The 72,089-nt window shown below is 40.8% G+C and overlaps 2 protein-coding genes across 2 annotated transcripts; one reads left to right on the top strand and one right to left on the bottom strand.

The window, feature by feature from the left end:
* Positions 1 to 25,351: 25,351 nt before the first annotated feature.
* Positions 25,352 to 71,403, bottom strand: LOC136874898 (uncharacterized). The gene is made up of 3 exons (XM_067148601.2): positions 71,303 to 71,403; positions 56,348 to 56,542; positions 25,352 to 25,689 (listed from the first exon to the last, which is right to left on the bottom strand). Exons 1-3 carry the CDS (start codon positions 71,367 to 71,369, stop codon positions 25,487 to 25,489), a joined length of 465 nt encoding a protein of 154 aa, XP_067004702.2. The 5' UTR covers positions 71,370 to 71,403; the 3' UTR covers positions 25,352 to 25,486.
* On the top strand, positions 59,523 to 62,028 carry LOC137500946 (putative nuclease HARBI1). The gene is made up of 2 exons (XM_068227703.1): positions 59,523 to 59,907; positions 61,107 to 62,028. The coding sequence occupies exons 1-2, from the start codon at positions 59,549 to 59,551 to the stop codon at positions 62,026 to 62,028; spliced, it is 1,281 nt and encodes a 426-aa protein (XP_068083804.1). The 5' UTR covers positions 59,523 to 59,548.
* Positions 71,404 to 72,089: the final 686 nt, after the last annotated feature.

Below are 72,089 nucleotides of genomic sequence, written 5' to 3'. Positions count from 1 at the left end.
TTGACGATGCCACTCAACGCTTCATAAATCTTGCCAACTTCATCCTCATAGGCACCTTCACATAGTGAAAAGACTGATAAAATTTTCGTCATAATTCCTCGAACTGCCAAATATACCCACATCATTCACTTATTTACGTGCCTATCTGAAACTGTTTTGCGTGCGATAGTAGTCTGCCCTTTCCTTTTCATCTCCCGTTTAGAATATTTTACAATATCTTATCTATTCCTCGTTATTTCCCCTTACCCGAGTATCATTAACTCCTGACACATCCAGACGCATCCTCTTTCGTGACTCTGCAAGTTCTACTTTCTTTCTTTCTTTCTTTCTTTCTTTCTTTCTTTCTTTCTTTCTTTCTTTCTTCCAGAAGTGCCATTAATATTGATAGGTGCCCGTCGAATTCCACATCCGTATTACGTTCGCCAGGTTGCTTCAGTGGAGTCCCTCGCCTGTCAAATGGAGTTGGAACTCCCCTACTCTCGTACGTCCGAAGTTTGCTTAAAACGTCCTGAGTGTGCTTGGTAAAAGTTCTGTGAAGTAGGATACTGACACTTAGTCCCAGCGAGAATCTATCCTCTACGGGTTAGGGACTATCGGTGGATTATTTAGTCCTTTACCGCCCTAGCACAAGGAGGGCCCTGACTCACAATAAAGGGTGTTTCTAAATTTCCATTACAGACTTTGAGGGCTTGCAGTGGTGACCAAGATGGTTAAGTTTATCATAGGAACTTGTGTCCGGAAACGTACCGTCTTCCTGCTACCCACAAAAATCCATCACAGCACACATTCACAGCTCCCGCATTTTCGGCGCACTTTCGGACTCCTGCTGCTTGTCTTCTGGGTCCAATTATAGGTGGGGCTCGATGTGACGACCACCGACGTCAACTCAGACACGATACCTACGTATTATGCTCTCGTGCAAACGATCATCAATACCTGGTCCTCCAACATCCGCCACAGCCATAAGTCGCGCTATTAGATCTTCCTCGGATTCCACAGGGGTGTCTTAAATCGAGTTTTCATCTGACTCCACAGTTAGTAGTCTAGTAGTGTCAAGTCGAGTGAACGTCCAGGCCAAGCAATCGGGTCACCTTGACCTATCCACTATAGCGCAAATCTTTGGTGCAGATGAACTACTGCACACAACCTACTGCAGTGTACGTGGTAAAGAATTCCTGGTGTATGATCACAAGCACAACAGCAGGTACAACACGTCTCCGTGCGGATCACACACTCAACTGAATGGCATGAAATGTCAACAAACCTGTAGGGGTATGAGATATCACGTGATCGTTCACTGATCTACGTACTCTAGTCAGTAGCGCCGACAGTACTAGAGATTTGGACGTGTGCTGTGGTGTTTTTCTTACGGGTAGCAGGAAGACGATACGTTTCCGGACACAAGTTCCTATGCTAAACTTAACCGTCTTTGTCCCCACTGCAAGCCCTCGAAGTCTGTAATGGGAATATAGAAACACTCTGTATATCCGAGATGCTCACATCTATGACATAGCAACTGGTATCCCAACTGTCAGGACTACTTACTAGGCCACTCAGCCGGTTTTTTTGTTATTGGCTTTACGTCGCACCGATACAGATATGTCTTACGGCGACGATGGGACAGAAAAGGGCTAAGACTGGGAAGGAAGCGGCCGTGGCCTTAATTAAGGTACAGCCCCAGCATTTGCCTGGTGTGAAAATGGGAAACCACGGAAAACCATATTCAGGACTGCCGACAGTGGGGGTTCGAACACACTATCTCCCGAATTCTCGATACTAGCTGCACTTAAGCGACTGCAGCTATCGAGCTCGGTCCACACAGTCGTTGCCCATGGTTCCCTACTAGGACGTGACTACAGTCGCACACCGTTACTACACAAAATCAAATAGAATTTGTGCTGTTTAAATCACGTTGGAGCAGCTGTGTTAAGTAAGTACTCACCAGATCAGCACCACAATGTGGATTTGGCCATAACCTGCTGAACGCTGAGATAAAGTTCAAGTTTCACAGTACAAACCTAACGGAAACCAATTGGAAGATTGAAAACATCTGATCAAGATGTACTTCAAGAGAATTTTAAAAATCTGAAGCTTACAATACCTTGCAGTAACACCGACCAGACTTGACTCCTCATAAAACAAAATATTCTGGATGCAGTAAAACAATGTACACCAAGGGACAACTTCGTAGTAGGGAAACATTGGATGTCCAAAGAAGCTGAAAATCTTCTAGAAGAACCGTAGGTTTCCAAAGACAACTTTCTCTGACACTCACCAGTTCAATATCTATCTATCTATCTATCTATCTATCTATCTATCTATCTATCTATCTATCTATCTATCTATCTATCTATCTATCTATCTATCTATCTATCTATCTATCTATCTATCTATCAATCAATCAATCAATCTATCAATCAATCAATATCAATCAATCAATCAATCAATCAATCAATCAATCAATCAATCAATCAATCAATCGTTCACAACTGAGCAACATTCAGGGTTGTTACCCACGTGGCACATTCCCTATCAATCGATTAGGCCTACCTCTGTAAATAATTTCAAAGAAGTTAGAAATTGATTCTACATCTCCCTTGATAAATTCTTCCAGTCCCTAATTCGTCTTCCTATAAACCAGCCATTCCCAATTTGTGGTCCGCGGACACCGTGGGGCCCGCGACCATAATCCAGTGGGTCCGCAACAATAGTGTAAGATGTAAGTACTTAAGAATCGATATTTTATTGTACACACACAATGAATAGATCATTATACTAAATTTAGTAACTATGTGTTCACTGTTGTAAAATTTATATGCAGTATACAGTACGTAACTCTTCACTTGGCTGATACATAGCACAAGTTATCAGCGAAAAAAAAGACTACAAAGCAGTGTAAGTGATGTAATTGTGCGACACATGGAATTGCTACAAGGTCTTTCACTCAAAGTGGGGCCGGCCGGCGCAGCGCTGCGGGTAGATGGGCGAGTTGGTGAGATGAGCACATGGTAGCTCTCTTGAGCTTGGAGCTGGGAGAGCGCCCGTATGAATCGCATGTCGCACAATCAAAGTGAAATAATTTCTAAACTTGTCACAGGTTATGTTGCAAATGTCTTTCACCTGCATCCACACATTTCTAGCTTCATCTAAGGAAATGTTCATTCATATGCATTAGTTCATCTAACGAGATAGCCTCAATTTCTCTCGTGATATTTTGTTTCAGTTCGCCTACAGTGTGAAAATGGGAGTTTTTGCGGCAGTAACTGCAGACAGGTTGTTAGGGCTTATAGTTATTCAAACCACAAACACTGGGCAGAGATATAGGGATGACATTCTCGTACCATTTTTTAACAATTCACGGACAATGAACGCCGGTCTGGATATATCCAGCAAGACTCTGCAACCGCGCGTATGGCTAGCGAGTCATTAAGTTTAATTGAGGAAATTTTTGACAACAGAGTAATTATTGCAAGAGGAAATTTGCAAGAGACAATTCTCATGGTTGGTCCGTTTGAAGCTGACTATAAGCAAATTATCACAAAAATAATTTATTCTATTATCACCAGCTATTCAATACAAGCCACGTGCTACGTGGGTGAAATCTACATAATACTATATACACTCCTCAGGGACTTGTTTCGCCTCTTGTTAAGGCCATCATCAGCCTGTAGGTAACTTAAGGTCAAATGTCTGAAACATTATCTAATCATAAGAGGGACACCACTGAAAAACACGTTACACATTAAAAACATATTAAGTTAACATGTTACAGTTATAATATAAAAAAGCCACATTAAACACTAAGAGTATTGAGATTTGATATTGTCTATACTCGTGAAAATTAAGAATGAAAATGAAAACGAAACAAAAAATATAAAATGAAAATTAAGAATTTGCAGATCATTGGGATAGTAACTGCCTTGATTAAAGATCCCAAATGTTTTGTATCTCAACTTGATAAAAACGATGTCCATTAGTTATAAATAACTGCTTGATATTTAAGAATAAATTATATAATTTGATTGTTGTGATTAAAATGTTGTAAATTTAAAGTATGATCGTATGTTTTCTGTCACGTAAAGCGGTGTCACAATTCCAAGTTTAGGCTGCTGCTTAATTGTTGAATTGAGTCCTTGACGTTACGAACAGTCGTGTGTGAATATTCTTACTTGTAGATGTGATTATTAGCCTTTGAGAGGGATATTGTCTGTAATGAATGAAAAGAGAAGTTAAAATTAGTATTTTGAAGCACGCGTATTGACAAGAAATTTCAAGTAGTTACTATGTCAATTGAGAAGCAACTAACTTGTCAAGGTAGTGCTAAGTAGATCTGACTGTTCCGGCAGCTCCTGCCTGACTAGCATTTTTTTTCCAAGGTAACGAGTCGATGGGAGCCCCAGGGCGAAGGAAGTTCCCTTTTACTCATCGTTGTCCAAGGTATCCTTGATGAGCCAGATAAATCGCTTTTTGCCTGCACTGGTGGGGGGAAAATCACTCTGTCCTGTCCAAGGTTGGGCAGGTCAGAACTGAAACCCCCTCATCGCTAAGTGACGTCAGGTATTAACATGGGAGAAGGGCCCTCTGAAGAAACAGAATTTGGAAAGTGAGAATGAAATAACGGTACCAAAACTTAGAAGTTGTTATACAGGAACCAGGGCCCCCGGTACTTGAAGCGAGTGTTGGGTTTCTTGGTCCTGATTACCCTTTTTAGCAGGGCGATGCCCTCGTCGCTCAACTGAGAAAGAAGAATTCGAGACTTCGTCATCTTAACCACTGTCGTTATCTGTTCAAACGGGGTAGGAACATTGAGCTCTCGATGAATGCTAATGTTAGACTTGTACCATGGGGAGCGGAACATGCGTCGAAGCACCTTGCTCTGGAGCACCCGGAGACGACCAAGAGGCGTCTTTGGAAAATAGCACCAGGCCTCACATCCATATAGGATAACTGGCCGGATACACGCTAAGTAGAGTGATCGTTTGATCCTAATACTTAGGTGTTCGTTGAACAGAAGGGGGCTCAAGGCCGCGACACGGGCGTACGCCCGCTGCAAGGCCTGGTCTATATTCCGTCTCCAGGTGAGGCCCCGATCGATGATCAAGCCAAGGTACCTCACCTTGCTCAACCATGGTAACTCTCGACGACGACGGATATGAAGATGACGAAATCTCGGCCGTCTGTACGAAAACAGAATTGCTTGGGTCTTTTCCGAATTTATTTTTACCTTGTATTTGGGACACCAGTATAAAAATTTGTCGATCCAAACTTGGAGTTTGTTGGTGTCATCGCAATGTCGTCGCCGAGCGGTATAAACTGCGATGACATCCGCAAACTGTTGAACTTCCACACCAGGAACCTTCGGGAGATCGTTCACGTATAAGGCGTAGAGAATAGGTGAGAGGGCTCCACCCTGTTAAGCACCTTCACAAGTAGCAAAAAATTGCCATTTCCTAAGGAAGGAATGAATAATTTTGACCTAATAAGTGGGAACCTGATAGCGTTCCACGAGTTTAACTATGAGGTTGTCGTGCCAGACGGTATGAAAAGCTTTTAGGACATTGAAAAAGACCACCGGCACGCTACGCCGTATATTGAACGATCCCGTAATATACTGGACTAAGCGTAAAACCGCTACGGGGTTTGGATCGGAAACCAAACTGCTCCTGTTGCAGCATATTACTGGTAGAAAAGTAACCCTTGAGACGATGGAGAATAAGTCTCTCAAACATTTTGGAAAGGTGAGAGAGAAGGCTGATAGGTCGATAGTTCTGCGGGAACAGCCGGTCTTTCCCCGGCTTGGGAATGACCACCATCTTGGCAGTCTTCCAGGCCGAGGGGAAGTAGCCCAATGAAAGACAGGCTAGCAAGAAAGACTACCGCACGATATGGGAGGGATTTGAGTTCCGTAACAGTCACACTATCAGCCCCGGGAGACTTATTCTCGTTTAGCCGTTTGATACACATGTGGACCTCCACAGGTGTGATGTTGCTCAGTTGGTCACGTGGCGTCCTAGTTAGCCTAAAAGCTAAGGCCTTGCGGGCTACCAGTCGTTCAGTAGTGTCATCATCGTGGGGCGTCTCGTGGGTTACACACTGACTCTCAGTCGAGTCAGCAAAGGCCTCAGCTTTTTCCAGAGGGGGGAATACGAGACCCCGACGGCTATGAATCGCACGCCGGGGTTCTCGTGGCCGCTTCAGACCGCGAGTTACCCGCCAAAAATCGTGGTCGGAATCGTTGTCAGAGAGAGTGTGACAGAGGTCCTCCCATTGTTCAATCTTGCGTTCCAGCAAGCGTTGGCGGACGACCTTGGCTAGCTCCTTGTATTCAGCCCGGTTGGATGGGATGCCGTAAAGTTGCCATCTCTTCCGAAAGTGATTTTTGATCTTGATCAAAGCCTTGAGGAGATCTGAAAGACCTTCCTCATCATGTGAACTAGAGATCGACGAGAATTTTGTGCAGCGTCTTGAACGTGTCGCCGCGGATTGAGAATCTTACGAGTAAGATGCCCAACAGCCCTGTCGACATCGTCCCGGCTGCGGGGTTCAAATGGGTGCAAATGTTTGTCCACATGAGAGCGGAACTTGGAATAGTCCAAGTCAGCACGAAGGTTCGGACGAGATGGCGCACTTAAACGGTGCCAGGCAAGTTTGAACACAATGGGATTATGGTCCAAATTGAGTTCTGAAGGGACTAGAAAATCTAGAGTCCTGTTATAGAATTTTGAGACTGTCACATCAATGACGTCCGGTAAACCATTTGCAGAATAAATGGTGGGCTCAAGAGGAGCACATACCAGAACGTCAGTGTCTCTCATATACTGACTGAGAATTCTACCCTTAGGATTGACCACCCTAGTCGGGGTGCTTGGAATTGAGATCAGCGACTATCAGGGTGAGAACACGAGCGGCGTTGTCTAAAAGAGCTTGAAGATCTGCAAGATGGAGGGGCGCTGAGGCGGTAAGTAAGCGGCAAAAAGGCGGTAGTGGTAATTCCGATGCCGGATTTCTACGCCAAGAGACTCTAGTACGAGATGGGGCAGGGGATCCAGTACGTTAGGGGTCAGGGAAGCCCTCGCCAACACGGCCACCCCCGTGCCTTCATTCCGACTCTATCCTTCCGGTAAACTACCATGTTTTTGATTTAGGGCATTTGCTCCTTTAGCCATATTTCACCCAATAACATGATATCAATGTTATGGTCCTACCTCTCACCCATAACACTTTGACAATTCCACGCACCAACAATCAAGTCCATTGTGTGTGGCATCAGTCGCGTCTGTCTAGGGGGCTGAGAAATAATGCATAGCAGCATTAATCAGCACCACGATTTTGTCCAGTGTAGTTGTACACGATCTCAATTATGTCATAGTAGCCCTAAGAATAGGAATGAGTCTACTAAAGTTGATCTGTCGACACAGATCAGTAATATCGGCTAAACCACCGAGGTCGAGAGGGGGCGGCCCAGCGTCTGGGAGGGGTTAGTTGTGGAGGGGGTAAGGTTGCCACCAAGGACGTTCGCAAAAGTAACCCCCGTGGTGACAGGGCGCGATTGCGGCAGAGCACTCTTTTTCAGGGCTTTTAAGCGCTCTGCACTTTGTTTCTGCTCAATGGTTTGCATGAATAGGCTGCAGCCACGCCAGGAAGTGGGATGCTCCCGTCCACAATTGACACACTTGGCCGCGGCCTGCGGGGCAAGCAGGCAGGCAGCAGCCAAGTAGTTGTCGCCGCACTTAACGCAGCGCAAGGCCATCCTACAATAGTTGGCTGTGTGACGAAGCCGCTGGCATTTGTAACACTGGGAGGGCCCCTCCCGGCCATGATATTGAAACCGTACAGTGTCCTGTACAGCTCACTGGAATTATAGGTGCCTTTCTACTTCATTAAAGAAATCCTAAAGGTCGCGTCATTGGTAGTAGTATGAGCGATAGGGATCGAGTGGCGTCCGGCCAGAATGGAACCCGCGTAAGAGCGCCTGGAAAACAAAGGGAAGACTGAGCAGGAGCCAAGCCCCCGCGAAAAGACCCTCTCAACTTGCAGAGAGAGCTAGAAGAGGGCACGATGCTGGAGTAGTCAGATACGCCCCGAGGTGTGGCTTAGCTTCCCAGAGTTCCAAACTAACATAAGGAACTTCCGGTTTTTTATGCACGTGTTACGGGTGCCAACGTCGGACTTTGGCGCGTAAAAATGGGATGATGTTTTGATTCAGACATAGGAAAATTATGTGAGACACACCAATGAATAGAGCTGAATTTTCTGCGCTTCCCAGACTAAAAATATATAATACTTTATTCAGGGGAAGAAAGGAGGTCACTAGATGTACAGATTTAACAGATTGCAAACACATGTGAATACGACAGCGTCACCCAAGCTAAGAGTCGCGCTCAAAAGATGACTCCACCCCCGAGGGACGCTACTGAAATAATTAAAGGCGGGAGTCGAATTACGGGATAATTGCCGATCGTTGGTTAAGCGCACCTGGATCAATAAGGAGGGGAAAAAGAGGGCTACAATATCCACTATTTAAATGGTCTGAATTCCTGGGGCGAAAGGAGCTCTTGTCCTTAAAGGACCGTGAATCGTTTACGCCCATTATCTTCCGGTGCGTATACCATAAAAGCTGAGCTGACCCTCGCTGAAGACAGTTCTTAGCGGGTCGTTGAGAGGGGACATTGTGTCATGTTGTGCCCCAGTTTTACAGTCAGAACCCTATTATCAGCGTATTAAAACAGTGCTATTGTGTCCTTCGCGGCGGTGAAATACGAAGCCTTTATGAAGTGCGGACGGGAAGCCAAGCGAGCCCAGGCGGATGTTTCTGTGCCGCGTGTCAGTAAATAAGCTACAAGTAGAGTTTATAAACGAGTAGCGGGTTCGGCTATGTATAATGCCAGCCTAAATGAGTCCGTGATATTAGTAGATTGGTATCACCCAAGTTGCTACTCTAAGTCAGGGGCTCAGGTGTTGTGAGCTACCTGATTCATGCAGTGAACGCGCTCGCTGTAAGTGGCATGACCTGCTTGTTCGTGGGGTAGATTCTGTGTTCGTGTCGTGGTAACAGCAGGACCGTGTGACGAGTTGTGGAGTGTTACCCCTTGGATTACTTTAAGATCTCAGCAGTGAACGAGCCAGCCAGAATGTCGGACCTGTGTGTACCAGGGTCACAGGACAACACGCTCGACGCCAGCGCCGAGGTCATGCAGGAGTAAACTCCACCATGGATCTCCCGTGGAAGGAAAAACCACGGCCACCAAACAGATGAGTTGATGTCAAATATAAATTTCTTAAGCACGATAATGTATGACCGGGGGTAGGATGAGCTGTCATTTGTAAAGATTCAAATGTTGTAAGATAATGCGTGTCCTAATATGGAAATTTTATTGATCTTTATAATATTAAAGTAAATTCAAGGGAGCTGAACTCCCGGACGACCCATTTTTTCTTAATGATTAGCTTATCGTAAGGGTTATTTTTAGTAATATGTAGAATGTCCTAGCAAATATGGGAACAAGGTTAGGAGAATATTTGAGTTCCCCTTAGGGGTGGCTGGAACAATAATGCTGGCGAGCAGGGAAAACCATGTCAAAATGTTGTTAGTTACTGTCCCATGTGGCTATCGTATATGCTGGGGAAACTCATGGGTCAGTCAGACAATGCATGCCTAGCTTACACATATAATCAGTGCATGTACAGCAAGAGAGAAGAAATCCCGGCCGGGATAGGTATATGCTGTGTTATTTAGGTAGTTGTGAGGGACCATGTGCGAGTCTCCCTTGATATTTGATTAATTGGCCAGAATTGTCTGGAGTGTTTTTTTAATTTATAGTCGGGGTGAGACACAGAGGCATGAGTCTCTAATCTTTGGTCAAAAGATTTAAATATATGTATATTTCCTGTGCGAGGAGCGAGGAGTTTGGGAAAGATTGACTGAGGAGTCATGAGAGCCCTATGCCCAAGGAAGGAAGATACGCGATATGAGACGTAATGAGAGGGCCGAATGCCCGAGGAGTTTACGATGAGATGAGTTAGAAGTGATCGTGCCCACAGTCGGTATTCAGCGGTAATAATGAGAAGGGAGAGAATAAATGTGTATTTCTTGGGAACTTAGCGGTAAGATGATATAAACAAATTAAATGGGCCAGGGATATGTGCCCCGGCTGGCCATTGTAATTGAGAGGGGTCAAGAATCTGCCGTGCCTAATGAATGAGTGATGACTGAAGTAGCGAATGACCTTCCCTTCTTTTTTTGTGAGTGTTTGTTCCTCGCCTTTCACGACAGAGCTGGTCCCGCTGTGGTATTATAGTTAAGGTTTGAGGCTATGGGCCTCCCCCGTAAATTACTGTTGTTTAAATGGTTCAACTAAAACACTGCCGGCAATGATAATATCACGGTGATTTAGAAGGTAATTAATAAATGAGTAGGGATCTCCCCCAAATATCCGGTAATATGAGACTGTAGCTAGTCTAGGGATTTTCAGGAATCCACAGTACCTCCCGGTCGGGAGTTGGCCAGTTCGACCCCGGATCAGAATGGCCCCCTTGAGCGAGCTGCCCCTAAGCTTGTGCCTTGGGCCGGAGACAGTCATAACCATGCTGTTTTCTTCCAGGAATGGCTCTCCTTTATGAATGAAGTGTATATCTATATCTGTGTATGTTTAATAGTTAATGTGCATATATTTTTGAGTTCAAACAGAACCTTTGTACAACGTTGTGTGGTCTTGGTGACAGATGAGGAAGTCCGGGGTTTAGCTAAATAATATGTGTGTTTTGTTGTGTATTGTGTAAATATCTCTTTGATGTGTCAATTATGTAACGTAGGGACCGGTTGATTACGTGCTAAGAATATAATGTATTATGTAAGTGGACATCATCTCATAGTACACGATGTGATCGACAGAAGAATAAAATGTAATGAAACGGCATGAACTTATGAGGGAAAGATGGACGAAAGTGGTCGCAAAACCTCAATTATACCGTTGTGCAGACGACGCCCTCAGGCGAGTCATATTTAAAGTGTTATTTACTTTCTTTTCCTCCCGTATGCGGAGAGTTCATTGTATAGGGTTGTGTATTTTCCTTCTTTTATTATGTCATATTTTGAATAAATTAGAATTCGTAACCCCACATTATATGATTCTTGTCATTTATAGTTATGCTAAGCAGTATCCAGTAATAGTTGAACCCGGAGAATCCTACTTTCATATTACATAAGGCTCCACCCTAAATATTTGTTGTTGTTTTTTTCCTTTCTTTCGAACGTAACCACTCCCCCAAGTGCTCGGGCTGCCGCGGCTAGCACAGAAAGTAGGAAGGGAATCGGTTCGAAGCTCGTTAGGCTAGTCGAGCCCCCTTACTCTAGTCTCATCCGTGGGTGTTTACCCAGGTATGTGGAGGCATTCTTATGCGCGGGTCTTCCATTCGAGACCCGGAATGGTGTAGTATGCCTCGATGGTTACCTTCGACCCACAAAGGTAGTGCAATGAGTAGATCGTTCGTGAGAATTCTGAGTTCGGCAGAGTTACTGCCATAACACTGAGGGGAATAATTTACTTGGTGACAGAATCCTGCTTAGTAAATTGATAAATGTCACGCACTTCATACCCCAGTGCTACGAGCTCCTCTTTAGCCCAGTCGGTGCCGACTGTTGACACAATATTTCGGATGATAACTTTCAGAAGCCGTATACTCGGCAGTTGTTAAGAGTAAAATGGAGCGGCGGACTCCTCAAAATATTGTGTCACCAGCTGGTGACCGGCCTCATTGTCTACGTGAAATTTCAGGGCATCGCGAGTGTCTCCAGTGCAGTGTTCTTTCAAATAGCGGTAATGCCGCTGGTATTGTGATTTATCGTATACCACAATAGGTGGAAGCGATTTCCTCTTGGAAACGGAGGGCGGAGCCTCCACTTCCATCGACTCGTTCCCCCCGCTGGAAGCGGAGCTCTGGGCGGTCCCAATCCCGTCTGACACAGACCGTGCAGGCGCCGAACGAGAGGCACTGGTCGAGGGGCCAGAGGCAGGTACAGTGCTGGGGTTGCCCTGCGTGGCCGTGGATGCCTCGGCAGCTGTGCTGTCACCGGCGGAAATAGCCGAAAGAGGAGCATAACTGTTGCTCGTAGGAACATAAGCCTGTAATTGTCCGGAATTTGGGGAACGGCGCATTAATCTAACCTTTATCGTACGGCGTCTCCTTACCTTACCCTTGGCTGTCGACCAGGCAGGTTCATTCCGCTTAGCAGCGGCAAAAGTCTCGAGAAGAACCGCCTGCTGTTCCAAAGTCTCACCGGCAGGTAGAAGGTGAATAAGAGACCCGGCAGGAGGGTGGGCGCTGGTATCAAAGCCCTCTTCAGATGAGGAGACGTCCTTGGTAGGCAGCGGGTACGTAGAGGCCGACGGCTGTTGTGACAGTCCAGTCGGCCCCATGGCACGAGGAGGGGCCCCGCCGCCGCCAGGCGGGGGCTCCATGGTCCGTATACAAGCTAGGTCGGAGTAAAGAAGAGCACTCGGACAACACAAGACGAACACAGAACAAAGAACACAGTAAGGCACCACCAGTCACTTTCAGAGAGCACTAGTACACACAATGTTCACTGAACGAAGTCCCGATGCTGTCTGGCCGACTAACATTTCTATTGCTGGTGTTTAAATACTTGTGTTGTAAAGGAGAGTTGGGGTGTTAGTGGGGGGGGGGAGGGGTTACGCCTGGGTCATTACAGGAGGAGCGTTAATAGGGGTAGTGCGGGTAGACCTGACATTTGGTTTGGTGGATGAAATATTTGGATGAGAGGATTTAAAAAGATTCGGGATTTTATTCTGGTGTGAATTCGTATCAAGGACTTTTATTTTCTGTGGCCTCATTCACATTATGATTGTTATTATAGGTTTCGTCCAAAAAGATGTGTAAAATTTCTATTTCGTTCATTAACTTTCCTTTACTGATACATTTAATAATACTAAGATCCTTCCCTATAGTTGTAAAGTGGTGTCCTGTCTCAGTCATGCACTGGCTCATGGCCGAGTACTTGTTGTGTTTAAAGGCGTTGCAGTTTTCCATGTATCTCACGTGAAAGCTCCTTCCAGTCTGTGCAATATATGAAAATCCACACTGTGAACTTATGTTCACAAACAAACAGCGTGGCTGTGAGGTTGCATGCGGGAGATAGTGGGTTCGAATCCCACTGTCGGCAGCCCTGAAGATGGTTTTCCGTGGTTTTCCATTTTCACACCAGGGGCTGTACTTTAATTAAGGCCACGGCCACTTCCTTCTCATTCCTAGGCCTTTCCTATCCCATCGTCGCCATAAGACCTATCTGTGTCGGTGCGACGTAAAGCCAATAGCAAAAAGGTTATCACGAGAGAAATTAAGGCTATCTCGGTAGATGAACTAATGCGTATGAGTAAAAATTACCCTTAGATGAAGCCAGAAATGCAGGTGGAGGACATTTTAACTTCTATGACAAGGTGAGAAATTATTTTACTTTTCTTATTTGTTATTATTTGTGCTTGTTATTTACATGCGATTCATACTGGCGCTCTCCCGGCCCCAAGTTCAGCGAGTTGCCATGTGCTTGTCTGACCAGCTCGCTCATCTACCCACTGCGCTGTGCCGGCCAGCCCCACTTTGAGTGAAAGACCCTGTAGTATCCACGCTCAGACCACAGTTTTCGCCTCCGGTTGAAAAATCCCACAGTTCAGAATTTTTTACTTAAAACTGAACATGAACTGCCCTCCGTTGAGGCAGATCAACTAGCCGAAGTATCTTCGCAGATGGAAAGTCAAAAGGAATGAATGTGATATCGGTCGAGAATCAGATGGAGTGGCATGTTTAGCTCCAGGAAGTTCTATGAATGTATCACGACCCCATGTCTCTGATCGACTTTTGTACCTTACGGTTTCTAGAAGTACTGCGTAAAATTGTCGTTCATGGCAGCACACCTGTGTGAGTGCACGAATGAAAACTAAGTAATAATAATAATAATAATAATAATAATAATAATAATAATAATAATAATAATCGTATGGCCTCAGCTACCGTGTGCAGACATTTCAATTTGACGCCATCTGGCTGTCTGCTCGTCAATTTCGACGTTCCGTTTTACTCTAGGCCCACTAGATTGCAGACCGAGTAAATCGAAACTCTCTTGGGCGTCTATGGCTGAGATTTAATGAATTTTGTCGGGTAAACACCAAATGTGTCACCAGAGATCTTTTACATGCCGACATCGTACGACGTGGAGTGTCGAATGGACTTTTTTCCGCCCTTCAAAAATCCGATTACCTCTGCCGGGTTTGAACCTGCTATCTTGGGATCTGGAGGCCGGCACTCTACCACTGATCCACAGAGGCAGCTAAAACGAAGTAAAGAAATAGAGCTAATGTAGATGCTGTCTTCGGTTCGAGTGATTACGCTCTTGGTCTTTGGAAAACAGTACCATGCATCCCATTGATCCAAGAACCGCAACAAGTGAATTTTTTCAAGTAAGTTTCTAGATGTCCGCGTCTGTGGTGTAGTGGTTAGTGTGATTAGCTGCCACCCCCAGAGGCCCGGGTTCGATTCCCGGCTCTGCCACGAAATTTCAAAAGTGGTATGAGAGCTGGAACGGGTCCACTCAGCCTCGGGAGGTCAACTGAGTAGAGGGGGGTTCGATTCTCTCCTCAGCCATCAAGGAAGTGGTTTTCCGTGGTTTCCCTCTTCTCCTCCAGGCAAATGCCGGGATGGCACCTAACTTAAGAACACGGCCGCTTCCTTCCCTCTTCCTTGTCTATACCTTCCACACTTCCCATCCCCACACAAGGCCCCTGTTCAGCATAGCGGGTGAGGCCGCCTGGGCGAGGTACTGGTCATCCTCCCCAGTTGTATCCCCCGACCCAAAGTCTGAATCTCCAGGACACTGCCCTTAAGGCGGTAGAGGTGGGATCCCTCGCTAAGTCCGAGGGATAAACCGACCCTGGAGGGTAAACAGATAACGAACGAACGAAGTTTCTAGAACCAGACTGTTGTAATTATTAGCCAAGTGTCGCGCGTTTTACAATTTCTGTGCATTCATAAAGTATCTTTATGTAAATGAAATTAAATTAAATTTTCCAAGAAAGTAAATAAAAATTTAAACCTACAACCTGTTTTCCAGTCATTGACCGGGTCAGGGATGTAATGAGTGAATCATATATAGGCTATTTGTACGATGGGGTCGCCACTCTCAAAGTGATTTATTAATGGCTGATAGATGCTATGAAATGAGAATGGAGAGTGTTGCTGGAATGAAAGGTGACAGGGAAAACCGGAGTACCCGGAGAAAAACCTGTCCCGCCTCCGCTTTGTCCAGCACAAATCTCACAGGGAGTGACCGGGATTTGAACCACGGTATGCAGCAGTGAGAGGCCGACGCGCTGCCGTCTGAGCCACGGAGGCTCTAAGAAAGTAAATATCAGTCCTAAATTATATAAGTAAAATCAAACATGTTATCATTACAAAATTCTGCTTTTTGTTTACTGAATGCATTGTGACTAAGGGGTCTTTGTACTTGTATGCTATATGCTCAGGGGCCTCAGAGTCAAACGGTTCGGGAAACCCTGCTATTCTTCTTCTTCTTCTTTATCGCGCTACCCTCCATGATCGGTTTTTCCCTCGGACTCAACGAGGGATCACACCTCTACCGCCACAAGGGCAGTGTGCTGGAGCTTCAGACTCTGGGTCGGAGGATACAACTGGGGAGGATGACCAGTAACTCGCCCAGGTGACCTCACCTGCTATGCTGAACAGGGGCCATGCGGGGGGATGGGAAGATTGGAAGGGATATACAAGGAAGGGTAAGGAAGCGGCCGTGGCCTTAAGTTAGGTACCATCCCGGCATTTGCCTGGAGGAGAAGTGGCAAACCACGGCAAACCACTTTCAGGATGGATGAAAAGGGAATCGAACCCCCCTCTACTCAGTTGACCTCCCGAGGCTCAGCGGACCACGTTCCAGCCCTCAAACCACTTTTCAAATTTCGTGGTAGAGACAGGAATCGAACCCGGACCTCCGCAGGTGACAGCTAATCACACTAAACACTTCACCACAGAGGCGGAAGAAACCCTGCTATAAAGGAATATTTGCCCCAGCCTTACCCCAATGAAAATCCTTCCTTATATTGACACCTACACTACCGCTCGTTAATAATACACCCTGGTATTTCAGATTTAAAACACAAATCAAACGTTATTTCTCACAAAAGATAATTATATTAACTTACATATATATATTACAATCACAAACATTATATTTTACTTTCATCAAAAGTCTCCTCCTTTGGATTTAATGACTGCCTCACAAACTCGAGGCATGCGGTCAATCAGTTTTTGTAGGTGTCGTGAATCTATATGATTCCACACATCCTTAACAATATTCCAGAGATGTTCCTTGCTGGATATATTAGCTTCCCTGATATGTCTGTCCACTTCATCCCAGACCATTTCAATGGGATTGCAATCGGGCTTTTGGGACGGCCATACCATATCTTTCAGTACTTTCTGTTTTTCCTTTGATGCAATGTAGTTCGTACAGTATTCTGACCGATGTTTTGGGTCATTATCCTGTTGTCAGGTGAACCCTTTCCCTATTAAGCGCAATCCACTTGGTACTGCATGATACTGAAGTATGCGGTGGTACTGCTTCTGTTCTATTTTCATAATGTCGCCAACTTTATCTCCGGCAAAACATCCCCAAACCATATTAGAACCTCCGCCGCGTTTAACTGTAGGTAGAACACACTGCTGGGATACCCCTTCCCCTACAAATCGGCGAACAAATATTCTCCTTCTGGTTCCAAAAATCTCGAACTTCGATTAATCGGTGAATAACACCTTCGTCCACTTTTCCGATGTCCAATTACGATGTTTTCTAGCCCATTCAAGTCTCTTCTGTTTATTTATGGGCCTTAGAAGGGGTTTTCTTGCTATGACACATCCCTTCAAGCCGGCTTCAATCAGTCTCCTTTTTACTGTTGCAACATATATTTTTGTCGTATTCATTTCTACCAATTCTGCACGAATTTGGGGCGCTGTTTGGAATCTATTTCTCTTACTGGTAATTCTGATATATCACTTTTAGTTGTTTTACGAGGTCGTCCTGGTGTGGTATGTCCTTATTGCTAGGTGTTGTTTTCTGGCGGTGAAGGGTGTGTAGGGTGTATTGCACACTCCTATAGACGCACTACACTGTTTCGCAATTTGGCGAATAGATAAACCTGCTTGGCTAATTGCTACAATTGCAGCACGTTTTTCTATGGATATATCCACTCGTGGAGCCATACTAGCGATGTGCACACTTCAGCTGTCACGAAGGAACTGACATGCAGGAACCACATGTTATGTATCGTAGCAATGTTTGCCGTTCGCTGAAGATATCACATCACTACAGGGAACAACACAGATGCACCAAATGCGGCGTCCGTCGGCAAATAGGTAAACAAACATATCCGATAGGTACACAATGTTTATGTACACAACATTGGTTGTTGGGTACTATTGTATCTCGATAACCACAAACAAAAATCATGTCATGTGTACAACTGTTGTACTATTCCTTTGCTTCCTCAACCGTACCCACGGTATTAGACCTTATCTACAGAGAACGAGATGTCAATTATTGGGTGTATTGAAATTAATGAGCGGTAGTATAGGTATTTAGCCTACCGTTTTTCTCATGGAGTAAGTTTACTTTCATTCAGTCAATCCAGTAATAAAAACTGAGAGGACTTAGCTCTTGGTGAATCTTACAACTCACTCTTCAGCCCGTTTACCATCATACCATTGTCTGCATTCTATCGCTCAGCTTTGTCTTGGTCTATTTGTAGTCGCTTATGTATGTATGTATGTATGTATGTATACAGATAGTCTTATGGCGACGATGGGACAGGAAAGGGCTAGGAGTGGGAAGGAAGGGGCCGTGGCCTTAATTAAGGTACATACCCAGCATTTGCCTGGTGTGATAATGTGAAACCACGGAAAACCATCTTCAGGGCTGCCGACAGTGCGGTTAGAACTCACTATCTCCTGGATGCAAGCTTACGGTTATGTGTCCTTAAGGGGAGCCGGAGGTGCCTATGCTGCCCGTGTTAAAATGATGAAATTTAAGGAACATGTATGGGAAAACTATTACTTCTATTAATTTGAAAATATGTCAAGAAATACAGTGGTTCAGTCTTGAAGTCAGGACGGGCGGATTTTTTATTATCTCTTATAGTTTCCCTTAAGTAATTTTTTGTAACCAACCCGAATTTTTTTGAAAAAATGCCATGGTTAATTAAGTTACTTATACTCTACTGAACATACTGTCAAATGGCTGTGTTAAAATGTACTTTTGACCACAAGGAGCACTATATATAAGTTTCATCTGGCTATCTTGAGTGGTTGTTGAGAAAATGTTCCTTAAATTTTAAAATATCTATTTTCGGGAAATGGCCTCCAAAGTTTATCAATACATTCCTGCACTATAGGATGGATTGTCAGGGTCTTCTTCTTCATCCCCCGAGAGCTTTCTTTTTATTCCTCTTTTCTGTCCTGTTGTTCCGTCATATTTCATGTCCCTTTCTCTTCCTTCGATTGGTCAGCGTAGACGCCTTCGGTTCAGAGGGCGCGGGGTTCGATTCCTGGCCGGGTCAGAGATTTTAACCATAAAATGGTAATTTTCCCTGGCTCGAGGACAGGATATTTGTATCGTCCCCAAAATTTCTGCAACTCACACACAACATCCACTACAACAAAAACATGCAGTTCCCATACACGGTAGATGCCACCCACCCTCGTTGGAGGATCTGCCTTACAAGGGGCTGCACCAGCTATAAATAATGATAATAATAATAATAATAATAATAATAATAATAATAATAATAATAATAATAATAATTGCTCATTCTGTTTCCAGTCATTCGACCCGGCATTACTGTGCCGGCTGCCCACTTCCCCTGCAAGCACTTATAGAAACAGCAATAACTCAACTTCTAGGGCGAGTAGAATGATAAATCAAAGTTTGCCTTGAGGAGGTATGTTCAAATTAATTTTTAGTAGTAAAAATGAAATGTCGTAATTTTTTTTTTTTTTGCATTTGACCACCTCCGGCTCCCCTTAACCGCACGGCCAACACGCCCGGCATTTATGATTATGTTTCTTTGCTCATGTTATAGGGATGGTCGCTAAAACAACGTGAAACGGTTATATGAACGTTAGAGAGTTGGTCATACTGTCAACAATTTGAAATACTAATTTAATATCTTGTGCCATTGTCAATTTATTACTTACTGAAGTTGGGCAATCAGATCACTTCGTGGGCGATTTCAAAGGCGGCTTTGCTAAATATTTACGTAACTTAAGACCGGTTTGAGAGTCATGCTGAGAAATCAGTCTCAAACACAAACACACCGTAGGTTTCAGCCGGCGTCAACGTAGCGCACTTGCTACGGCGCGATCCTCTCAGTTCGGAGGTTCGTGTTGAAATCCTTCTCCTGGCGAAGTTTTACGATTGGTGCTCTCAAGCCATGCAAATTTAGATTTTGGCCGCGTAGCGATCTGATTGGCTAACTTCAGAAGCTGATAAAATGACAACAGCGCGAGATATTGAATTATTTTTTTTTCGAAATATTCATCAGTATGACCAACTCTCTAATGCTGATACCAGTTTATGCACAAGTTGTTGCCGGGTTTTGTGGTATAGAAAACCCCTAATTTTCAAGGGAAATTCATTTTTTTGTTTACTCAAAATATTGGCCATCGGCTTCTAAACACTTCGCCCATCTTTCTCATCTTTCTATGCGAGAAAAATTGCTTGCAAAATTTGCGGCAAAACATTCGTCGAGCCATTTTCCAACTTGCTCGAAATTGCTGCAGTGCTGCTCTGCGAGCGCGTGCCCCATTCATGCGAAGAGGTGATAAGTCGGGGAAGTACGGCGGGTGCTAAAGGATGTCCCATTCAAGCGATTTCCAGGTGTCTTTGACTGGTTTTGCTGTGTGAGAAGGCGCATTGTCGTGTGACAAAATCACTTTGCCATGTCTTCTGGCCCATTCTGGACGTCTTTCGATCAATTTGTGATTTAAATTAATCATTTGTTGGCGAAAGCATTGTGCATTAACGGTTTCGCCGGGCTTCAAGAGTCCGTAATTTACAATACCGTTCTGGTCCCACCAGATACAAAGCATGGTCTTATTGCCGAAGCGATTTGGCCTTAGTGTTGAAGGACATGTTCTAATCCATGGAGCGTGTTCGCCATATGTTTCTACCAGCAAACGATGACTTTCCACAGCCTTTTTCTTTTGATTGATAAGAAAAGCAGTGCGTACCGCAAATGTTCTTTTTCAGTTACAAACGTCGACATAATCACTGAACGATACAACACAGAGGCTAGTGTTTGGCGGACTCAACTTGTGTGTGTTGATACGTTAATGTCAGACGAACAAATTGACGTCTCAAATTCATACGCTGCGTACTGTTCTCTGGCGCCATCTCTTAGTGAAACCAGGAAAGACTTATGCATACACCTGGTATACCCAGTGCGCGTTGTTTCCGACCAATCTGTATATAATAAGACATAAAGTTATAGTAATACTCTTTTGTGACTCCCAACCCCCTCATTCATTATCGGATCAGATAATGTGCCGTTTACTCTAATTCTCTGGATTATGTTTTCTAAAAATTTAGCCATTTCTCCATTGACAACTCGGAACATACCACTTAGTCGAGCAGCTTGTCTCCTTACTCTCAAGTCATCCCAACCCAAGGTTTGCAACACTTTCGTAACACTACTGTACTCTTTTGTCTAGTCTAATCTAACTTCCTGACTAATTTGAGCATACGCGAATCCGTACTAGTAGTCCTAGGCAGAGAAAACTGAAGCCAAACCAAACCAAACCAAACCAAACCAAACCAAACCCCATGGCACAACAGGCTCGAAGGACCATGGCCTACCAAGCAACCGCTGTTCATCCCGAGAGCTTACAGATTACGTGTCTCCTCGGTTCGTGGTACTTCGTTTCCTAGACCGGGACTGCTATCTCAGCCTCAGATAGCGCCTCAATTGTAATCGCGTAGGCTGAGTGAACTTCGAAGCAGCCCTCAGATCCAGGTAAAAATCCTTGACCTGGCTGAGAATTGAACCCGGTGCAACCGGACAAGAAGCAGACCTACACCTTGGAGACGAAAGAAGGCTGAGGCAGCGCTTTCTTAATGCCGCTAAACCCTCACGACAGTGAATGGAAAGGAAGAGAGATTGAGGGAGGTACAATAAATTACATCCTACGTATCTCCTGCCTGTCGTAATAGGGGACAAAAAGGGAGATCCCCCCCCCCATGTGGCTCACAACTTAAGAGCATGGGTTGGTGACCACAGACCCCTAGCTGGGTCTGCTATAGCTTTCAACTTTACTATTCGACCTCCATTGGTCCACTTCTGCTTTCCTCCCACACCGACAGTATTATGTTTCCGAGTCTCAGAGAGTCTTTAATTTTTACGTCCACCGAACGAGCTGGACGCTTGGCTAGGGGCCCACAGATGTGAGCTTCAATCAATCAATCAATCAATCAATCAATCAATCAATCAATCAATCAATCAATCAATCAATCAATCAATCAATCAATCAATCAATCAATCAATCAATCAATCAATCAATCAATCAATCAATCAATCAATCAATCAATCAGTCACTACCGATCTGCATTTAGGGCAGTCGTCCAGGTGGCAGATTCCCTATCTGTTGTTTTCCTCGTCTTTTCTTAAATAATTGGAAAGAAACTGGAAATTTATGGAACATCTCCCTTGCTTGGTAAGTTATTCCAGTCCCTAACACCCCTTCCTATAAACGAATATTTTCCTCTATTTGTCCTCTTGAATTCAAACTTCATCTTTCCTACTTTTAAAGACACCGCTCAAACTTATTCGTCTATTAACGTCATTCCACGCCATCTCTCCACTGACAATTCGGACATACCACTTGGTCAAGAAGTTCGTCTCCTTCCTCCCAAGTCTTCCCAGCCCAAATTTCGCAATATTTTTTAACGCTACTCTTTGCTCGGAAATCACTCAGAACAAACCGACGTGCATTTCTTTGGATTTTTCCAGTTCTTGAATCAACTAATCCTGCTGAAGATCCCATACGATACTCTAGTTGGGGTCTTACTAGGGACTTATATGCCCTCTCTTTTACATCCTTACTCAAACCCCTAAATACCCCCGTAACCATGTGTAGAGAGATCTGTATCCTTTTTTTCACAATCCCGTTTATGTGATTACCCCAATGAAGTTCTTTCCTTATATTTACACCTAGGTACTTACAATGATCTTCATAAGGAACTTTCACCCATTCAACGCAGTAATTAAAACTGAGAAAACTTTCCTATTTGTGAAACTTACAACCTGACCTTTCACCCCGTTTATCATCGTACCATTGCCTGCTGTCCACCTTATAACATTGACGAGATCCTTTTGCAGAATAACATTATCCGCAAAATGCCTTATCTCAGATTCTAGTTCTTTACTCATATACATTTTATATGTAAGAAAGTATAAAGGTCCAATAATACTGCCTTGAGGAATTCCCCTCTTAATTATTATAGGGTCAGACAAAGCTTCACCTACTCTAATTCTCTGAGTTCTAGAAATATAGCCACCCATTCAGTCACCCTTTTATCTAGTCCAATTGCACTCATTTTTGCCAATAGTCTCCTGTGATCTACCCTATCAAATGCCGTAGATAGGTCAATCGCGATACAGTCCATTTGACCTTTTCAATCTAAGATATCTGTTATATTTTTCTGGAATTCTACAAGTTGAACTTCAGTGGAATAACCTTTCCTAAACCCGAATTAGATACTCAAAAAACCCACGCACGCCTCACAGACTTTCATACTCACCCAGTAACATTAAGAGGCACTCAGTTACAATTCAAAGACACAGTTAAAAACTTAGGGATGGTAATGGAAAAAACCTTAGTTGGAACGAACATGTAATAGGTATATGTCAGCGAGTGTTTTATTCCTTACATTCCCTTAAGAAACTCAGAGATTTACTACCCCAAAAGGTAAGAAAACTGCGTATCCAGAGTGTGGTAATGCCAATATTCGACTGACTACTGTGACGCCTCGCTTTCCATCAATCTCCAAAAGGCACATAACGCATGTATTCGATTTATTTCAGATATGCGATGGTTTAACCATATTTTTCACGCATTTGATAGACTTTCATGGCTTCGCTCAAGAGAGAGGCAAAATTTACACACTGTTTCTCTGTTACATTGTATACTGAACCTCAACACACCTGAATACCTTGCCACACAATTACCTAGCATCACCTTCTTGTATTCGTACCAGATCATCCTCAGTACTAAACACTCCCATTCATCGCTCAACTGGCTACAGTAGATCATTTGTAGTCGCCGCCAGTCGAATTTCGAATTCTCTACCTGCTGAAATTAGGAGCGTGTCAAACTTCCTCCGCTTTAAGAAACTCCGTCAAACCTGGTTAATAAATTATAATCATTCATAACACACGTAGGATTAGATCATAGCCAAGTTATTAGGTTAATTAAAACATTTAAGTAATACCTTAAGATATTAAATTTTAGATAACTTATTTAGTGTATATTTAACTCTTCATGTACGTTGAGCGATGAATGAGAATGCTTAATACTGAGGAGAATGATGATCTGGTAGGAATACCAGGCTTCATAGCCTGAGTCCCGTCATAAAAAAACAAGACAAAAAGTAATAAATAATAATAAAATAATAATAATAATAATAATAATAATAATAATAATAATAATAACTGCCTTCTGTCGAACCAGTTATTAATTTTGCAAGCAATATAAGATTATGAATATTGCTCTCTGATGTACTATGTTAATGAAGTGTGGTTAAGTGTAAGAGAGGACCATGAGTCCTAACTTCGCCACTACAAATAAAGGCAAATATAATATAATATAATATAATATAATATAATATAATATAATATAATATAATATAATATAATATAATATAATATAATATATAATCAGAAATAATGTTTTCCCAAAGCTTACATGAAACACATGTCAAACTGACTGGCCTGTAATTTTCGGCTTTATGTTTATCACCCTTTCCTTTATGCACGGGACCAACATAGCAACTCTCCATTCATTTGATATAGCTCCCTCATGCAAACAGTAATCAAATAAGTACTTCAGATATGGTACTGTACTATTTCCCAACCCATTGTCTTTAGTATATCCCCAGAAATCTTATCAATTCCAGCTGCATTTGCAGTTTTCAACTTTTGTATCTTATTGTAATTATCTTTTGTTATCGTGGATAAATGTCAATACTCCTCCTTTATGTGACCTAGTTTTCCCATATTTTTGTTTACAATTGCTGTGAACAAATAATGTTTTGTTCGTTTGTTTGTTCAAAAAATCTTACCATAACATCTTCAATATCGCCGTGATGACAAAGGATACCTAAGGTCTTTTTCGAGTAGATGGCTTGTAAGCGACCTGCATGTCTGTGAGGATGATTTCTAATTATGAAGACCGTACACACACACACCCAGCCTCTGAACCAGACGAATTAACCTATTAAAGATAAAATACCCTACCCTACCGGGAATCGAAGTCGGGAACCCCTGGACCAAAGGCCAGGCCTCTAACCATTTAGTGAAAGAGCCGGACATAGATGAAATGAATGATAGTGAATGAAAAAGGAATCGGCTGTGGCCTATGAATAGGGACTGTCCCTGTATTCGGCTGGAAATGAAAATGGCTCACCACTGAAAACCATTCTCAGGACAGCCGGTGGGATTCGAACTCACTCGCCCTCCGAATGCAGAGCTTGGCTCCATAGCGTGTTCACTGCGCTCGGTATTAAGACAATATTGCCTCAGTTGCCGCGTACAGACATTTTGATTTGATGCCTATTAGGCTGCCAGTGTGTCAATTTCGACATTCATTTTTCTCTGCCAGATGGCAGAAAACAAACCTCTGTTGAGCGATCCATGCCTGATCATTTACTTGTCTATATCGATCTTTCCTTGCCCTTAAAATTCCGACTACCTCTGCCTGATTTGAACCTATGATCTTGGAGTCTGAGGGCCGACACTCTCATCACCTATCTGCAGTTAGAGCTATCCTACTACTAATACAAGAATGCAAGCCATCGTGCAATTATACTTTGAATTTTTAGAGTTTCTATATACACAGGCAACCTACTGTATTGCTTTCACGAGGACCAAAGCGACCTCCACGTGTATAACGTATAGGATAATTTTAGGATGTGCTATAGAAGGAAAATACTCCCTATTTAAAACCGTACTGTAGGGAAATTCTTTGGGAATATGTGGAAATATTGATAGAAATTAAATTTAACTTTACAAGTATATATTCATTTGGATAAGATACATATTATTTTCTCAAGTTTGGAGATAGGTCTTGATTAAATGTTACAATACACATATATTTTCCCTGAGATTTTAGTTTGTGATTAAGAAGATGGTAGCGCTGTTCATTTCCACATATTAGAATACATTGCCATCTTCTTGGCGGAGTAAGGGTGTCCTAGCCTTGCTACGTATTGAGGCCTCATTCCTCTACGGAATAGTGAGGGTTTCGTGCAGTGGCCCCCCAGACACTCCAGTGGTGGTCTACACTTGGTTGTGGCTACCTTGGGGAACTGGATCTCGTAATGACCACATGCTCTGCCTTCATCTGAAACAGAAGAGAGGAGAACTGATAGTGTTTCTTTATCAAGAGAAATCTTTAGGTCTTACATTAAAACAATTCTGGTTGTATGTGTGGCGTTGCCAACTAAAGATGCTGAAGGTTCATGGCATACAAAATACAAGAATACAAAATTTCGACAAAGTAATTTTGAATTTAAACTGATGTATATGAAAATCGATCAAAAAATAATACCCCTTTAAATTTATTAACAGAACGAGCCCATCCTTCACGGGTCGCTAGTTGGCCAGGTTGCTGACTTCTGTTTATCGTTGATTTGCAAGCTGTCACTTCTGAGTTGCTGGATGTGGGCGCGGAGAGAGCTTTGTTTTCCCAAGAATTCTACTGAAACCATCGAACTACCTTTTCGCCTTCAAACGCCAACAGTTCCCTGTGTCTCCCTCAGCCAGCGGGTGCCGATTATTATTAAAGTACTATATTATTGGTTGCAGGTTACAGCAACCTCCACACACATACTCGTGTCCGTCCTGTAAATTACTAACAATAAGACCTGCCAAGAACCGGTCAAACACCAGTGGTGACTCCTGACATCTGGTTAAGGGGATGTAACCGAAAAAAAAAAATAATTGGAAACATCAACGCAAACAGACCGTCATTCCACACATATTTTTCAAGAGAAAACAACAAACAGGGCCAGCAGAAAAGTTTATTTAAAATCTCACATCTACCAATCCAATGGTCAGTTTCATAAATATTTCTGTTGAAATGGCGAACACACTACTTAAGTTGTGTAGTTACATTCAGAGTTGGACGCGGTTTTCCTTCATTTGTAATTCTGCTTTTCTCCTTAAAAGAAAGCATAGTAAATGTTTCTCTTAATAATCCTCCGATTACACTATGGTTAGAATAATTCAATTCGGATTGTGCGGTTGAAACGCGCGACCCTGGCGCTCCCACATCCATGCCTGAACTACTTTCTGATCGGTGTGATGTCATTTCAAAATCGCATCATTCCCACATTTTCTTTGTTTGATATTTACACCACAAACACACGAAACTACATTACTTATAATACTACAGCACACATCTGTCATATATCATCATCTGTAGCACAAGAAAGAACCGCTCACAAGCAAGAACTCCAGTATTTCACGAAATAACAAATAAATCTCGGCCATGCGATGTGACTTACAAGATTCCAGCATGCACCACTCTCTTGGCGGATGTTACTGTTCATTTCGCATTCCAACCCCACGGAAGAGGTCAACAACCAACAAGGGTTCAATTCTCGTGCTGCCATCTCTGGAGTAGTTTGGCAACCATCCACGCTCGCTACATCCATCTCTGAGTATCGATAACTGTGCGTTTGAATTTTATATAAATAACTTCCATGAAAATATAAGCAATGCATATTTATAAAAGGGATGTATCACATCAGTCGCATGTATGGGAAATTCGCCACTGTCAAACACCCAGCCGAATAACTTTCGGCTGGCGAGTGCGGACTGGCTTCAAGCTGCAGCAACCTCCATACACTCTCGTGTCCGGTCTGTGAATTACTATGCCCTGCCAAGAACCGGTCAAACACCCAGACGAATATCCGCTCATGGGTTGGGGTTGTATAATAACACCCTCGGTATTCCCTGCCTGTCGTAAGAGGTGCCTAAAACAGGCCCCTTGTGTTTTAACCCTTTCGGTCATTTGAGGGCCTCACTTTCTACTACCTGGAATATTTAGGCATACCGAAGAAGTGACCTGAATACTTCTATCATATATCCAATAGATGGCTGATGACGTCACATTCTTGAAGCAAGGATCTCAATCAGCTGACTGGTGGGTAGTGCGATGTTTTGAACATTGTGTTATAGGCGAGAATAGTGATCAGCGTACTTAAAAGTGACTTTTAGCTACTGTTAATGAAGCGATGGTGCACTATTGCGTAGCGTATGGAGGCAAGGAGACCTTCAAAAAAGGATCTGACATTTCCTTTCACGGGTAAGTATTTACGTAAATATGATGATGATGTACGGGGTTTCATACAGTTGTTGTCAGGTGTCTGTAGAATACGTACAATTACATGTAATTTATTTTATTGGTTACAGTTCCAGTTTCCCGGTTACAGGAATTTTGAATACTGTGCTTTTATTGATTTCAGTTTTCCTGCTGATGAGACAAGAAAAAGCAATGGGTAGTTGCATTAAGAAGAGAGAATTTTTTGCCTGGAAAGCATTCAAGATTATGCTCTAAGCATTTTTCACCGGAATGTTTTGATAATGAAGCATTTGGTGTAGGAGTTAAACTGAAGCCAAATGCAGTACCAACAATTTTTAATTTTCCACCCCACCTTTTACTAGCTGAGAAGAGGAGAAAACCTTCTGTGAAGAGGAAACTTCAAGTGGATCCTGTTGCATCAACAAGTTGTGTGTGAGCAGATTTTCTTATTTTTCTTTATTATTTTCCATAGATTTATGAAGGAATGTGTCCTGTCATCCTTATGTGAAATATTTGTGTTTAAGACATTTAACATTCTGTTCAACTGCAACATCTATTGCAGCATATCAGCTTACTATATTACACATAGGTAAGACATTTTTGTTGTTGACCCTTATAATTTTCATATTTTTTTCAGTGTTCCTCAGGAAGAGGAGAATGAGTCTCTTCCCAAAACAAAGGTGTTCAGAAAATGTTGGTGATTACACTGAGGAAATGATAAAGTCACCAAGGAAAGCCCAGACCTTCATGCAGGTTGCCAGGGAAGTTATTCATAAATCCCATAAGAAGCTAAAATTGAAAAGGCAGAAGTATCGACGAGCTATTAATCAGTTGCAGAATGGGAAAGTCTTAGTAAACCATCTGAAGGAGAAAATGATGATAACTGAAGATGCCGCTTGCACGCTTGAGGTAAGAAAACATCAGCTTAAATATTTTTTTTTCGGTTTCCCTATATCTGCTAGCCTTTGGTGGTGCTATTTGAGGATCCAACCAGTCTCTGGGTTGATGACCTAACAGACAGACATACATACATACATACATACATACATACATACATACATACATACATACATACATACATACATACTGTACATGCATTTACTGGACGTATTCAAAATGGCGCCTACGGAAGGTAGAGGCCAGCCAAGGCAAAGAAATGTATAACAAGATATCGATATTGATGTATGCTAGGAGGCCTTGACTAACTTAAACCTACCACTATGAAGGCGGTGTACAATGGTGCAGAATCGATAGAATTGTTTTTAAAAAAAATAAGGATAAAACAGTTTATTACAAAAAACTGACTTGAAAAAATTGACGCGGTGAGAACAAGACGTATCGAACTTCGCACTCTAAAATAAGCAATATTGGCAACATTTAGCGAGAAGTATTACGCTGAGAACAAGGAAGTATTGAGCGAATTGAATAAATAAGCGTTAAAATACTGGAAGGAGCAAGTAAAATCCTGAAGCTTAGAATAATACGTCCAGATACTCAGACGCAAAGCCGTTTGAAAATAGGAACTTGATTGAGACGGGAGAGCTCGAGATTAAGCCACGCTGAGTGAAAATAATCACTAGGAAAACCAAATAAGGAAGCAATCACCATAAAATATATATTCTACGCAGAACTATGATGAGCTTATATTTTTCAGAATCATCGCATTTTGTCTACTGTCTTGCTGAGCAGATGATGGCTGGCTAAATCGGCATAGACCAACCTGGAGTGAGATGTCGTCCTGGCCGTTAAAACCACCCGACCCGTGCGAAGGAGATCATTCTACCTGACATCCCACTGGTGGAATTTCTACCCAGTTCCTGACCCAAGGACTACGACCGCACCGAGAAGCAACTAAGGCCCGAGATATTGAATGGCGAGCTAAGTAATAGTATTAAGTAATATAATTTCTTATGTGGAGTATTACCAGTATATACAGTAGATCTGAATAGCCTAAGCATGAGATAATTAAGTGTGCTTATGAATATAAGAGAGTGCAATGTGAAATATTTAAGTTGACATCTCATTATGAGGTGATAGCGTGTTACTACATTACTTTATCCAAGGATGAAGGAATACCATTTAAAAATACGACATAGTGCAACAGCTATTTTCAAGGAATCCCGGTTAGTTAGGAAGGTCCATGCGTGATGTAGTAATAGTCAAACCCGGTTACGTCACAGAGGGACGCACGTTGAATTGATTAAGACTAGTTACCATACTCTTTGCTGTATGATTTATTGAAAGGAAAGATACTGAATTTGGGGTTATATACGGAATTGGAAGATTAAAAAATGCGTTCTGAGGAACGAATTCTGCGCTATTCATGGGATACATATCGTTGTATAATTAAGTATTGGAGGTTAAACGCGCTAGTTGTAAATGCTAAATGAGTTAAATATGAATTGAATTGGAGGTTAATGGTGAGATATAGGAAGTGTGTATAGTATTTGAAATGATATATTGCGCAGAGTAATAGGAAGTAAAGCGTATTAGATAAGTTTAATATGTGATATTGGAGCACATGCAGTGCCATTACAGAATATAAGCATGCCCCAGCGAGGAACTACAGCAAGGTACGAACAATAATAATATTTCGTATATTTTAATGATGTGTGAAAGTGGTTTGACAGGAATAACAACCGGCGATGAATAAAGGAATACATGATTATGTCATATACGGAATGAATGGATATTGCATGGAAGAATAAGCGTGTATGCAAGTAGTAACGTAATGTAGTATTGAAATATCTTTGTGTTGGCATTAGCACACATATATACATGATAAATGCTTACTGGCTGTATGTATATCGAGCTGATATACGATACATAAGAAATTATTTAGCTAGAATAGGGAATTTATTTGACATTTACGTAGGATATCATCGATGTTTTGTTTATATGGAATATTATTAGAGTGAATACTTAGTTAGGAGCCGTAATTTATGTGGCAATAGGACCGAGGAACTTAGTGCGTCATTCAATATTTCATTTTCTTCACGCTAACCAGCACCAACGAACTCAGATACTTTTCAACGTAATATAGGTCACTGATATTTGTATTCAGGACATATTATTCAAATTCAATTCATTTTCGTAGAGACTTGAACAACGTGATGGTTGTATTTCAATGAGGTATATAATTATACCGTGACTGATGGAATAATTTATTGAAATAACGAATTTCGACCGTGGCCAAAAGACTGTGAAGTAATATGCTCTTGTGACCAAATGTAATTTTTAAATGGAAGATAATTCATTTCAGGAATACGTTACTCAATGTATTAAGATGAAAGCTTAGTTTAGGAAATAGGCAGCGCTGACCTAAGATATTTGACTCATTGATTAAAATATTTATTTATTAAGTTCATAATCAAAGCTAATGAGACATACCTGATATTAACCATTTCTTTTGCGAAACTTGACAATATAATAAATGTGTTTCTTGATTAATTTCTTATATAATGAAGTGAGTTTTCATTTATATTGGTAGTTAATAGTTTTATTTAGTGTGTAAGGTTCTCGTTGTGCGAATATATATATATATATATTTTTATTTATTTCTAAAAGGATGACTGAAGTTTGCGTTCTCGAAACAGTTACTGAGCGTATGGTATCGTTACTGTCTCTGCACCGCGCATGGCATCGTTACTTTCTTTGAACTGCCTATGGTACCGGTATTTCTCCTCGGACACACGTAAAACCAAACATAGAAAAATCAACCATTTTTCTGGAGGCAAGGATACCCTGAGATGTGTTTAACTGACTAGTTGGGAATTACTGTGGTTACCCTGACCCGTAGGGTGCAGTAATTTTTGGCGCCTCAACGTGATGCAAATGGAGAAAGACGCCGTGGGAACTATTGGTTGCCAAAGGAAGTAATTTTTGGCCCCCAACAGTGGAGCAAAATAAGGAGAAAGGTGCCGTGCGAAATGAGGAAAAGGTATACACGAATGGGGCGCTTGAAGAGAAAGACACCGCGGGATCGAATATTTAATTGAGAGTCAGACCCGAGAGAATAACCCGATAACTTACTGCTGAACCAACATGGAGGTCAAAAGAGAATGATATTGCGGAACGTTGTGGGAAGCAAAGGAACCCAACGTGCAGTTGATGAAAGAAATACTTGGAGATTTCTCAAGAAATTAGGCTCGGATGAGAAACTGATAATTAAGTATTGAGAGAATGATGGGTAAATATGAATATTTTCCAGAAGTAGATTATTAGATGGAGTGATAGGAGGATATTTTACCATTTTTATTGAAATAATTGTAGGTTTTCATATTTCATTTTTTTATTTTTAAAATATGATTGAATTTGCTCTTGATATTTGAATCAATAGTTAGTATGTAAGTAAATGATGAATACCACATGGTGGATAACCATTTTTCTCTTTTTGGGAAACTAATTCTGAAATGAATTCAAAGGAAAATGATCTGAGTTCGTTGGGAAGTTGCTCATATTTTAACGGATAGGATGATATCGATCTTCAGGAAGGTCTATATTTCAAATAATTTTGAGAAACTAACTGAACATTTAGTATATAAGACTTGATTGCTAGCTTTAAGGATATTTTAGATTTAGTAATTGAATATTTCGCATATCCATTGACACTGTGTGATATTAGAGTACCTAAAAACTTAAAGTTGGTTAGGAAATTAAGGAATTATTCGAAATTTAACTGAAATTGACGAAAAAATGGCAACTCAGGGAAGAGTGCAAACCAGAAGGGAACAAGAAGAAGAAATGAAAAGAGCACAGGAAAAGCATGAAGGAATGCCGTTATGGTTTCTAGAATATATAAAGAAACAGGAGGACGAAAAGAAGAAAGAAAAACAAGAACGTGAAGAGAAAGAAAAGAAACAAGAAGAGAGACAGAAAGAAAAACAAGAACGAGAGGAAGAAAAGAGGAAAGAAAAACAAGAACGTGAAGAGAAAGAAAGGAAACAAGAAGAAGAGAGACAGAAAGAAAAACAAGAACGAGAGGACGAAAAGAAGAAAGAAAAACAAGAACGAGAGGACGAAAAGAAGAAAGAAAAACAAGAACGAGAGGACGAAAAGAGGAAAGAAAAACAAGAACGTGAGGAGAAAGAAAAGAAACAGGAAGAAGAGAAGAATGGGAGACGGGCAGAGAAAGAACAAAAGCAACGTGAAGAAAGGAGGAAAGAACAGGAAGAATGGCAACAGAAGCAACGTGAAGAAAGGAGGAAAGAACAGGAGGAATGGCAACAAAAGCAACAAGAATTCTTAAAGGAGTTCCGGAAAGAACAAGAAGAAAAACAGGAGGAGTGGCAACAAAAACAACGTGAAGAGAGGAAAAAGGAACTGGAGGAAATAAAGGAAGACAACACAAGAAATCGATTGGAAATACAGAATTGGATAGCTGAAATGACTCAGAGTATGGAGAATGGAAACAAGCAGATACACGAAGAAATGGACAGAATTAAAGGACAGGTTACAGAGAGCCAGGAAATCATCAAGAAGTTGAAGGATGAGGAGATTAGCAAACTGACCAGCGATCTCCGGGAACTAAAAGTCAGTAATGAGAAGAAATGGGACGAATTAAGTGAAATAACAAGCGGCATGGAAGGATTGAAGATCAGACATCAAGAATTAGAGGAGAAATTCGATCAGGCAGCTGGCACAGTGGCCGGAAAAATTAATGAATTAAAAGAGAAGATCGAGAGCGATAAGAATGAGGCGGACCAGAAGATGGAGAAGACAGAAGAGGAGTTAAGGCAGATTAGGAGGGAAATGCAAGAAATTAAGATAGAAAACCAGACAACGAAATCCGTTATTTCGAATTGTAGTGAACGGCAAAAAGCGATAGAGATTCAGATTAATGAAAGGGAGACTACACCATCAAGAACACTGGATCCAAGTAGGCAGAGCATAGATTTGGTAAATGGAAGCAGCCAAAATGAAAGTCCAACCATAATAAACGTCATAAAAACTTATGACGACCGCCCAAAGCATTTTGATAACACATCAAAAATCTCACCCAAGCAATTTCTCAGAGATATGGAGGAACATTTCCGCGAAGGTAGAATTCAAGAGGATAAGAAGCTGCGCGTGATAGAAAAACATCTAGATGGAAACCCGAACATCTGGTTCCAAGCTTTTAAATATACTTTCCACAGCTATGAGGAATTTAAGGCAGCGTTCCTAAGAAAGTTTTGGAGTCCAGAAATTCAACAACAACTAAGAATCGAACTTTACGCAAGAATGTTTTCGTTAACAGGCCAAACCCGATTCAGTGATTACTTCTCGTTTCAATTTCACAGGTTTCAGGACTTAAACTCAGCTCCAAGCGAGCTAGAGGCCATAAAAACTATTCAAAGGCAATTTCCACCGGAGGTGCAGAGGTTATTAGCAGCCTCAGATGTTGAAACCGCAGTCGATATGGAAAGGAAGCTCAGACAGATCGATATGACATCCTCGTACCCATTGAATAGAAATATACGGAATACGGCCCAAGAAGAAGTAATAAATACCATCAGTCCCGAGGAAACAAACCATAGGGAAAGTCATAAATCAAAGAATAGGCCAGAGGACCATGATGAACACAGAGAGAAGGGCAGAAAGAGATGTTGTTGCCAATGCAGTGGAAACTCTAATGGGCAATGTGGACAGAATAATAATAGACACAACCCATATTATACAAATAATTCAAGGTTTCGAGGCAACAGGAACCAACAACATTTCAGAAACAGATCATGGTTTAATAACCGGAAAGGGCAGAACAGTTATCGCAGGAACGAAGAAAATCGTAAATATATACAACAACTGCGAGAGGAAAGACGAAATAAGAACAGATGGGAAGAAGCGATAAAAGACAAAGATATAAATGGAGACATCGAGGGAGCGGAGAGCCTCGAATTACAATCGTATAAACGAAGGAAAGCTGAAGAAGGAAGACTCAACCCTAACACTCCTGAATTCATAGGAAATTCGGAGCCACCTGGAAAAAAAACTCCGAATTCCAATTGAAAAATGAGGAGACAACAAGTAGCAAAAGAAATGGAAAAATTGACAAAATTCGTAGTTGGATAATTGCGCAAGTAGACCACTGGGATATTCGACCTGATGACCTGCTTGACGAAAATGATCATGGCAAAGAGAGAACAAAATTTAGGTTACCCGTAATCATAGTAACAGTGGCCGACATAAAGTTGCATTGCTTTGTGGACTCTGGAGCAAGTATCAGTGTAATGGCATCGACATTTTTCCAAGAACTTGCTAAAAGAATCGACATACCGACAATCCCAGTATCAGGAGTTAAAATAAGAGGAATAATCCCAGATAAATCTGTTGATTGCAAGATGCAAGCATACGTTACAGTCATGATAGGAAGACACAGATTTGAACATCCATTCATGGTCATGAAGAGGATAAAATATAATATCATCTTTGGTATAGACTTCATGTTAACGACACGAATGACCATTGATATGGAAAGACGAGAAGTCCGGTTCCCAGTAACAGAGAATGGTGGAATGCAATCTATAGAAACCATACAACTTAATAATCTTACAGACGAAAATGAACACTTGAAGGTTATGGTGAAGGAAATTGATCCTGAGATCATGGAAGGCCAAGATCAAAAGAAAGACGTGTATGAACAAGAGATAGATTTAGCATTAATTGATAGGCTCGAAAATAATGGCTATCGAAGAGGAGGAGGAAGAGAAAACTGAAATTTGGAAGACTATGACCGAAGCCACAATATCATCCACAGAAAAGCGGAAAATCTATGAAATTTTGAGACATATCGAAGTTTTCGACAATAAACCGGGTCAAATACCCAACTTTAAATATAAAATATTAGTCAATGACTGGACACCATATAAAGGAAAATTATACGATGTACCAGAAAGGTATTTAACAGAAGTAAGAAAGATTATTCAGGAAATGATGGCTGACGAAATAATAGTAAAGACAACCACACCTTATTTGAACCCGCTGGTAATAGTAAAGAAAAGCAACGGAAAACTCAGGCCGTGCGTGGATGCCAGGGTCCTCAATGAGAGACTTATTCCAGAGTACAATAAGGTCCCAAGGATTAAGGATATAATAAAAAATTTAGAGGTCTGCAGTACTTTTCAAGCTTAGACTGCACATCGTCCTTCCATCACATTGTACTGGAGGAAAAGTCAAGGATAGTGACAGGGTTTATGTTTGATAACCAAACGTACGCTTACTGCAGGTTGCCTTTTGGGTTGAAGAACAGTTCTGCCGTTTTGATAAGGGCCTTAGATAAGAACCTAACCGATGAAGTAAAAGGATTTGTCAACTGTTATGTCGATGATCTAGTATTTGGCAGTACAACTTTCGAAGAACACTGTGAAAAATTAGAAAAATTGCTGAGTAACCTGCAGAAAACCGGATTTAAAATTAACCTAGCAAAGTCAAAATTCTGCCAAAACCAAGTGCTTTTCCTTGGACATATAATAGACGGCGAAGGAGTTAAGCCAAACCCTGTAAAAATCAAAGCAATTTGTGATTTCCCACGTCCTTCTAAAGTGAAGCACATAAGACAATTCCTAGGCATGACTGGATTCTTTTCAGACCACTGTAGAGGTTATACAGAAATAGCTGCACCGCTCCAGGAACTCTTAAAGGCGAATAACCGTTGGAAATGGAACGAGGAAGCCGAAAACGCATTCATAAGAATGAAAGAATTGCTTAGGCAAAGCATCAAACTAGGGTACCCTGATTTCGAGAAAGATTTTATTGTCCAGGCAGATGCGTCAAATATTGGTGTTGGAGCATGTTTATACCAAGAGGAAAAGGAGACTAAGAGACGGACATACTTAGCCTTTACGAGCAGGAAACTGCGAAAGCACGAGCTACATTATACAACGACTGAGCTCGAACTCCTTGCCATAATACATGCACTACAGCAATGGAGACGAATTATTTATGGATACCCCGTGATCATCAGAACGGATCATAAGGCATTAACCTTTGGGTTAAAAGCAATGATGACCAGCGAAAGAGTAACTAGGTGGATGCTTTACACACAGCAATTTAACCTAAAAATTGAACACTGCAGCGGGAAAGAAAATATATTAGCTGATGCATTAAGCAGAAATCCAGCAGACAATGAGGAGAATGTTTTACAGTTAACGCTAGATAGTCAAGACCAGGAGTTGCTATCAAAACTAGAAGACCTTGCTGAATATCAGAAAATGGATGAAAAATTAAAGATCATAATTGACAAGTTGATGGCTGATGAGAGGGAACCGTTAATAGAAGACAAATATGAGATGTTGAGCGGCTTATTAACGAAAGTCATAGATAAGACCACAAAGAAGAAAAGAATAATAGTACCACAAAGACTAAAATGTGAATTAATTTGGCACGTGCATAAAGTAACAGGACATGCAGGAATTGATAAAGTCATTGCAACACTATCAGAGAAGTTCACATGGTCAGGATTGAGGAAGTCAGTAAGAAGCACAATTAAGACCTGTGATATTTGTCAGCGGGTCAAACACAACAATTTTATCACTAGTAACCAACCTATCGCCATATTGCCATCTAAAGTAAGAGAAATATATGCAATCGATATTTTTGGAAAACTACCGACAGCCAAAAAGGGAAACAAATACATATTGGTAGTAATTGACATCTTTTCCAAGTACATATCGCTACAGCCAATACAACGGGCAAATACGAAGCAAGTTATACACAGATTAGTGGAGAAGGTGTTTCCTAAAATGGGCAAGCCCGAAAGGATATTGTCAGACAGGGGAACACAATTCACATCTATGTTGTTCCGAGAAAGAATGAAAAGTATGGGCATAAAACATACATTATGTTCAGTTCGACACCCATCTGCAAATCCAGTGGAGCGATACATGAAAGAAATAGCAAAATTCTGTAGGATATACTGCAATCATTGTCACTGGAAATGGATTGATGTAATAGAGACAATAGAGGAATGCCTAAATAACACCATAAATGAATCAACTGCTCAGGTCCCAAACTTGGTACATCACAATAGAGAATCACGAAGAACATGGGACAATATATTAAACATATCACTTGAAGAGAAACCAGACATCCAGCAGATCAATAAAATGGTCCAAGAGAGGCTAAAACAACAGTCTGAAAAGAGACTAAGAAGGTTACGAAAGACAAGATTTCGCGCACCATTCAAGAAAAACGATCTCGTTTTAATTAAAAAGGCACCAGTAACGAAAGCACCAGCCAAAATATGCGCTAAGTTCAACCATTTATATGAAGGACCGTATAGAATTGAACATGCTTACGGAAATAACGCATATCTTATTATAAGCATGGATGGAAAATACAAAAACGTTCACAATGCATGTAATATGAAGTTATATTTCCCAGAAAATAAGGCTGGAGAAACGATAATATAAGTCCCACAGAAGTGCAAACCAAGTTTAGAGTAAACATATTTGTAAGTCAGCTGATATGCAAAGAGATAGGCTTATAGAAGCTAAAAAACATCAATCGTAATAACAGAATAATCGATACGATTCCATAGAGAAATAAAATCCATTAATCGATCAAAGAACCATGGAGAAATACCAGAAATGCATCGTCACATTTGTCAATCATAATTCAAGAGAATAAATATATCGCAAGCAATATATTTAATCTGTACTGGGGGAATAAAATGTACCCGATGCATTTACTGGACGTATTCAAAATGGCGCCTACGGAAGGTAGAGGCCAGCCAAGGCAAAGAAATGTATAACAAGATATCGATATTGATGTATGCTAGGAGGCCTTCACTAACTTAAACCTACCACTATGAAGGCGGTGTACAATGGTGCAGAATCGATAGAATTGTTTTTTAAAAAAAATAAGAAGGATAAAACAGTTTATTACAAAAAACTGACTTGAAAAAATTGACGCGGTGAGAACAAGACGTATCGAACTTCGCACTCTAAAATAAGCAATATTGGCAACATTTAGCGAGAAGTATTACGCTGAGAACAAGGAAGTATTGAGCGAATTGAATAAATAAGCGTTAAAATACTGGAAGGAGCAAGTAAAATCCTGAAGCTTAGAATAATACGTCCAGATACTCAGACGCAAAGCCGTTTGAAAATAGGAACTTGATTGAGACGGGAGAGCTCGAGATTAAGCCACGCTGAGTGAAAATAATCACTAGGAAAACCAAATAAGGAAGCAATCATCATAAAATATATATTCTACGCAGAACTATGATGAGCTTATATTTTTCAGAATCATCGCATTTTGTCTACTGTCTTGCTGAGCAGATGATGGCTTGCTAAATCGGCATAGACCAACCTGGAGGGAGATGTCGTCCTGGCCGTTAAAACCACCCGACCCGTGCGAAGGAGATCATTCTACCTGACATCCCACTGGTGGAATTTCTACCCAGTTCCTGACCCAAGGACTACGACCGCACCGAGAAGCAACTAAGGCCCGAGATATTGAATGGCGAGCTAAGTAATAGTATTAAGTAATATAATTTCTTATGTGGAGTATTACCAGTATATACAGTAGATCTGAGTAGCCTAAGCATGAGATAATTAAGTGTGCTTATGAATATAAGAGAGTGCAATGTGAAATATTTAAGTTGACATCTCATTATGAGGTGATAGCGTGTTACTACATTACTTTATCCAAGGATGAAGGAATACCATTTAAAAATACGACATAGTGCAACAGCTATTTTCAAGGAATCCCGGTTAGTTAGGAAGGTCCATGCGTGATGTAGTAATAGTCAAACCCGGTTACGTCACAGAGGGACGCACGTTGAATTGATTAAGACTAGTTACCATACTCTTTGCTGTATGATTTATTGAAAGGAAAGATACTGAATTTGGGGTTATATACGGAATTGGAAGATTAAAAAATGCGTTCTGAGGAACGAATTCTGCGCTATTCATGGGATACACATCGTTGTATAATTAAGTATTGGAGGTTAAACGCGCTAGTTGTAAATGCTAAATGAGTTAAATATGAATTGAATTGGAGGTTAATGGTGAGATATAGGAAGTGTGTATAGTATTTGAAATGATATATTGCGCAGAGTAATAGGAAGTAAAGCGTATTAGATAAGTTTAATATGTGATATTGGAGCACATGCAGTGCCATTACAGAATATAAGCATGCCCCAGCGAGGAACTACAGCAAGGTACGAACAATAATAATATTTCGTATATTTTAATGATGTGTGAAAGTGGTTTGACAGGAATAACAACCGGCGATGAATAAAGGAATACATGATTATGTCATATACTGAATGAATGGATATTGCATGGAAGAATAAGCGTGTATGCAAGTAGTAACGTAATGTAGTATTGAAATATCTTTGTGTTGGCATTAGCACACATATATACATGATAAATGCTTACTGGCTGTATGTATATCGAGCTGATATACGATACATAAGAAATTATTTAGCTAGAATAGGGAATTTATTTGACATTTACGTAGGATATCATCGATGTTTTGTTTATATGGAATATTATTAGAGTGAATACTTAGTTAGGAGCCGTAATTTATGTGGCAATAGGACCGAGGAACTTAGTGCGTCATTCAATATTTCATTTTCTTCACGCTAACCAGCACCAACGAACTCAGATACTTTTCAACGTAATATAGGTCACTGATATTTGTATTCAGGACATATTATTCAAATTCAATTCATTTTCGTAGAGACTTGAACAACGTGATGGTTGTATTTCAATGAGGTATATAATTATACCGTGACTGATGGAATAATTTATTGAAATAACGAATTTCGACCGTGGCCAAAAGACTGTGAAGTAATATACTCTTGTGACCAAATGTAATTTTTAAATGGAAGATAATTCATTTCAGGAATACGTTACTCAATGTATTAAGATGAAAGCTTAGTTTAGGAAATAGGCAGCGCTGACCTAAGATATTTGACTCATTGATTAATTTATTTATTAAGTTGATAATCGAAGCTAATGAGACATACCTGATATTAACCATTCCTTTTGCGAAACTTGACAATATAATAAATGTTTTTCTTGATTAATTTCTTATATAATGAAGTGAGTTTTCATTTATATTGGTAGTTAATAGTTTTATTTAGTGTGTAAGGTTCTCGTTGTGCGAATATATATATATATTTTTTTATTTATTTCTAAAAGGATGACTGAAGTTTGCGTTCTCGAAACAGTTACTGAGCGTATGGTATCGTTACTGTCTCTGCACCGCGCATGGCATCGTTACTTTCTTTGAACTGCCTATGGTACCGGTATTTCTCCTCGGACACACGTAAAACCAAACATAGAAAAATCAACCATTTTTCTGGAGGCAAGGATACCCTGAGATGTGTTTAACTGACTAGTTGGGAATTACTGTGGTTACCCTGACCCGTAGGGTGCAATACATACATACATACATAAAATTTGGAGCCTTTAGAAGTCTAATTTGTTTTTATTGTATCACAATCTCTGTTAAATATTTCAAAAATAATGTAATACCATAAATTAACTTGTGAAAAAGCATCATGCACCTTTCAACTTCCATTGTTCCAGAAATGTCTTTCTCCTGCTGCTGCCCAACTTCTGATGTAACAAAGGATGGTGATACAAGAGCAGAGCATCCTCCTGAACTACGCTGCTTTGCACTTACATTGAATTTCTATTCAAATCGTGCATACAGCTACTTGAGGGATGTATTTCCTCAAGTTTTGCCCCATCCAAGTACACTGCGGAGGTGATATCAGTTGGTGGATGGTAAGCCAGGATTCAGTTCAGAGGCTGCAACTGCTCTCATTTCGAAAGGGAAGGAGATGGCTATCAATGGAAAGCCCCTAGTGTGTGCACTGATGATGGATGAAATGTACATCCAGAAGCACATTGAATTTGATGGAAAACAATTTCTTGTTTATGTGAATTGTGGTACTGAAATCGAGGATCAGGATTTACCAGAAGCCAAGGAGGCTTGTGTTTCTGGTGGTCTCACTAAATGGACACTGGAAAATTCCAGTGGGTTATTTTTTGATTAACGGTTTAAGTGGCTCGGAGAGAGCAAACCTAGTGATTGAGTGCCTTAAATTTTTAAATGACCTAAATGTAATTGTAGTGTCACTTACTTTTGATGGTGCTGCTTCTAATTTATCCATGGCCCGTTGTCTGGGAGCTTCTTTTGATGAAAATAATATGGTGAACTGGTTTGAAAATTCCTCAAATTATTCTAAAGTGTTCATTCTTCTGGATGCTTGCCATGCTATAAAATTAGTGAGGAATACTTTAGGAGCTAAGAGAACTTTTACCAGGGGTAATAATGTCATAGATTGGAGGTACATAGAAGAGTTAGAGAAACTTCAGAGTATCGAGGGCCTTCATCTAGGAACAAAACTTACCAAGAGACACATTCACTGGGAGAAGGAACCCATGAAAGTAAAGCTCGCCACACAAACATTCAGTGAAAGTGTTGCAAGTGCAGTGATATATTGTGACAGAGACTTAAATCTTCCTCAGTTTCAAGGGTGTGAGGAGACTGTAAAATTTGTTAGGCTCATGAACAATATATTTGATATCTTGAACAGCCGTAATCTTTGTTCAAAGGGATGGCAGTAACCATTGAAAGCAGAGAATATCCACAGTACGTTGGCTTTATAATATAATTATTGCATTTGCTATATAAACGTGTTAGAGTGTGTAGGCCTATATGAGGATTTCTATGCTTCCTGTGACTGGAATATTTATATAGATTCAAGTTGCTTATGTAAGAGGATGCTGGTGTGGTATGCTAGTTTCACTGATTTATATTAGTGTTCTACTTTTAGGCATATTCCCTCTAATCATTCTATCTATGAGTCAGGTTGATTTTTTATAGAAATTCATTCTTAAATTACTTTTATATTGGCATGTCTTGTTTCTGTACTTTGGGAACAACATTACTGAGTGCTGCAGGATGTTTTCTTTTCTTCAGATGTGACCTCCTATTTTTAGGCCTACTTCAAATGTGGCATGTACATTAGTTTATGTTGGGCTTTAAACTAATCTTAATTTAGTAGGTGGCAATGGAGTGAAATTTTACCTGTGTAGCATTTTATGTATCCCTTCATTATTATTATTATTATTATTATTATTATTATTATTATTATTATTATTATTATTATTATTATGTTGAAGCAGCATACTATAACAGATCCCTGCTTCATGGGCATAAATAGGTACTACAACCAGTGCCAATTGATACGCAGTTGACCCTACTGTATTGTGAATTTTTTATAACTTATGATAAGTGAATATTTCTTGTTATGGTGCCTGTTTATCCTTTACCCTGGTGAGTTCATTTTTGTTGCCATCTGTTGGTAGTGTATGGTTCACTGAAGTATGATACTTGTGTTCTTTTCTTTCCATAATGGTCCTGTAGGCTATGTGTCAGTCACTCTTTGCATCTTGTGTTGTTGGGCATTGGTTTGAAATAGGCCTATTTCAGTCAAAAGTACACCAAGCACGGTAAATACAGTATTTTAAAGTTGTTTTTGGAAGTTATGAAGTGTTTATTGTAGATGTCAGTCGCATTAATATTTAAAATTAGGCTACACTTCCTTACGGACAACTTTCAGAGGTTACCTTTCAGCTATTAATCCCAATATGATGCTGTAATTGGAAAAAAATGAGTGTCTCTTACATTATAATAAATAATTAACATTAAACAAATTAGTGTTACTCACGGGGATGTAATACTTGCAAAAACTACGATCATAATGAGGGTGTATCATGTCGTAGGTCTCTTTTGGTTTTAAACATTTCCGTCGTAATTACGCATTTATGACCACGGTTTTTATTGTAAATCACGCGTAACCACAACAGCTAAGCAGGGTACATCTCATATTCCGATTTCGCCGCCTTTTCGAATGTCACTGTTTGACAATTTCCTTATATCCTCTAGGACCCTGCTTCGAACTACTCCCCAGTCAGCTGATCGAGATGTTGGCTTCAAGCCGCAACATGGACGAGGTGGCGCTAAGCGCACTCTATAGTATTAATGCTCTAAGCCTGAATATCTGATATATCTTCCTTCTGACCTTCCTTTACGCATTCATTAGAAACTTGCTGGTATCAACTGGATCAACTATGAAATAGAATATAAGTAAATCAGTCATGGCTGGCTTCTCTAGTAAGGGGAATAACTTCAGGAATTTTACACCTATTAGCAGTTAAACATGGCTGAAAATACGTTCATGTTTGTTCATTTGTTTTGTGATATTTTTTCATAAACCTATGCTGCCCCCTTTTGAGGACACGTGTATCATAAAGGAACAATCTATACAGAAAGTAACTTGCAGCAGATGAACCAAAAGTTCATTGTTATCATTTTAGTCACGCAAAATCCTATGAACTTTTCATCCCTCAATGCATATGATATATTAAATCTGATAGAGAATGGAGCTTACCCCTCAATATATAGGTAAGGCACCTGCGTTCAACTCCTGGCCACGTAAGGTATTTTTACCTAGATCCACTCAGCCTACATGTGAACAATTTCGGATCTGACAGTGAGATAGCAGCCCAAATTTAGAAATACAAGAATAACGGCCAAAGTGTTTTGTTGCGCTGACCACACATCTCCTCATAGTCAACCAGCTCTGCTTGATAGGACAAAACCCATCGGGGCTCTAGTAGCTTGTGGTTTCGCTGCTCTCCCCCCCCCCCCCCCCCCCTCACACCACTTTTGACTATACCAAGAGAGAAAAGATATTCTACATATTAGTATCAAAATTCGTGAGTCACTCATAAAACAAGGAAAGAATATGAGTAGCAACAAAAGAGGATGTCCATCAACAAGCAGCCCTCTTGTGATTGAGCCTTCCGGTTGACAGCGTACAGATGTTGAAACTGGACTCAGACGAGTGGCCCGCTTTGATGGAATGAACGACCTGCTCATCCACATCGAGGGAAGACATGCTGGTTTCTGTAAACTTGATATCTTCCCATGGAAATGACAATGGCGCTCTCGAAAATGTGAAGTTTTTCTTGGCCTGACCAAGGAAAGGAATTGTTTCAGAACTTTTCACACTGTGAAATGGGTAGGTAATGCTTAATGAAGAGCTGAACTCTTTAATATTATGTATTATAAAACTGATATCTATGATCATTCATCCTGCTTCTAGGAGAAGACTTTGCATGTATGTAACCATTCATTACTTTTGTCCCCAAATGAGGACATCGTGAATTTCCAAAACTATGTAAAATAAATTCACGAAAATAGAGTTCTTTCCTCGTTACCTAACTGATGTGAAATAAATATATTTTTCTGATCAGTAGAAATTATCGGACCTTTATGTTTTCTTATATATATATATATAAATGATATGAGTAAAGGAGTGGAATCGGAGGTAAGGCTTTTTGCGGATGATGTTATTCTCTATATAATAATAAATAAGTTACAAGATTGTCAGCAACTGCAGAGTGACCTCGAAAATGTTGTGAGATGGACAGTGGGCAATGGTATGTTGATAAACGGGGTTAAAAGTCAGGTTGTGAATTTCACAAATAGGAAAAGTCCTCTCAGTTTTAATTACTGCGTTGATGGGGTGAAAGTTCCTTTTGGGGATCATTGTAAGTATCTAGGTGTTAATATAAGGAAAGATCTTCATTGGGGTAATCACATAAACGGGATTGTAAATAAAGGGTACCGATCTCTGCACATGGTTATGTGGGTGTTTACAAAATACTGTATCACAGGTTGGTCGCTTTTATATCCTACATGTTAAATAAGATAGAGTTTAAAACATTCATAGCTGCAGTCGCTTAAGTGCGGCCAGTATCCAGTATTCGGGAGACAGTAGGTTCGAACCCCACTGTCGGCACCCCTGAAAATGGTTTTCCGAGGTTTCCCATTTTCACACCAGGCAAATGCTGGCGCTGTACCTTAATTAAGGCCACGGCTGCTTCCTTCCCACTCCTAGTCCTTCCCTTCCCATCGTCGCCATAACACCTATCTGTGTCGGTGGGACGTAAAGCAACTAGCAAAAAAAAAAAAAAAAAAACATTCAAATTATTCCGTATGGGGTTCCAACGTGTGCCCCATTTGATATACGAACTGAGGACATATTTTACAGGCTCAGCTGACAGTGGACTGTCCAAAATGTAAAATTCTGAATAATAACTTTCAGTTTAAAATCGTAGCGAAGCACGGGTACCTTGCTAGTACATAATATTCTTATTTTAAGATAGGACCTAATTGAAAATAAGTCTGTCACTTTTCCTTGTCGTTTTCTCTGCAACACTGTACTGAGAGATGTGAAGTAGCCTACAGCAAGGATCTAAAGCTGCTTTGGCATGTGACTAGTCAAACAATCCACTCGAAAGTGAACTGTAGAGAAAGCTTAATCTTGTGTATAGAGATGACATAAGTTCCAGTTCCTACTAAAGAACTTGTTGAAAATCCTCAGCCTGTTTTAAGTCATTTGACGGGTCAGTAATGGAATTATCAAAGCCCCCATCTAGCGGCGTGGATAGGAATTGTGCCGGCTGCCGAAACCCGTCGCACTCCTTCTGGGGCAATGATTTATAACTGACAGATGAAATGAACCGGTATTGGAGAGTGTCACTGGAGAGAAAGATAACAGGAAAAACCGCAGTACTCGGAGATAAACGTGCCCTGCCTCCACTCTGGTTTGCACAAATCTCACATGAAGTGACCGGGATTTGAACTACGGAACCGAGCGGTGAGAGGGTGTAGCTCTGCCGCCTGAGACATGGAGGTTCTCTACGGAACTTGTTATATAAGCGTTATGTTTTACGTAACTTCAAGTTAACAAAAAGTATTTTACATCCGGGATTGAAAATATTCTTCGAAATATCGACAATTTCGGGATGAACTTCTTTTTATGGAAAATATTTAACACGTGACATTTATTTCTTCAGAAAACGAAAATTTCTTCGAGATAGCAAGAGTTAAATTTACAGACGTTAGAAAAGTTTGACTGTATTTTCCTATCAAATTTCAGATCAATTGCAGTAGTTTCGGCATGATTGAGTGAAAACGAACAGACACCATCTAATTAAAATATTCCTTTTTTGCAAATATTTAAGCAAGTGATATATTTTTAGTCCGCCTCTGTGGTGTAGTTGTTAGTGCGATTAACTGCCATCCCCGGAGGCACGGATTCGATTCTCGGCTCTGCCACGAAATTTGAAAAAGTGGTACGAGAGATGGAACGGGGTCCGCTCAGCTTCGCGAGGTCAACTGAAGTGGTTTTCTGTTGTTTCCAACTTCCCCTTCAGGAAAATGCCGGGATGGTACCTAACTTCAGGCCACGGTCGCTTCCTTCCCTCTTTCTTGTCTAATCCTTTCAATATTCCTATCCCCCCACAAGGCCCCTCTCCAGTATAGCAGGTGTGTCCTCCTGGGCTAGGTACTGGTCCTCCTTCGCAGTTGTATCCCCAAACCCAAAGTCTCATGCTCCAGGACACTGGCCTTGAGGCGGTAGAGGTGGGATCCCTCGCTGTCATCATCATGAGTCGTGTGACTCATTGATGAGCGTCGTGACCCCATTTGACTTCACACAATATTCTTGATTAAGCGGCGCCAGCATTGACAATATTCAGGTTCTCTTAAAGCCTGCTGAAGAGACAGACCGGTGGTACGCAAAACTTGATCAATCCATCTGTTCGATGTCCTTCTTCGTAGTCTTCTGCCGACAACTTTGCCTTCCATGACACACCTCTCCAAATTTTCACTATCCCTACATGCCCGAAGAATTGGACGATTCTCTTTATGGCACTAGAAGAGAGACGTTCGGAGATATTCAGTTCTTGAATAATAGATGCATTAGTTCTTTCTTCCGCTCAAGATACACGGAGCATCCTTCTCCAACACCACATCTGAAAGGCGTCGATACGGTACTTATCTTTTGCCTTGAGGGTCCAGGTCTCAGAACCATAAAGGATGACAGAGAACACAAGAGAATCAACTAGTCTAATCTTTGTACTGTTTGTTATTGCTCTGCTCTGCCATATTTTTGTGAGTTTGCTCATGGTAATGCGCCCTAAGGTGATACGTCTCCTAATCTCTTTGTCAGAACTTCCGGTATCACAGATGGTCGACCCAAGGTATATAAAATCATTTACCGCCTCCAGTTCCCTTAATCGACCTGACAGATGGATCTGTGCCACTCTGTCAATTACAGTTAGTATGGACTTGCTCAGGTTGATGTCTAGCCTATATTCTAAGCTTGCATCTTTTACTCTAGCTAGTAATTCTGCAAGTTCATCTTCACTGTTGGCAAGGAGAGTGGTGTCATCAGCAAAGCGCCGGTTACTAATTTTTCGTCCACCAGTTGATATGCCTCCAGTCCAGTCACTGAGGACTTTCTTCATCACATATTCAGCATAGATGTTATGTAGAATAGCTGATAATATGCAGCCCTGTCGGACACCCTGCGAAATACTGAAAAAAATCTGAAATTTCGCCATCTACCTTTACAGTTGCAATGTTGTTTCCATACAGACTTTTCAGTAATGATATTGGATGTTGTGGAATGGTGGTGGTGGTGATTATTAAGAGGAAGTACAACTAGGCAACCATCCTCTATGTAACACTAATCAGAGGGAATAAATGGAAAGGACGCGACACTTCGAAAAATGAAGTTATCGGCCAAAGGAAGACAAGGGCCACGAAGGGCGTGAAAACGAAAGACTCCCTAGCCCTCGCAAACCTAACAGCGTCGGGGTCGGAAAAGAACAAGAGTTGACCAAGAGAGGTCGGATAGGATAGATGAAAGTGAGGAGCCTGGCACAAGTAAGTGGAATCAATGCCAGGACTCAGCTAAGGGACCCGTGGTAGCCAACCCACGCTCCAAAGTTCAGATCCCCTGGAGCCCCTTTTAGTCGCCTCTTACGACAGGCAGGGGATATTGTGTGTGTACCACCCCCACCCACAGGGGGGTGTTGTGGAATGCCAAATTCACCAAGAACCTGCCATAGTTTATTCCTCGCTGTGTCCGAGGGAAAACCAACGCTAGAGGGTAAGCGGATTAAGAAAGAAAGAAAGAAAGAAAGAAAGAAGGAAATAATATACTTTCATGTCGATATTTTGAAATAAAACATAGTCGTATGACAGTTTCCTCTGAGAAGGTTTGTTCAAAATTTTGTGATATACCGCTCAGTAGTTTTAACGTAATGTCGTTTCATAAGGAGGACGCAGGTCACTTCATTTTTATTGTATAGAGATACATATTCAGTTAACGTATCCCTAACAGCATCACGAGGAAACGGTGGCATGTAGATGTATGAAATTCAGCACATAAGTTCAAGATAAAAGGGGGAAGAAAACAAGAAGAAAAATATTTCTATGAGCTCAAGGGAACTGGGAGTTTTAAGGGGGCTTATTGTAGTCATACACAGCATAACGGGAAAACGGCGACACATACATTGGAAAAGCCAGTTTCGAAGTTCAAGATAAAAAGACAGAAAAAACTATGCTTAAATTTATATTCATGAATTCTAGAGGATCGTGGGGAAGGGGAGTGGTGGTTTCTAGGGGCTCATTTTGAAGTTGACAGCATAACGGGAAAACGGTGGTACATAAACTCGTGAAACTTAGTTTTTAAGTTCAAAATAAAAGGGGAAAGGATATAAGCTGCAAACTAAGCACAGTTCACTTTTGTTTCTTCCTCAGCCATAAAGTAAATTTTAAAGAAATAAATCGTACACGTAGGCTAATTAATCACATAACACTCACTCAACGCAAGACAAGGACGCACTGATATAAAGACTAAGAAACATACGCAACACAAAAAATAGAAAGACTTATCTACAACATTAATACTCTTCCAGCCATTCACGTAGTATAAATCGCAATGGTACGTATAAGTTACTAATTGTTACCCACCGCTTCACTCGCGAGGATTTCGTAATTTGATAAAACTTACTTGTTCCTCGGTACTGCACTAAGCCATTATCTGTAAATCCCTAAAGTATAAAAACTCACAGAAAAATTGCATTTCATTTACCCCAGGTCCTCTTTGTAAACCACGTTTGTGGCATTGCCTAAGATGACCAGGCTACTGGCAGATATAAATCTGGAACACGGGCCATGTGTGAGAAACAGTCCTCTTTTATGTCGAAAAAAGTTTTCTTTAATTCTAAAGGACATACCAAATACCAAATTTCCCGTCTGTATCATCTTAGTTTTTGAGATACAAGTATCATCACAAAGAGAATTCAACTCCTTCTTCACTTATTTTCGATCTCCAGCTTAAGTTGATTTTCCGAAAACAAAAATGTACGTGTTTATTTTTAAAGGAGACTACAAACACCAATTTTCATTTCTGTAACATGTCACGTTTATGACATATAATGTAGATATACTCATTAAAAAAATGCTCCACTCCTTGGCTGAGTGGTCAGCGTTGAGTTCTTCGGTTCACAGAGTTCCGACATCGATTTCGGGCTAGGTCGGGATTTTTAATCGCATGTGATTAATTTTTCTGGCTCGGGGACAGGTTGTTTGTGTTTGTCCTAACATTTTCCTCTTCACATTCACTCAACACACCACATTACCAACCACAACAGAAACACGCAATAGTAATTACATCCCTACACATATGGTTGCCGTCAGGAAGGGCATCCAGCCATAAAACAGGGTCAAATCCACATGTGCGACACAGTTCGTACCCACAACCCCACAGGTGTGGGTAAAGCGGTAGAAGAAGAAGAAGATACTCATTTTAAAAATTTCACCTGCTTTTTTATTCTTTTCACCCCATTAAGTGGATTTTCCAAAAATGTTAATTTTTAAAGGAGATTCTAAGTACCAATTTTAACGTCTGTAACATCTTAATTTTCTGATATATATATGTATCCTCATATAAATAATTCAACTCCTTCCTCACTTCTTTTCAACCCCCCACACCCACCACCACCTTAAGTAGATTTTCTGAAAACGAACACTTGTGTTCTTTTATTTTTAAAGGCAATTCCAAATACCAAATTTCATGCCTGTAACATGTTAGGGTTTTGTGATACATCTATATAAATAAAGTTGTAGGGGGTCCGCTGTCTGTAATTTTGTTTGTTTTGCCAATTTTTTAGATATTTATCCGTTTTAGGTCAACTCAAGACCGAATCGGTGGTTTTTATTTTTCGTGTCTGTTTATTCCACCGGCACGGCGAAACGGCCGGATAGATCTCAACCAAACTTCATATTTAGATTGTACTCATCCCGTGGAAGGTTTCGATATGCATATGATGATCGGGGGGTTTTCCGGCATTTTCTCTTATACTATTGATTTTCTGTAAACTCCGTGGACCGTACGTGAAACGTCTCTTCGTTATAAACAACTTTCGTTATGTTCATAATTTACCTTACTCTTCACATGACGGAGAAATTTACTATTTTCTGCAGGTATCATGCTCTGCATTGAGTGACCGACAGACCGACAACGAACCTACAGGTTACCATGGCAACATGTCTGACTGCTTGCCAGCAGGGAAATAACGTATTGCCATTTCCCTCATCATGCCGTTAAATTCGTGGTTGTCCATTGGGTAGAAGGAAAGACAGGCGTCAATCGGCCATTCGCGCGATATTGGCGGAATATCGTTGGAGGTTATAACCACCCTCGAATAGCTCAAGTAATAACACCATTACTCATTTTCATATCTGTTTACCTAAGGATCCCTGCGCCTAAATTTCTCTTCTGTTACCGCTTTCTTATATCCATAACTCACACCGGCATAATTTATTGAGAGGCAGTTGATTTTCCAATACATTCACTTGGTATTTACATATTTGTCGTCATCCGGCTATCCTCAGTTATAATTCATTTTCTATTAATGTCAGCTTTCTTAGTTGTATTATTTTGCTTCCTTAATTACTCCGTATGTATGCGAGTGCTAATCCCGAAAGCTGGACACCCTTTTCTTTGAGGAAATATTCTAAGCTATGGAAAAGTATAACTTTTGGCCCCGGAAAATATCGAAATATGGATGCAATTTTAACGACGGTGCAGACCTTCCTTTCGGAATAATAGGTGGCTAAACCGTAAGTCGAATCACAAAAGATCGCGTTTCAATTTGGAGAGATCTACAACTTTGGGCCTATGACATTTTGTCGTATCTCTATCCCTTACTCGTTAAATAGTACTGCATTTCTTGAGTTCAAGTTAATGTCATTTTTACACGTGTATGTTATTGTTTGGCACACTTATAGGAAAGATGCAATCATGATATTGGGCAGGCACATTGACATGACCAGTGGCGATATGTTTGCAAAATTTTATGATTCCAGGGTCACAGGAGGATCAAAAAAAGTTGTATGTGATAACTGTACCAAGTTCCCCCACCCCATTCAATTAATAACTGAATCTAACCCATAAATATAGGAGAGACGGGAAAATGTCACAGGACCAACCATGTAGAACACTGAAAGAGTCGTCTGGTGGTGAAGCCCGTTTGTAGGTGCAATTTAATACAGTCTTACTCACTGCATTTACAGTAATTTACGGAGAAATCCGTATACAATGTATAGGCTGTAATTTTCAGTTTTATGTCTATCACCCTTTCCTTTATAAACAGGGGCTACTATAGCAACTTTTATTTGGTATAGCTCCTTCATGCAGACAATAATCAAATAAGTAGTTCAGATATGGTACTATATCCCAACCCATTGTCTTTAGAATAACCCCAGAAAATCTTATCAATTCCAGCCACTTTTCTAGTATTCAACTCTTGTATCTTGTTGTAAATGTCGTTGTTATCATAAGTACATTTTAATACTTTTTTATTATTAGTGCCCTCCTCTAACTGGACATTATCCCTGTAACCTAAAATCTTTACATACTACTGACTGAATACTTCTGCCTTTTGAAGGCTCCATATTACCAGCTATTCTACATAACATCTATGCTGAATACGTGATGAAGAAAGTCCTCAATGACTGGACTGGAGGCATATCAACTGGTGGACGAAAAATTAGTAACCGGCGCTTTGCTGATGACACCACTCTCGTTGCCAACAGTGAAGGTCGAAGGCTGTTCGGGTTTCAACTGAAGCTCAACTTGTAAGAATCCAGCATGATATAGCAGATATCTTGGATTCAGTAGGTCACATGGATTGTACCACGATTGAACTGTCTAAGGAATTCGATAGGGTGGGAGACTACTGGAGGAAATAAGTGCAATAGGACTTGAAAACTGAGTGACTGAATGGGTTGCTATATTTCTAGAAAATAGATCTCAGAGAATTAGAGTATGCGAAGCTTTATCTGACCCTGTAATAATTAAGAGGGGAATTCCTCAACTCAGTATTATTGTACCTTTACGTTTTCTTTTATACATAAATGTTATGAATAAATAGGTGGAATCAGAGATAAGGCTTCTTGATTATGTTGCTATTCTGTATAGAGTAATAAATAAGTCAAAGATTGTGAGCAACTGCAAAATGACCTCGATAATGTTGTGAGATGGACAGTAGGAAATGGTATGATGATAAACAGGGTTAAACGTCAGGTTATGAGTTTCACAAATAGGAACAGTATTCTCTGTTTTCCTTACTGTGTTAATGGGGTGAAAGTTCCTTACGGGAATGATTGTAAGTACCTAGGTGTTAATATAAGGAAAGATCTGCATTGGGGTAATCCCATAAAGGGATTGTAAATAAAGTGTACAGATTTCTGCACATGGTTATGAAGGTGTTTTGGGGTTATAGTAAGGATGCAAAGGAGAGGGCATATAAGTCTCTGGTAAGACCCCAACTAGAGTATGGTTCTAGTGTATGCGACCCTCACCAGGAGTACTTGATTCGAGAACTGGAAAAATCCAAAGAAAAGCAGCTCGATTTGTTCTGGGTGATTTCCGACAAGAGTAGCGTTACAAAAATGTTGCAAAGTTTGGGGTGGGAAGACTTGGGAGAAAGGAGACGAGCTTCTCGACTAAGCGGTATATTACGAGCTGTCAGTGGAGAGATGGCGTGGAATGACAGTAGTAGACGATTAAGTTTGAGTGGTGTCTTTAAAAGAAAGAAAGAAAGATCACAATATGAAGATAAAGTTGGTATTCAAGAGGACAAATAGGTGCAAATATTCTTTTATAGGAAGGGGATTTTGGAACTGGAATAACTTACCAAGGGAGACGTTAAATAAGTTTCCAATTTCTTTACAATCATTTAAGAAAAGACTAGGTAAACAACAGGTAGTGAATCTGACACCTGGGCGACTGCCCTAAATGCAGATCAGTAGTGATTGAAGTGGATCGGATTACACGTTACATGTACCAGAGCGACACAGTAGGAAAATGAAGAAGGGCAAAAGAGCGACGGCTGTTCCCGCCATTATGCTTCCTTCCTGCGAATGTGTTAATGAAATAGAAAAGCTTCAGTAGTTATTTCAATAATGCATGGTCAAAGATGTCTCTACCTTTTTCTTTCTTTCATAACACAATATATAAACGGGGTTAAAAGTCAAGTTGCGAGTTTCACAAATAGGAAAAGTCCTCTCAGTTTTAATTACTGCGTTGATGGGGTGAATGTTCCTTTTGGGGATCATTGTAGGTATCTAGGTGTTAATATAAGGAAAGATCTTCATTGGGGTAATCACATAAATGGGATTGTAAATAAAGGGTACAGATCTCTGCACATGGTTATGAGGGTGTTTAGGGGTTGTAGTAAGGATGTAAAGAAGAGGGTATATAAGTCTCTGGTAAGACCCCAACTAGAGTATGGTTCCAGTGTATGGGACCCTCACCAGGATTACCTGATTCATGAACTGGAAAAATCCAAAGAAAAGCAGCTCGATTTGTTCTGGATGATTTCCGACAAGAGTAGCGTTACAAAAATGTTGCAAAGTTTGGGCTGGGAAGAATTGGGCGAAAGAAAAAGAGCTGCTCGACTAAGTGATATGTTCCGAATTGTCAGCGGAGAGATGGCGTGGAATGACATTAGTAGACGAATAAGTTTGAGTGGCGTTTATAAAAGTAGGAAAGGTAACAATATGAAGATAAAGTTGGAATTCAAGAGGACAAACTGGCCAAATATTCATTCATAGGAAGGGGAGTTAGGGATTGGAATAACTTACCAAGGGAGATGTTCAATAAATTTCCAATTTCTTTGAAATCATTTAGGAAAAGGCTAGAAAAACAACAGAAAGGAAATCTGCCACCTGGGCGACTGCTCTAAATGCAGATGATTGATTGATTGATTGATTGATTGATTGATTGATTGATTGATTGATTGATTGATTGATTGATTGATTGATTGATTGATTGATTGATTGATTGATTGATTGATTGATTGATTGATTGATTGATTGATTGATTGATTGATTGATTGATTGATTGATTGATTGATTGATTGAAAAAAAATTATAGTATTCCTAAATCACAAGGGTTACGGGTGTCTAAGAGGGAGTGTACTCGCTCCTTCTAGGTCCGTAAGAGCAGTACTGTTTTTTAAGATGGAATGATCTATAGGACTCTCCACCTGGAAGCGTGGACTAGTGAACACCGTGTCCCTACCCAAGTCGGCATTTTTTGCACTTTATCTTGTGCCAAGTTCCTCGCTTTCATCTCTCCTATCTGACATTCCTTTCTTCAAAACCCAAGCGATTTTGGTTTGTCGGGCTAGGCTTCCTTTCATTTTTATTATTATGGAATAAAGGGACGCCGAAGTACAGGAACTTTGCCCTTTAAAAGGATTCTTTAACGCCTTTTTTTTCTTACAGTATTAATGTCCTCAGCACCACTCGCGCAAGACTAGTCAGAAGTCCATGAATTTTAATTGCATATGATAGGTAACACGGACTGTCAGATAATCGAAAATAAATAAATAAATAAATAAATAAATAAATAAATAAATAAATAAATAAATAAATAAATAAATAAATAAATAAATAAATAAATAAATAAATAAATAAATAAATAAATCAGTCAATCTTCTCTGATCTGCATTTGGGGATGTCGCCCAGGTGGCAGGTTCCTTATAAGTTGTTTATCTAGAATTTTCTTCAATGATTTTAGGGACGTCGGATTGAACGTCTCCCTTGATAAATTGTTCCAATCCAGAATTTCTCTTCCCACAAAAGAGTATTTGCCCCAATTTCCTCTCTTAAATTCCACCTATATTTTCATATTTTGATCGCTCCTACATTTATACTTCACTCATGCTAAATCGTTTACTAATATCCTTCCACTCCATTCCTCCACTGACAGCTCGGAACATACGGCTCAGTTTACTCCCAACTCTTCCCACTCCAACGTTTACACAATTTTCGCAACCTTACTCGTTTCTCAAAAATAACCCAGAATAAATCATGCTGCTTTCCTTTAGACCTTGTCCAGTTTTCGTATCGAGTAATTCTGATGAAAGTCCCATACAATCGGTCTTTTCGCAGTTTAAAGGCCCTTTCCTTTAGATCCACTTTACTATAACTAAATACCCTCCTAACCATGTGAAGAGATTTGTAACATACAAAATCCCGTTAATGTGATAACCCCAATGAAAATACATCCTTACATTAAGACCTAGGCGTTTACAGTGATCCCCATGAGGTACTTTCACTCCATCAACTCGGTAATTAAAACTGGCAAATAAAACTTATAACCAGAATTTTCACTCCGTTTGCCATCATATCGTTGTTGTGACTCTACGAGAGTTTTATTTTAGCTACATTAGTGTTGTATTTCAACAACGCTCTTCATCCAACAGATGCTCAGGGTCACAGAAAAAACCTTATTAAAATATTATTTTACCAATATACCGGATGCAATTTGGACAGCAGCCGCACATTGTAGCATTGTGCCGTATTTCTCCGTCACAGTCGCGTTTGTCTACGGGTATACACAACTCCAGCCGGCAAACCACGTCACAGGAGAGAGGATGGTCCAGAGTAGCCTGCACCGTGTTACCAAGAGCATACAGAACGATAGTCAAGTGAAAGGCATATTCTGAAAAATGAGAAGGAAGAAAGACTATAAATAAATAAATAAATAAATAAATAAATAAATAAATAAATAAATAAATAAATAAATACATTATAGACCGTTATGCCTTTCAGCGTTCAGTTTGCAAGCCTCTGTGAATTTACTAAACGTCGCCACAATCCTCTATTTGCAACTAGTGCTGTGGCCTCATTTGGGTTCTATACCTCTTATATTTAAATCGTTAGAAACTGAGTCTAACCATAACCCTCTTGGTCTCCCTCTACTTTTCTTACCCTCCATAACAGAGTCCATTATTCTCCTAAGTAACCTAAGCTCCTCCATTTCCCTCACATGACTCCACCACCGAAGCCGGTTCATGCGTACAGCTTCATCCATCGATTTCATTCCTAACTTAGCTTTTATCTCATCATTCCGAGTACCCTCCTGCCATTGCTCCCACCGGTTTGTACCAGCAATCATTCTCGCTACTTTCATGTCTGTTGCTTCTAACTTATGAATAAGATATCGTGAGTCCACCCAGCTTTCTCTCCCGCAAAGCAATGTTGGTCTGAAAACAGACCGATGTAAATATATTTACGTCCGGGAGCTGACTTCCTCCTTACAGAATACTGTTGATCGCAACTGCGAGCTCACTGCATTAGCTTTACTACACCTTGATTCAATCTCACTTACTATATTACCATATTAGCATATTACTATATTACCATCCTGGGAGAACACACAACCTAAAAGCTTGAAATTATGTACCTGTTCCAGCTTTGTATAACCAATCTGCCATTCAGTTCTATTGAATTTCTTACCTACTGACATCAATTTAGTCTTCGAAAGGCTAATTTTCATATCATACTCATTGCACCTATTTTCAAGTTTCAAGATATTAGACTGCAGGCTTTCGGCACAATCTGCCATTAAGACCAAGTCGTCAGCATAGGCCAGACTGCTTACCACATTTCCACCCAATTGAATCCCTCCCTTTCACTTTATACCTTTCAGCAGATGATCCATGTAGTGCACGAACAGCAAAGGTGAAAGATTACAGCCTTGTCTAACTCCTGTAAGTACCCTGAGCCAAGATCTCATTCTACCATCAATTCAAACTGAAGCCCAATTGTCAGCATAAATGCCTATGATTGATTTTAATAGTCTACCTTTAATAAATTCCATACTCCTTCAGTGTGGCGAACATCTTTTCCCTCGGTACCTTGTCCTATGCTTTCTCTAGATCTACGAAACATAAACACAACTGTCTACTCCTCTCGTAGCATTTTTCAATTACCTGGCGCATACTGAAAATCTGATCCTGACAGCCCCTCTCTGGTCTACAACCACAGTGGTTTTCATCCAACTTCCTATAAATAAATAAATAAATAAATAAATAAATAAATAAATAAATAAATAAATAAATAAATAAATAAATAAATAAATAAATAAATAAATAAATAAATATTTACGGGCACACAAGATATAATCACCAAGCAGGAAGTAATCGATTGGTTTAAAGGTACTGTTCAATGGAAGGAAGTAGGATTAGAATGCCGATTAAGTAAATAACCTGTTTTTACCATTCTTCATAATGTCTTGCAGACAAGTTAATTGGATTAGATCAGAATAGATTTGAAACATTTGCCCCTTCAGATAAAATTCCCTCACAGTCATTAGCATGATTCTTCTTGCCTATCCCCGTACTTCTCAGTACCACTTGTAACAAATCTTTTACTTGCTACCATGCGATCTTGGAACTCAATCTCAAATAGAATTAATTAGAGTTGGCCTTACGGAGCTATTTCGAGGAATGTATTCCGAAGTGTTATTTATAATAAACAATAAAAAGTAAAAACCAAAAGGCTAATGAAAATGGTTAATTCAACTGTCAACAAGAATTGAAAATTTGAGAGATTTTAGGTAATTGAATTAATATTATATTTTGAGAATCTTTCCCTTAGAATCTGTTTCTTAACATGCTAATATACCTACTTGTTTAAGTGAGGAATTTGCATACTATTAAGATTTGGTGCTAACTAAGATATCAGACACACTGTTACCTAATAGGGAAAGAATTTAGGGTGAACTGGAACACATCCTTACCGAGACATCTCATTTATCGAGGATCAGTGGGTTGCTACGAAATTCCAAGGAGAAGATTAATTGTGCCAATTTTACCACTCACATAAATACATCGTAGTATTATTGTGATAACCCCAATGAACATATGCCCTTATATTAAAACCTAGGTGTCACACAAAATAGTTTAATTACACAGCTATGTCCCAGTCTACATATACAGAATACTTGCTTTAAAATATTGAAATAAATACTGATATGAAATGTCTGAATCGGCCTAAAAGCCAAGAATAACGGCCGAGAGGATCGTCGTGCCAACCACACGGCACCTCGTAATCTGCATGTCTTTGGGCTGAGCAGCGGTCGTTTGATAAGGCATGGCCCTTCGGGGATGTTAACCTTGGGGTTGGTATTAAATATCTGAAATTAAATTATAGCCTATACAATACACAATATAGCAAAATATATTAAAGAAATATTTAAAGAATAAATCGTTACATAATAATAACTAACAGCTTTTGTATTCCTATGGTACAGCTAAAAGTGCATATTGCATTCATACGTAAATGCATTTTGGATTTTAAAATGAGTATCTTATTTCTTGTACAGTATGTGATTGTTTCTAGAACAATGAATAACTTATGACAGTTGGGGTGTGGTCTTGGACTACTTACATTCTGAACGCCTTGTATATTATGCCTTTGTAGATGTTGTAATGTTACCTGTCCTAACTACTGAGTAGACACACGTCAGTGTCATCGGTGTGGCACCCTTGCCCAGGTCTGGCAACGCCCCTGGGAGCTACGGTATACACTTAGGGAACGAATGAGTGAAGAAGCCTGAAATGTGCACAGAAATGACATGACATGTTGGGTGAGGCCGCACACCGGACGCGTCAACATCTGCAACGCAACATGAAAAACGACTCGCTTGTTTGTCGCACTCGTGATGCAGACTTGTAGCCGCACACCGGAGAAGCATGTGTCTGCATCAATACGCTACGCATTATCAGCTGTTAACATGGCCTCCTCGAGTGAAGATGATGTTTTGCTGTACATGTGGTTGAAATTGCGTAACAAGAGGAAAAGAAAATGGATTCATGATTTTAATATGTCGTGTGCTCAACATGGTGCTTATACCTTAGCGCATGATTTACTAAAAGATCCGGTAAAATTCCAGTCATACTACCGAATGTACCCCGAAAGCTACACAGAACTTCTTCAGAAAATTTCTCCATTATTAAGAAAACAAGACACAAACTACAGGAAGGCTATAAGTCCTGATGAAAAGCTACTTATAACACTAAGGTAAGTTCAAAGCTTAGAATAATAATTTGTTGTTAAAATAATTAAATTATTTATTAGATGATGAACACAGCTGCGAAATTGTTCATATTGACAAAGTATATAAATAATATGTGTGCAATGTTTTGGTTTTTTCACTTATAACTTCATACCATACAGTGCTGTCTTTGTAACTACGTCTTATCAGTATGAGTGATCACGTTCTTCCTCGTTTTCTTGCGGTAAATTCTCTGCATACGAGAATGGTGAGATAGTATATGAGGAGCCCGTCTGACCACCGTAATGCAATACGGAAGTTGATGGATGGGAATGAGTATCACTACACTGAACATTCCTGGCTGATCCGTACAGCATGTCATTTAATTTTTGCTGCACAAACAACTTAAATGAGCTTTTAGCTGCAGGTGATAATTTAGCCACATCTGGTAGCAGGCTTTTGAAAAACAACTCATCAGGGTTATTACACTCCGCTTCAGCCGTACGCTTTGTTTTCATCTGAATATATGAAGAGAAAACTTCGTCAATATCCATTTTAATGGCGCTTCTTTTTGTATCTCTTCTACGTGTTCGAGGTAGCGGCTGCATAATTTCTTGAGCACTATTCTCCTCGTCGTTTTCTTTTGTCATGGCCACTGATGATGGTTGTTCCTCTGTAGCAGATTGCTCCTCTTCATACGGATTTTCTACGTTTCCCACTTGTCTTCTAGATTTCGTAAATGGTGTCAAAAACGCCAAGTAGTCTGCAAGATAGTAGGGCTTTTTGATTACTGCTGCTGAACCACTGGTAGGAGCTTGCCTTAAGTATCTGGACCAACAGTTCCTACAGTTTCTCCATTTGTCTTTACAGGTGGCCACTGCAATGAGAAAATACACTTATTATTATTATTATTATTATTATTATTATTATTATTATTATTATTTATTTATTTATTTTATTTCATATAAAGAATGTCCTTGAGGCCAGAACCCTATAGTAGGACTATACATACAATAGCTATACCAATGAATGCTTATTAACACATAAAAAATAAATTCACAACAAACATTTTATAACAAAAACAGTGCAGTTCAATGATATTAAATTTATAGAATGTGTGTATATGAGTGCAATTGTCAATAGTTTAATTTGGCTAAAATAATTTTTTACAAGCTTTTTAAAATTTAATTTAGCAGTAATAGTATTCATGGTCCTTTATTTCCAGGTACTTAGCTACTGGCAACAGCTTCAGATGCTTGAGCTTTCAGTTTAAAAGAGGAGAAACAACAATCGGCAAAATTGTGGATGAAGTGTGTTCGGCAGTATGGACAACACTTCAACCTGAGTTTATGCCTGCACCCTCAAAGGAGTTATGGGAGAATATTTCCGAAAGATATTTGGAACTCTGGAATATGCCTAACTGCATTGGTGCCATAGACGGGAAACACGTTCGTATCCAGTGTCCGAGAAACAGTGGCTCATCCTTCTATAACTACAAGGGCTATTTTTCTATTGTTCTATTAGCTTTGGTTGATGCAGATGGACTTTTCATTGTTATAGAAGCTGGTGACTATGGCAGAAACAGTGATGGTGGCGTGTTGCGAAACTCAGCTTTAGGAAGAAACCTTCAGCAGGGCACACTGAATATACCTGATCCCAAGAGGCTACCGAAAGATGATGATCACTGTTCACCATTTCCTTATTTTTTCGTTGGTGATGAAGCTTTCCCATTACAGAAGCATATCATGAGACCCTATCCGCGAAGAGAACTTACAAATGAAAGGCGGATTTTTAATTATAGGCTTAGCAGAGCTAGAAAGAGTGTAGAATGTGGTTTTGGAATGCTTGCTTCTAAATTTAGAGTTCTCGGTACAGCTATAGCCTGCAAACCTGATAAAATAGACAACATAATACGAGCAATTTGTGTTCTGCATAACTTCATTAGACTAAAAGACGGCGTTTTTAGTGAACCGAGTGTAACAGATAAGGATGAAAATACTGACAATACGATGCGTGTGTTGCAGAGATTGCAACCCTGCAACAGAAGAGCAACAGTTGAGGCTGTTGAATTAAGAAATCAGTTGTGTTCTTACTTTATGAAACCAAACGTAGCCCTTTCTTGGCAGAATAAGTACGCTATAGAATAAATATAAATATAGCTGCACTATACATTATCAGTAATTCTGGTTGCGCAAGAAATGTTTATTCTTACATAATTAAACATGTAATTACTGTACATGGACCTAATTAATAAATATGTTACTGAATGTAAGTTACTTACCATTTAAATTTAATTCTTTGGACACTGTATGCCACGCTTTATCCACCTCGCTCTTATTCGAATGTCCTGGTAGCGAATAATCATATATTATTCGATATTTCTCCACGGATTGCACTAATTTAATGTTGATTTGTTCTTCATTCATGCTGGCACTTGTGTTCACTGGCACTGCTCAGAAAAAGCAGGAACAGAACTATACGAGAAGGTGTTTGCTTAAGACATGACGCATAGAAATGGAACATGCAGTGTCTTATCGCTCGTGTCTGCAGCAGGATGCTGATGATATCATTAAGACGCAGACCGGTGTGCGGCGATTTGTGTTTTTCCATTGCTTATCACTGTGCTCCTTTCTGATGCGTCATGTCTCTGTGTCGCTGACGTGACTTGACGCGTCCGGTGTGCGGCCTGCCTAAATACATATCGAATGGGAATAAGTACAAGCTTAGTGGTGCAGTCAGTCATCCATTGTCCTTCTGTTCCCAGAATAGGGTTTCGATCCTCTCCGAAGTTCATGGAATTTGATGATGTGTAAATGTGACAATTCTTAACTAAGCATGTTTCTCTACACATAATTGATGGCGTGAAAGTACCTCATGGGGACCACTGTCTCGATGAATGCGATGTGTTTCAGTCTGCCGGAAGTTCTTTCCCGAACAGGTGAGAGTGTGTTTGACATCTCAGTTAGGACCAAAGCAAATGTAGCAGCTTACTATGATGCAAAATGATGCAGATAGTGGGTTCAAACCCTACTGTCGTAACCGTGAAGATGGTGCGTGTTCACGTTCGAGCTTACATCTACTATTAATGGTGGTAACCCCATGCGAGTTGGCCGTGCGGTTAGGAGCGCGAAGCTGTGAACCTGCATCCGAGAGATAGTGGGTTCGATTCCCACTGTCGGCAGCCTTGAAGATGGTTTTCCGTGGTTTCTCATTTTCATACCAGCCAAATGCAGCGGCTGTACCTTAATTAAGGCCACGGTCGCTTCCTTCGCATTCCTAGGCCTTTCCTATCCCATCGTCGCCATAAGACCCAGCTGTGTCGGTGCGACGTAAAGCAAATAGGAACAAAAATGGTGGTAGTGATTATTGTTTTCTTCAAAGGTAAGTGTATGTATATTTTCTTCAATATAATCTACGATGAAAATGTGTTCTTTCTTATGCTAGACATTAATGGAAAAGAACCCGGGACTTCTATGACTAAAGGCCAGCATGCTAACCCATTTTTTATTGCACACGATTGTGGTTGTTGTAAATAGCTGGCGGATGCAACCTGTGTAAGTAAAGGAACAAACGAGAGGCATAAAAATAAAAATCAGTAAGGTAGTTTCAAGTTGTTTTCTTCAAAAAGAGTTTAAGGTTCTGTGATTGAGATTTTTTATTCAAGCCTTTGTTAAATTCTGGGGATAGTTCATTCGTAACTTCTGTTTGCGTAGAGTAAAAAATGTGAAAACACGGACGGAAGTACAACTATACATCCTACATCCATCTTCTATTATAATTAATAGTAGTAGTGATTATTGATTTAAGAGGAAGTACATCAATTCTCTTATTGACATTAATATTAGTGATTAATGATTTAAGAATGGAATCCTCTGCCTGATGCTCATTCTCATTTTCTTTCCTTCTAAAAATATGACATGAAAGTAAGTACTGTGATGCGTGTTCAGAAGTAGTAATAATAATAATAATCGGATTTCTTGGCTTATAGCTTGTGTGCGCTAATCATCCCGTTGCTTTTTATTCTTTTTAATAATATACTGAAGTTAAATCACATTTCAACTATATTTTATTGTGTAGGCATCGCAGAAGAAGTAGTACGAATTAAAACTACCAAGCGAAATACTGGGGTTGTACCTTTCAATCACCTACGTCGTCAGCCATGATAATAGATTTACGGGGTTTCCTATTTTTACATCAGGTAAATACTAGTTTTATTCACTAAGTATTGTCAACATTAAAGTAGACAATTAAATGCCTCTAGTGTACAAATCTATAAGCTCGAAATGTTACAATCAGCAATTCAGTGTTCTAATTATCAAAAACCTTTTGGAAGAGGCGACTAAAAAATGTCGCCTGAGTAGCCGTCCGAGTTATTCAGCGTAACACATTATTTATGGCCAGATTAGAGATCATTTTTGCCTTATCCCCCTGCCTGTCGCAAGTAGTAACTAAAATCATTTTATAAACACAGCTAAAACAGGATTGAACTAGTTTTTTGCGACAAAAAGACAGCGTCGTCTAAGTCATTCAGCGTAACAGAGTAAGTACAGTATATACTATTCTATGTGTGTGTAAAAATACTCTCCGCAGCGAGGGGACGCTGTTCATAGTTATTTGTTTGTCAGATGGGAACGTAAAGCCTTATACTAATCTCACAATGCTATTCGATAGAAAAAAGGGGTATGTGTTACTACCTTCTCCCTAATAATAATAATAATAATAATAATAATAATAATAATAATAATAATAATAATAATTGTATGGCCTCAGCTACCGTTTGCAGATATTTCGATTTGACGCCATTTGGCTGTCTGCTCCTCAATTTCGACGTTCCGGTTTACTCTGTCTGCCATCTAGCGGACCTAGAGTAAACCGGATCTCTCTTGAGCGTCTATGGCTGAGATTTAATTAATTTTGTCGGGTAAATACCAAATGTATCACCAGAGATCTTTTACATGCCGACATCGTACGGCATGGAGTGTCGAATGGACTTTTTTCCGCCCTTCAAAAATCCGACTACCTCTGCCGGGTTTGAACCCGCTATCTTGGGATCCGGAGGCCGACACTCTACCACGGACCCAGAGAGGCAGGGTAAAACTTTACTTCCCGCAGCCCAACGTTTATAACATTATAGGGAAGTGAAAATAATGTAAATCTTACTTGGAATTCCTTTTAGAGGAGAGATGTGTTCATTGCCATGTCTAGGAACCCACCAGCCCACCCCGAGAAATATATTTACTTTTATAACCTAATAAAGAGCAGTAGCCGCCATCGTCCATGGCTCAAGTAGTTTCTTGCATTCTCATTGGTCATGGTGAACGGAATGTGACGTCATTGCCATCAATGCTGATAAATACATTGCGTTACCAACCCCGGCTGAATAAAAGCACAAACAAAAAAACACCATGTAAAATTACAATGCGGCTTTAACCGTCCGGACCAATGGTCTTGTCCAGGTCTTATCCTAACCGTCCGCACGGCAAGAACCAGTCCAGACCAATCGTGTTTCCACATGAAACTAGAGGCGTAGGGCCGCTTCGCGGCTTCTAACCGTCCAGATCAATGGCCTTGTCCACGGCAAGAATCCTAACCGTCCAGACCAATCGTGTTTCCACATGAAACTAGGGGCCTAAGGCCGCTTCGCGGCTTCTAACCGTCCAGACCAATGGTCTTGTCCACGGCAAGAATCCTAACCGTCCAGACCAATCGTGTTTTCACATGAAACTAGGGGCCTAAGGCCGCTTCGCGGCTTCTAACCGTCCAGACCAATGGTCTTGTCCAAGGCAAGAATCCTAACCGTCCAGACCAATCGTCTTGTCCACGGGAAGAATCCTAACCGTCCAGACTAATCGTCTTGCCACCAGCTATCGAAGCACCTCACTCATTAGTTCCTCCGTACAGAGGTTGGCAACTCTGAGGATAGCTTCACAACATCCTTCCCGAGAAGGCCGCGAGCGTGTAAACAAACGACAGTCGTTCCGCGCGCAGCTGAATGTAGCGAGTGCTGGGCTGCGAGAAGTTAAGCATTGATAGAGGCAGCTTAACATGTCCTTATAACATGTCCTTTTTCTCATGTAAGTATCTCAGGTAAATAAAATTATTGCGCCCTCCTTCTATCATATATTTATAACCAATGTAATGTTTTTCTGTTCAGAATATGATAGGGAATGTATGCTGACCATTGAGATCTTTACTGTAAGATAGCAATAGACTATGTATCGTCCAAACACAAAAATGGTTTCTCTTAGTAGAGGGGCTCAGCATTTACGGTCCTCTGTAACAGGATTAATTAACAACATGTTTTATCTTGTTTAGGAGGGGAGGTCACGCGTCGGATGTGGGTGTAAAGCCTTAGCGAAGGTGTAGTTAGGCTTTCTCCGAGGGAGTGGGCCATCTACCGCAGGAGGGAATCTGTCCGTAAAATTGTTAGGAGGAGAAGGAGGAGGAGGAGGAGGGATTGAGCTGACCTCTGTAACTGTAAGGAGAAGATAGAGGAGGAGGGCTTGAGCTGACCTCTGTAACTGTGAGGAGGAGGAGGAGGAGGAGGAGGTATTGAGCTGACCTCCGTAATGTCACGCTGTCGGATACGCTCCAAGATGATGTCGGGGAAGTGGCATGTCGAGAATGGCAGCTAGCCTTAAATCTAGAGTCCTAAGGCCCTCTCCAAGATGGTGCCGGGAAGGAGGCTATGTTGAGAAGGGCAGCTAGCCTTAAATCTAGAGTCCTAAGGCCCTCTCCAAGATGGTGCCGGGAAGGAGGCTATGTTGAGAAGGGCAGCTAGCCTTAAATCTAGAGTCCTAAGGCCCTCTCCAAGATGGTGCCGGGAAGGAGGCTATGTTGAGAAGGGCAGCTAGCCTTATACTAGGGTTCTTAGACCCCTCCAAGATGGTGTCGAGAAGGGCAGCATGGGGGTCCTTAGACCCCTCCAAGATGGTGTTGGGCAGGGCCGCTAGCCTTAAAACTGGGGTCCTTAGGCCCCTCTAATTTGGAGTCTGGAAGGGGCACGTCGAGAAGGGCAGCTAGGCTTAAAACTATAATCCTCTAAGGATTAGCTCGCCTCTAAGATGTTGTTGTGGCCTGTCGATAAGGGCAGCTAGTCTTAAAACATTAATCCTCTGAGGGTAAGTGTCCCCTCCAAGTTGGTGTCGGGAAGGGGGTATGTCGAGATGGGCAGCTAGCATTGAAACTTTAATCCTCTATGGTTAGACACCCTCTAAGATGGTGTCGGGGTAGGGGGATGTCGAGAAGGGCAGCTAGCCACGTTCGAAAAATTCCACTCCAAAACAAATGCACGTGCTGTCAAGATGGCAGCTGTCATCTTACCGGCTATTCACATTCCGCGCCCCTACGTCGTTAAGATGGAAGCAGTGAGGTTAGGCCCTGTCAATATGTCAGCAGTGAGGTTAGCAACGTTCACTTGTTCAAAATCCGTGCCCACATGGTTAGGACACGTCAAGATGGCGGCTAACATCTTGACAGCTGTCAAAAGCACTTGGATTTTAAATTCCACGCCCCTACGTGGTTAAGACGGCGGCAGTGAGGTTAGGGTCTGTCAAGATGGCAGCAGTGAGGTTAGCGACGTTTGCTTGTCCAAAAACGTGAGGTTAGGGTCCGTCAGGATAACAGGTGTCATCTTGACAGCTGCCAAAAGCACGTGGCTTTGTTTACAAACAATAGCACGTGGCCGGTAACGTGGTCATGACGTCATGGAGTCAATGACCTCGGGGTGCTGACTCAGCACAAAAATGCTGACGCCAGTGATTTAGAACATGCATTGCTCTCCTACTAGTGGTTGGTTGTGGTTCGCTCATTCACGTCGTCTGCGAGTCATCTGCTAGAAATAAGCATAGGACAGTCATACCGCGCTTAGATGTTAGTGATACAAGCGGTAACCATAGTACTAACGTTGCGTGAACACCACTGAAGGTTTTATGACTCAACAACATACTGCCGGCAGTGACGTAACGAATGCGGTACGGGCCCTCCAGCCAAAAGAAATATTCGAGCCCCCTGAAATAAAATGTAAAAACCTATGAATTTCTAATATCAATTTCATTAGAGCAGATAGAAGTAATGCAATATATTGTCAAGTTATACGAAGAAGGGGATTATTCATTATCGTAAGATTATAAAAAAATAATTTTTAACAGATTTTGTTTGACTGCCGTGGTATAACGGCTAAGCTACTGAACCGCCGAACCATGCACCACATACATGTTCGTACTTAACTAATTATTATCATTTTCTGTAACTGCAGAACTAAATTCTGTAACCGATACCAATGTCTGGGTTATATTCATTTATTCGATAACAACACAAAAAATATACGAACAAAATTAGAACCAAACTGCTCAAATAAGGTTAGAAAAATATCAAACTGCACAGCTGATAAGTCTAGTGTAATATTAACTTCGGGCAGAGAGCTCGTTCGAACTTGAGTTGACTACACAAACATCTTATTAGTATTATACATCGTCGTCGAATAAAATGTGTGACAAAAGTTAAATGTTCAACAAAATATGTGTATAATACGATCTAAGATGCGTTGCACATCAACAAAGTATCGTTTTCTAACTAAAATACGATATTTTGTTATCGATTTTCGTTGCTCTAATCATTTTTGAGTAATCTGGTGCAGGGATTTTGTGAGGACACACAACACAATGCAACCAAGTGGCAATTCCTCTACCTACTGATTCTACAAAATCGCCCTGATCATTTCCGCGCACAGTGACGGTAAGTTATTCATACTTTTTGCGAGGAGTTTTCGGGGCCACTTAAGGGCCCGGGCCCACCTGCATTGCAGGCCCCGGGACCTTTTTCATAAAACTAACAGATAATTTTACCTAATAATATTAGAACTCATAAAAATAATTATTAGTTAATCAAAAGTTTCATGAAGACTAATAAAATAATAATATTCGTTCATTAGTCAGCTGATACAAATGGAGGTTAGAATTATAATAATAATGTTATTTGTTTTACGTCACACTAACTACTCTTTTACGGTTTTCGGAGACGCCGAGGTGGCGGAATTTGGTCCCGCAGGAGTTCTTTTACGTGCCAGCAAATCTACCGACACGAGGCTGACGTATTTGAGCACCTTCAAATACCACCGGACTGAGCCAGGATCGAACCTGCCAAGTTGGGGTCAGAACGCCAGCGCCTTAACCGTCTGAGCCACTCAGCCCGGAGAGGTTAGAATCGGACTGTTGCATAAGTTCTTGGTTTTTGCTTGTTCTAACAGTGGGCTAGTGTTTGACTACGACCGGCTAATCCATATGTTCGATAGGCTCACTTGGGATTTTCGTTGTTGTGACTTTGATACACATGCGAATGGATAAAAGAAGTGAAAAATAATGTGAGAGAAGAAAGTTTCTTTGCGGAAAGTGATTGAGTTAAAAAGCGTTAACTATTTGCAGTCTTTTGGACATTGTAACCCTAGTTCTTCCTTTTACTTTTTTATTTTATGTGCTCTTGTCCGCCTCTGTGGTGTAGTGGTTAGCGTGATTAGCTACCACCCCCGGAGGTCCGGGTTCGATTCCCGGCTCTGCCACGAAATTTGACAAGTGGTACGAGGGTTGGAACGGGGTCTACTCAGCCTCGGGAGGTTAACTGAGTAGAGGTGGGTTCGATTCTCACCTCAGCCATCCTGGAAGTGGTTTTCCGTGGTTTCCCACTTCTCCTCCAGGCGAATGCGGGGATGGTACCTAACTTAAGGCCACGGCCGCTTCCTTCCCTCCTCCTTGCTTATCCCTTCCAATCTTCCCATCCCTCTACAAGGCCCCTGTTCAGCTTAGCAGGTGAGGCCGCCTGGGCGAGGTACTGGTCATTCTCCCCAGTTGTATCCCCCGATAAAGAATCTGAAGCTCCAGGACACTGCCCTTGAGGCGGTAGAGGTGGGATCCCTCGCCGAGTCCGAGGGAAAGGCCGAACCTGAAGGTTAAACAGATGATGATGATGATAATGATTTTATGTGCTCTTAAAAGTCTCTGTTGAGATGGACTAGCAAAATCTTGGTTTAGTACTCCCTGTGGGTGGGGGCGGTAGAATAACATCCACGGCGTCCCTTGTCTGCCAGAAGAGGCAACTAAAATGGGCAGGGGCTCTCAATTTGGGAGCGTGGGTTGACTACCCCGGGGCCCTGAGCTGGGTCCTGCACTGCTTCCGCTTACTTGTGCCAGGCTCATCATTTTCATCTATCCTATCCGACCTCACTTATTCAACTCTTGTTAATTTCCTACGCTGACGGTATTAGGTTAAGAGGCCTACACAGTCTTTCATTTTCACGCCCATCGTGGCCCTTCTCTTTATCTGGACGATACCTTCGTTTTTCGAAGTGTCGGATCCCTTCCATTTATCTATCTGATTAGTGTTATATAGGGGATGGTTGCCTAGTTGTACTTCCCCTAGTTGCAGGTTTCTCGAATTGACGCTGTGGAAGATAACCGCATCTGTGAGGATGGGGCCCTTCCTACGATGAACAATATTGAAAACAGCACCAACACTCAGTCTCACAGCCAGACGAATTAACAAATTGAAGTTTAACATCCCCGACCCATCCCGAAATCGAACTCTGGACCTCTTGGACCAAAGGCCAACGTAATAACTAGTTAGCTTGACTAAGTTATTACATTTAGGGTATACAGACATCACAAATGTAGAGGTTCACCAATAGGTTTCATGCACAATATAACACACAGGTAACGACCTAAAAGCTTCGTAGTAGAAACTGCTACATTATGGAAAGATGTACCGACCATGAGGATAGTGATTAGTGTTGCTTACGCGATCATAATAATACTAATCGTATGGCCTTAGCTACCGTGTGCAGATATTTTAATTTGACGATGTCTGGCTGTCAATTTTGATTCCATTTTACTCTCGACCTACTAGATGGCAGAGTAAACCCAATCTCTCTTGGGCATCTATTGCTGAGTTTTAATGAATACACCAAACGTATCACCAGACATCCTTTACATGCCGACATCATACGACATGAAGTGTCCAAAGGACTGTTTTTTCGTCCTTCAAAAATCCGACTACCTCTGTCGGGTTTGAACCTACTAACTTGGGGTTCGGAGGCCGACACTGATACACAGAGGCAACTAAATTCGTCTCTTCGGCCTAAGGCGGTGAAGCTCTTTGCAGGCACAACCCCAATGAAAGTGAGCTGCATGTATCACAAACCTGCCCTCCTGCCATTCTTAATTTTTTGGTAGTACCAGGAATCGAACCCGAACCTTCGGGGGTGGCAGCTAATACCATTAACCGCTCCGCTACGGATGTTGACGCTTTAAGAGATGAAATAATGTAATTCTCAGGTACTAACAAAGAAATCTCACATGTTTAGGAACTGAAGTAACAGTTTAGAATCTCATGTTTCTCATCTTCTCCGGTAAACTATTTACAGGCACATACCTCTCATGGTGCGTAACTTTCTACACGCTACGAATGAGCTGCTTCCTTCACAGTATATAACTGACATTGTTAGAACCAAGGACTACGCGTTTATACAGTTCTATTTGGTCTTCGTCCGTGACACTGTCTTCAAAACATACCCACATGCTATAAACAAAACATATAAACCGGAACTCACCAGTGTTTGTTAACAATATAAAGAAAACTTCGCGGACCGTGGCAAACACAGGTTATAATATGTGAAGCCTGTGATGTAATAATGACTTGATATTTTAACTTCTATGTGCACGAAGGGCAGGTGCTGCTACCCGAAGGATTATTTATTTACCTATTTATTTATTTACTTCCAGAAAAGGAACATGAAGCAAAAGCCCTGATGGAACTGGGCCTACCAAGTGACAACTGCTCAGCCCGCAGGCCTGCGAATCACGAGGTGACGCATGATCAATGTGACGAATCATCTCGGTCGATAATTGTTGGTTTTCTAGAACAGGGTCGCCATCTCCCTGTCACATAGCTCCGCATTTGTAATTCTCTGGTCCAAGTGAAAATCCCTTACTTGGCCAGGAATCGAACTCGGGGCTTCATAGTGAGAGGCAGGTACGCTACACTTTAGACCGCCGGGCCGATATTTGTTTATTTTCTAATACGAAAATGATAGACACGAGAAGTGTCCAAACTACGGTCACAGGTCTTTTGAGCGTAGAAGACGTCGTATGGGTGTAGCTGTGAGTTAAGAAGAAGTGAATGAGCAAAGTTTCCTTTAGAGATTATTATTAGAACTATT

Source organism: Anabrus simplex, chromosome 5, assembly GCF_040414725.1.
Source record: "Anabrus simplex isolate iqAnaSimp1 chromosome 5, ASM4041472v1, whole genome shotgun sequence".
Lineage (NCBI taxonomy): Eukaryota > Metazoa > Arthropoda > Insecta > Orthoptera > Tettigoniidae > Anabrus > Anabrus simplex.
This window is presented reverse-complemented; position numbering and strand designations above follow the sequence as displayed.

What these genes read in the sequence shown, in the direction of transcription:
- LOC137500946 (XM_068227703.1), top strand. Translation starts at nt 59,549, where the DNA reads ATGCAGACTTGTAGCCGCACACCGGAGAAGCATGTGTCTGCATCAATA. An exon ending in AAGCTACTTATAACACTAAG is followed by an intron (nt 59,908 to 61,106) that starts GTAAGTTCAAAG and finishes CTTTATTTCCAG; the next exon opens with GTACTTAGCTACTGGCAACA.
- LOC136874898 (XM_067148601.2), bottom strand. Translation starts at nt 71,369, where the DNA reads ATGTCAGTTATATACTGTGAAGGAAGCAGCTCATTCGTAGCGTGTAGA. An exon ending in AAAGTTACGCACCATGAGAG is followed by an intron (nt 56,543 to 71,302) that starts GTATGTGCCTGT and finishes CTCATTTTTCAG; the next exon opens with AATATGCCTTTCACTTGACT. An exon ending in AAATTGCATCCGGTATATTG is followed by an intron (nt 25,690 to 56,347) that starts GTAAAATAATAT and finishes CTTCTGTTTCAG; the next exon opens with ATGAAGGCAGAGCATGTGGT.